This window comes from Dromiciops gliroides, chromosome 6, assembly GCF_019393635.1.
Source record: "Dromiciops gliroides isolate mDroGli1 chromosome 6, mDroGli1.pri, whole genome shotgun sequence".
Taxonomy (NCBI): Eukaryota; Metazoa; Chordata; class Mammalia; order Microbiotheria; family Microbiotheriidae; genus Dromiciops; species Dromiciops gliroides.
Window position 1 is genome coordinate 134550727 of NC_057866.1, and position 72089 is coordinate 134622815.

A 72089-nucleotide genomic window follows, 5' to 3' on the forward strand; every position below is an offset into this window, starting at 1 on the left:
TGAACTTGAAATGTACTCTCAATCATAGGCATTTTTAGAAGATGCATTTCAATAGTATTTTATTTCCAATTACATGAAAAGATAGCTTCCAGTATTCATTTTTGTAAGATATTGAGTTCCAAATTTTTTTTCTCTCACTCTCCCTTCCCTCCCCCTCCCAAAGACATCAAGCAATCTTATATAGGTTATTCCACATTAGTCATGTTGTGAGAGAAGAATCAAAAGAAAAGGGAAAAAACACAAGAAAGAAGAAATAAAACAGCAACAATAACATAAGTGAAAATAGCATTCTTCAATTTGCATTTAGACTCCATAGTTCTTTTTCTGTATGGAGAGAGCAATTTTCATCATTAGTCTTTGGCATTGTCATTGATCATTGTATTGCTGAGAAGAGCTGCCTATCACAGTTGATCATTAGACAATGTTGTTATTATTGTCTAAAATGTCCTCTTGGTTCTGCTAATTTCACTCAGTATCAGTGCACTTAAGTCTTTCCAGGTTTTTCTGAAATCTGCCTGCTCATCTATTCTTAAAGCACAAAACTATTCCATTATATTCATATACCACTACTTATTTAGCCATTCCCAATTAACGGGCATCCCCTCAATTTTCAATTTTTTTTTTGCTACCACAAAAAGAACAGCTATAAATATTTTTTTACATGTGGGTCTTTTTCAATTTTTATGATTTATTTGGGATATAGACCTAGTATTGTAACTGCTGGGACAAAGGGTACACATAGAGTTTTATATACTGTTGTGCATTGTTCTAATTTGCTTTCCAGAATCTTTGGATCAGTTCACAACTCCAGCAACAATGCATTACTGTTCAAATTTTCCCACATCTTCTCCAACATTTATAATTTTCCTTTTTTGTTATAAAAGTAAAACTGATAGATGTGAAGTGGTAGCTCAGATAAGTTTTAATTTGCATTCCTTTAATCAGTAGTGATGTAGAACATGTTTTCCTATGGATATAGATAGCTTTAATTTCTTCATCTCAAAATAATCTATCCATTTCCTTTGAGCATTTCTCAATGGGGGAATGAGTTATGTTCTCATAAATTTGATTCAGTTCCATATAAATTGTAGAAATGAGGCCTTTATCAGAAACACTGGCTATAAAAATATTTCCCAACTTTCTGCTTTCCTTCTAATCTAGGTAACATTGGTTTTTGTTTGTACAAAGCCTTTTTTTAATTTGATATAAGCAAAATTAATCATTTTGTATTTCATAATATTTTCTATATCATCTTTAGTCATGAATTCTTCCCTTCTTCATAGATATGAAAAGTACACTATTCCTTCCTTTTCTATTTTGCCTATGGTATCACCATTTATGTTTAGATCATGCACCCATTTTGACTTGACTTTTGTATAAAATGTAAGATGTTAATTTATGCCTAATTTCTTATAATGCAGATGCATTTTCCTTTTATTTAGAATTTTATTTTTTCCAAATGGCATGTAAAAACAAATTTTAATATCAATTTTTAACATTTTTTGTTCCAAATTCTCTTCCTCCCTTGCTCCCTCCCTCCCCCTTCTTAAGAACTCCAGCAATTCAATATAAGTTATACATGTGTAGTCGTGCAAATCATTTCCACTTTAAACAGGTTGGGAAAGATAGCAGACAAAACAAACTTTAGGAAAAGGAAGGAACAAAAAAAAATATGCTTCAATCTGTATTCTGATAACATCAATTCTTTCTCCATGGATGGATTTCATTTTTCATAAATCCTTCAGAGTTGTCTTGGATCATTGTATTGCTGAAAATTCATAAGTCATTCATAGCAGATCATCTTACAATATTGCTGTTATTTTGTATATGGTACATTTCACTTTGTATCAGCTCATATAAGTCTTTCCAGGTTTTTCTGATAGAATCCCGCTCATCTTTTATTGTGGTAGAATAGTGTTCAATCATAATCTCTTTCCACAATTTTTTCAGCCATTCCCCAATTGATGGGCATCTCCCCAATTTGAAAATTAACCTTTTTTAAAAAATCTTTTGTTGGATACCAACCTAGTAGTGGTATTACTAGGTCAAAGAGGTCATGGTTTTATGCCTTTTGGCCGTAGTTCCAGATTACTCTACAGAATGTTTGAATCAATTTACAACTTTATGAAGAGTGTATTAATGTCTCATTTTCCACATATCCCCTACAACATTTGCCATTTCTCTCTGCTGTACTATTGTCCAATCCAATAGGCATGAGGCAGTACCCAGAATTGTTTTCACCTGAATCTTTCCAATCAATAGTGAGTTAGAGCATTTTTTTTCAAATGACTATAAATAGCATCGATTATTTCATCTGAAAACTTCATGACTTTTGGTCATCCATTAATTGGGGAATGGCTTTTATTTTAAACAAATTTGACTCAGTTTTCTATGTGTTTGTGAAATGAGGCCTATCAAACTGAGGCCTTCTTCACTGTTTTTTTCCACAGTTACTATTGCTAACTCTAATTCCCATGAAATTTACTGTATTTTTTATCTTCTTTCAGTCTATCCCTCCTCAAAAGTGTTTTGCTCCTGACTACATCCTCCCCCAATCTGCCCTACTTTCTTTCACCACCCCTATCCCCTTTCCCTCCTACTTTCCTGAAGGATGAGACAGATTACTATCCCCAATTAAATGTATATGTTATTCTCTCTTTGAGTCAATTCTTGTGAGAGTAAGGCTCAATCACTCCCCTGTATCTACACTTTCTTCCCCTCCACTCCACAAGCCTTTTCTTGCTTCTTTTAAATGAGATACATTACTCCACTCCACCTGTCCCTTTACCTTTCTCCCAGTGCATTCCTCTCACCTCTTAAATTATTTTGTTTTAAAGATATCATTCCTTCCTATTCAACTCACACCTGTGCCCTCTGTCTATATTTACCCCATTCAGCTTCCCTAAAAATGAGAAAGTTCTTATGAGTATCACCTTCCCATGTAGGAATGTAAACAGTTTAACCATTTAATATCCCTTATGATTTCTTTTTCCTGTTTACCTTTTGATGTTTCTCTAGGATCTTGTATATGAAAGTCAAATTTTCTTTGTAGCTCTTTTCATCACAAATGCCTAAAAGTCCTTTCTTTTATTTAATTCCCACTTTTCCCCCTGAGGGATTATACTTAATTTTGCTGGGTAGGTGATTCTTGGTTGTATTCCTAGTTCCTTTGCCCTCTGGAATATCATATTCCATGCCGTCCAATCCTTGAATGTAGATGCTGCTAGATCTTTTATTTTCTTGACTGTGGCTCAACCATCCTTGAATTCTTTCTTTCTGGCTTCTTGCAATATTTTTTTTTTCCTTTACCTGGGAACTCGGGAATTTGGCTTTAATATTGCTGGAAGTTTTAATTTTGCTATCTCTTTCAGGAGGAAATTTAAAATGATCCTAATATAACTTTCAGATAACTCTAATAGGATGAAATTTTATTGGGACATATGTAAACAGTTGCACTTGAATGAAAACATCAACTTCATGACACTGTGAAAGGAAAGGAATGATTGAACAATTGTTCACCAAAAGAAAGATCTGATGTTTTAGGAAACTTGAAACTGAATGATTAAATATTCCACAATTGATAGACCACTAGGCCTGGAGTTATGAATATCTGAGTTCAATTCATGCCTTAGACATTTGCTATGTAACCTTGTGCAAGTCATTTAACCCCTGTTCCAGTTACTTCTACTGTACAATGGGGAAAATAATAGCACTTATATCCTATTGTTTCATTGAATATCAAATAAAATTTTATTTGAAAGGACTTAGGACATCTGGCACATAGTAGGTGTTGCGTAAATGCTCTTTTTGTTGTTTTGTTTTTGTTACAGCCAATAAAGAAGGCATACTATTGAGAATTAGAAAGATGCAATTACTTTTTGTATTATTCTCTAGGTAGACAAACACCTGGAAAATTTTGGTTTTACTTTGGACTATGATAAGTTCCAGAATGTTGAGAGAAGGGAAATAGGAATATTGGAGCTCCTAAAATTAGTATGATATTAACTTGGTTAAAGGAACTGTAAAATTCAGTATTCAATAGGAAAATTATCAGTTCTTTTATAGCCCTTTACAATTCATTTATCCATATAGGTACCTGCCCCGTCTATATTTAAGAGTTTTCCAGATGTCTTTTGACCTTGGGATATTTGGAGCCTGTCATACTAACTAGTGTAGACCCAATCAGGTGAGAGCACATAAGATAACATTTTCTCATTATTTAATATTCATTCTATCCATTTGTTACAGATCTCAGCAACTGCTTATACCATAGGGTATGATGGAAAGTATGCTAGACTGATTTTCCCCTTTTTTCCCTTTCCATTTCCAAAATTAGGAAAAAAAATAACACATTGTAGTATCTTAGATATCTACACTGAAGACAAATGACAATTATAATTTCTTTGCCTATACCTAAGGGAGAAATTACCAGCATCTGCAGATTTCTGTAGAGGTGGACTATTATAAGGTATGGCCAGTTTTCTTGATTTCCATTTCTCAACTACCTTCATAGTAAATTTAAAAATAAATTAATCTGCATTTCCTCTTAGAAAAAGAACTCATTTTTTAAAGATTAATGACGAATTTCAGGGCCAAAGAAAAGCTGGCATTATATTTTGCCTCTTGAAATTTGTTAACTATTTAACTTTCAGCAAATTACGACCTCTGTTTGCTTCACTTTCTTCATACATAAAGTGAGACAGTTGAACCAGCAAATGTCTATGATCTCTTCTATCCTTAGATTCTATGATACTTATGTACACTAGAAAGTTGAAGATGAGAAAGCATAATGAAAACTGGAAATCTAATTTGAACTCACTAAACTATCACCTAGAAGTCTTGATCACTATAGTGAGTTGGACTAGATGGCTTTGATCAAATATTGAATAGAATTAAACATTGCTCTGGCTGACATATACATTTATTTCCAGATTTATTCAAGCTGAGTATAAAGGGGACTCCCAGATCATATCATTTTTCCCCCCCGCAGGGCAATGAGGGTTAAGTGACTTGCCCAGGGTCACAAAGCTAATAAGTGTCAAGTGTCTGATGCCGGATTTGAACTCAGGTACTCCTGAATCTACAGCCAGTGCTTTATCTACTGTGCCACCTAGCTGCCTCCCATATCCATGTTCTTGAACAAATGAGCATTAAACATATCTGTTAGCTCTGCCTTAGCTAGTAACTGCCTTATGACCCCTTAGAAGTAGAGGAACTGGCAAGACCACTTAGAAATGTCTTCTCTTTTTAAGGGGAAAATTCAATATTCAATGATGTAGCCTTCTCACTTTGTGAAAAATCACTTTTTTTAGTCAGAAACTCAATCTTTATTATTGAAAATAGTCTTAGCCATGGGTCTATTATTTAATAATTTTTTCAATATAGTTGTTTTTATGTAATTTTGCATATTTTATGCAATTAAAACATCATTTTGAGAAGAGTTCTATAGACTTGACAAAACTATCAAAAGTATCCAGAGACTAACCTAGTCTACAGGCTTGGAAAAATATTTGGGTATGGTAGACCAGTGACAAAAGCAGTCTTTTTTTTTTTTAGTTTGTTTTGTTTTGTTTTTTCTTTTATCATAAAAGTATTTTATTATTTTCTGGTTATGTGTAAAGATAGATTTCAACATATGTTTTGATAAGATTTTTAGTTCAAATTTTTCTCCCTCCCAACCTTCTCTTCCCCCTCCCCAAGACAGAAAGAAATCTAAGTTATATATGTACAATCACATTAAACATATTTCTGCATTAGTCTTATTGTCAAGGAAGAATCAGAACACAAGGGAAAAACCTTGAAAAAGAAAAAAATCAGCCCAAAATTAGAAACAGTATGGGTTCAATCAGCATTCAGAGTCCACAGTTCTTTTTTCTGGATGTGGAGAACATTTTCTATCATGAATTCTCAGGAACTATCTTAGTTCACTGCTAAGAATAGACAAGTCTATCACAGTTGATCATTACACAATGTTGCTGTGACTATGTACAATATTCTCCTGGTTCTGCTCACTTCACTAAGTATCAGTTTACTTAAGGCTTTCCAGTTTTTTTTCTGAAATCTGCCTGCTCATCATTTATTACAGTGCAATAGTTTTCCATAAAAGCAGTCTTTTAATTCAAGAATGACACGCAAAAATCATAGTCAATAGTCAATAACATTTATTAAGGCTTACTATGAATACAATTTAAAAAGAAAGGCTCTGCCCTAAAAACATTATAATCTAATTACAATAATATTCAGATGGACTTGGATATTTGACTATGATCCAGTGCTCATCTATAAGCATCAGATAAATTTATTAGGGAATCATTACATAAATTACAACAAGCATACCAATCTAGTTTAATTACCTAAGAAAGATAGGAAGGAAGGAGAGACCTCAAGAAATACCTTGAGCTTCCACTTTTCACCTCAAACACTACCTTTGATCTAGGGAAAACTTTCTGAACTTTTTTCCTTCTTTCTGGGGGGTTCCCAACTTTATTGGAAAGAAGTAAAACTTAACATTAAACAACTCCTCTTATTGTTTTGAAGTTCATCTCAGCTGTGTGCTGGATAACTTGCAGGTTGGACAAACATTATCAGGGTCTACTTCAATGATCTCCTGATCCAAAGTAGAGACCTCAGGGACATAGTTATCCCTCCTTTCTCTTTGTTCTTCCTGCAATTAGATGGAGATGACTCTCATAGGGCCTCTCTGGATGTGCTTCATCAGAAAATTAACATGCTGCAATCTTGTTGCGCAACTTCTTGCTGGAAATGACAGCAATCTCCTTGCACACATGCTTGTTGGTGTGTAAGTTGTTGCCCAGGTGGGTGTAGTACTTTTCAATGTTGACCCAGGCTACCTTCTTCATGGTCTTGGTCTGAATGTGACCCGTGTTGATTCCTGGGGGTACTGGAGAGTTTCTGAACTTTGAAGGGTACAGAACATTTTAGATTTCCTATGTTCTCATCAGTATCATAGGAATACCACCAAATCATCTGAAGACAGTGTCTGTATCATGAGCCAAGATTAGAACAGATATGGATTCACAACTCTACAAGAATACAGCAAAGAAACTTTATCATGATTAAGGTTCATAAATACTAAGACCTGAGTTACTCCTTTACCAAATGTGAACTCTAAGTTTGATTGCACTTTCTCCTAGACTCTTTATGTACTTATTGAAAAGTGTAGTATAGATTTTTGTGAGGAATATTTCACACCAATTTCATAAATATTTTTCCCTCTAAAACCTATTTAGGCAATTGTGAATAAAATGATTTAAAATTTATAATCTTGACAAAAAGCACAGCAGTTGAAGCTTCAGCCAACAACATTAAAGGATCATCCCCAGTTTCTCAGTCATACTAAAAGCTGAAAGGAAGATGTTGTCTTTCTCTGAGACCTCAGGTCATATGATAGAGTGGGAGTTAGCATATTGAACTTTAGAGTTTATATTGACTACAAAAATATGTTTGTTGCCTAGGAAACATCTCAGAAAAACACAGGAACAACATTTTTATCTTTCAGTCCTAACTTTAAATACACTGACATTACCTATATTATTCAATAAATTTTAATGGGATAAACAATATATTTTGTGTGATGAATGCTTTTTACTTATTCTTATGTAGACAGGATTTACAGTGAAATAATGGGGGAAAACATATTGGGGAAATAAATCACTTCTCTTGCCTCCAATTAGCACCTCACCACCCAGAATGTCTAACAGAACTTTTGTGGATCAGTGTGATTTTAATAAATATCTTTGGTATAGAAAATGTTGAAATGACCTATGAAAGCTTTAGGAAATAAAGTAGGAGGCAGCATAAGATAGTGGATTTGGAGTCAGAGGGCCTAGGTTTGAATCCTGGCATGTTACGTGCCTTTTTCTATCACCCAGACAAAATCACCTCATTTTCCCTTATCCATCAAATGAGTGATCTTGAATGGATAATTTCTGAAATTCTTACCAAGTTGAAAATCAAAGAACCCTAATCTTTACCTTTTTAGTTTTTTTTTTAAGAAATCAAAGTTGATGAAGTTATCCCATTATAAAAATTGAGGCATCTCAACCTTCTATCTTTTGAATTTTATTAAATATGTCAGTATACTTAGACAAGGAGATGGATCCCCTCCCTACCCATTCAATTAATCTTTTTTATTAATGAAAAAATATTTAAAATTTCCAAATAATTATAAAAATTAAAAAAATAGACCCAATATTCTCATGTTAAGATCATTCGGCTTAGTGCTTTGCTTTTTTTTTTTTTCCATAAGATTCCCCACTCAAAAGTATAGTTCCCAGAAGTCATTAACATCCCCAAATGTTGGATTTCAAATTTCAGATGTCTCAATAATGATTTTAACTTACAATATCTCTTATGAAATTTAATGTTGTCATGTCTGACTCTTTATGACCCCATTTGGGGTTTTATTGGCAAAAATACTGGAGTAATCTGTCATTTCCTTCTGCAACTCGATTTATAAACGAGGAAACTGAGACAAACAAGATAAAATTGCTTGCCCACGGTCACACAGCTATTAAATGTATAAGACCAGATTTGAACTCATGAAAATGAGTCTTCCTGACTTCCAGCCTGGCAGTTTCTCCACTGTGTCACCTAGCTACCCCCTTATGACATAATAACCTTAAATCTGATGTTCCTTCTTTCTTAAGAACAAGACATAAGTAGTTTCAAATTAGGATAAAGGGACCCCTTGGCCTCTCTCTATTATTAGATAAGTGGGAAAATTAAATAATTATCAATGTATTAAAAGTTCCTGGGGGCAGCTAGGTGGCGCAGTGGATAGAGCACTAGCCCTGGATTCAGGAGTACTTGAGTTCAAATCCAGCCTCAGACCCTTGACACTTACTAGCTGTGTGACCCTGGGCAAGTCACTTAACCCCAATTGCCTCACACAAAAAAAGTTCCTTATCCCCCCCCCAAAAAAAAGAAAACCCACATTCCCCCCCACCCTGGCCTGACCTGGTGGGTGTTGGGTGCTGTATTTTAAAAATAATGACTATGTAACATGACCATGTTTAAACTGTCTTATCTTACATCATCTACTCAAGACAATTATGTTATGTATATGTATTTCTGTATATACATATACACACATATAGTGTTTGTGTGTATATATGTATGTGTTTGTGTGCATTGCTGCTTTAATGGTATTATTAAAGAAATTTTAAAAGCCTCTATAAGCTTTTTCCTTTGTTATCTTTTAACCGCCCTACTCTTGGAGTACTCAGCTATTATCCAGTCTAAAGAGATGGGGGAGGTGGGGATGGACAGAGAATGTTCATTCTATGTTAAAAGATTTTAAAATGCCATTAAGGCTAGAAAATGCAACCAGTGGATTCTATTCCCTCAAGAATGATTTAAGTGATGGCTTTAATCCATTTTTATCTTGCCTATATTTTTTCATGACTTATTCTCAGACAGTGGAAATGAGGTATAAGTCAAAAATAAAGGATGAGAGGGGAAGGGAAGTTGGTATACATAGATTTTTCCACATCTGGATGTTGTAGAATGTGTTGCTTCCTATATGAGTCATCCACCCTGCTGAGGAAAAAGGAAGTGACACAAGACCACTGGTGTTAGAATTAAAGAGAGAAAATTGCATGTACTTCTTTATTTGTCAACTTACAGCACCTGGAGGGGAGAAAAAAGGACATTCTATTTAAATAAAATAATGTGCTTTTATTTTCAGTCATATGAAATTCCAGAATTCAGCTTATCCATCTATAGGTGACAATATAAAATTCCCAACTTTGAACTTGGTGGCTGAAAAATAAATAGTTGAATCTCCAATGCAAAAGGCATTCTTTGTAAGTCTGATGTATGTGCATGTTTTGAACAGGATATTTTTTTGAAATTAATTGGATAACCTTGATTTTTTAAAAAAAGAAAATGCTAGATATGTGCAAAGTATTACAGTGCTATTATTAATGTTCTCTTTGTAAATGGATAATGTACTTTACAATGCAAATGATTGGTACTTTTTTACCAATTATTTCTAAAGAAGCATCACTTGTAAAAATACTGGAGAAAACAATGAGTTTGTGTTCCTATTTTGACTTATATTCATAAGTCAGTTCATTTCAAGATTAACCAAATCCAATTTTCCTTTCTTTTTCATTATTTTGAGGTGTCTGAAACAAATTTAAGCTAAAAGGGTAAGGGTTTAAAATATTCTGCTTTGATTCCTCAAGGTTTGGACTGAAAAAATTTTGAAAGGTTTAGTTAACTGTACTTGTCAAAGTGTCTCTTACTTGCAGTGTTGAAATTAAATATGAACTAAGAAGCTGTAATTTGTTTTGAGAATATGAGATTTATAAAAGAAAAAGACTGATATGTGTATTAGTCCCTACTAAGCAATTATAATCAAAGTACTTTGATGATGCATTTATGGGATCTATTATCAGAACTTTTTTTAAACTTTTTTTTGGGGAGGGCAGGGCAATGAGGGTTAAGTGACTTGCCCAAGGTCACATAGCCAGTAAATGTCAAGTGTCTGAGGGTGGATTTGAACTCAGGTCCTCCTGAGTCCAGGGCCGGTGCTCTATCCCCGTGCCACCTAGCTTCCCCAGAAATCTTTTTTAAAATTCTGAATAGCTCTCCAAAATTTATTCCCAAATACATGAACTCTTTTGCAGCTAATGTTTCTGTAATGGCTCAAAGAAAGTTTTTTTGTTTGTGTTTTGCCTTTTTGTTTGTGTGTGTGTGTGTGTGTGTGTGTGTGTGTGTGTGTGTATGTGTGCGTGTGTGTGTGTGTGTGCGTGTGTGTGTGTGTGTGTGTGTTTGAAAATGTGGGGGTTTTGGTTACATTAGAATTCTAAAAAGGTTTTCTTATGTGTAAAGCAATTTCCCTAAACTTTTAGGATTTTAGAACCCAGGCACAACTTTAACTTGATGGTCATTGGAAACACTCATAAACTATCATTTATATAAACTTGGCTTATTGGGAAACAAGGTTCCCTTTCTGCTAAAGTCAAAGTGCTCCAGTAGAATATCCTTGGATTATGTGGTTGCCCTTTTCCTGCTTAATATTTGTGTCATTGACTTGAATAAAGGGCAGGAGGCATTTTTTTTTTAAGATTGGTAGATGACATTTGTGGGGGAGGGTCATTAGCATCATGAAACCAGAAAGGGCAGTAGATGTAAAGTGGAGATCTAAGAAAGGAATCAGAAAAGCTGGAATGAAACAGCTACCCTCTTCATATATTATTTGCCTCCTCCAGCAGTGCCTAGCAACTGTGTTTCATAGAATCACAAAGTACAAAATGGCAAGAGTTGAGTGTAGTGATAGAAATCTTGGGATTACCTTTTGAAAAGATTATTCATGGCCTTAAGGTCATCCTACTTGGTGATATCCTTTGTTGTATCCCTTCCCTGCCCTTCTTCATTATTCTATGAAGAGACACTGCCTCAGTGTGTATGTGTATGTGTGTGTGTGTGTGTGTGTGTGTGTTTAGGAGGCTGCCCAAGTTACCTTCTTTTATTGACTCTACTTCTCTCACTCTGTGGTTGTTTCCAGTTGTCTTATAATCTTGTCTTAAGTAGAACAAATGAAGGTCTAATTCCCTTGCAAAACCACTTTAAACTTTCAGTACCATTACAATAGACTAAAATGAGTCCACAGTGTGATATGGCAAACAAAAAAGTCCAAGCAAATTTTGGATATATTTTGAAACAAAGTGGTTAGGACTAAGAAGGTAACAGTTTTTCTTACTGTGTCCTTGTCAGACAGTATCTGGATTATTTTGTTCAGCTCAAGATACCATATTTTAAGAAAGGCAGTGTTAAGCTACACACAGTTGAGAGGACAATCTGGATGATAAGTGTCATGTGTATGATATAGAAGGATTACTTGAAGGAACTTGGAATAGAATTGAATGATAGCTATCACCAAATATTTGAAGAACTATTGGATGTATAGAAGATTAGACTTGTTCTATTTGCCCCAAGAGTGGAGTAGTAGAAGTCTTGGGTAAAATTTGAAAAGAGAATAGTCCTTAAAGTCTATTGGTTGACTTCTCAGATAATTGATTTTCCTTACTAGGAGTTTTCAAGCAAAGGCTCAGTGACCACTTTCTAGGCATTTTAGAAGAGGAAATTCTTATGTAGACATGAGTTGGATCAAATGACTCCTAAAGGCCCTTTAGACTTTCAGATTTCATGGTTTTGTTTGATTTAACTGGAGTCTATGTGGCATAGATATGAAAAAAATATGCACATATATGTATATGTATATATTTGTGTTTACAGAACAGAGAGAGAGAGAGAGAGAGAGAGAGAGAGAGAGAGAGAGAGAGAGATGACAGCTAGGAAGAAAGATGAGCTGGGTGGATAGTGACAGTTTTTGTTGAAGATATCTAGAAAATGTATATTTAAATTTTAACCCCTTTTATTCATAATAACGTTTATTAAATTATTTCCCCAATACTTCACCCTAGTATGGATGTTACTCTGTATTCCAAATGTCTATTCCATTACAAGGCAACTTCTAATAGGTCCTAATAAGCTGTGAAGGTTTCAAATATCCCATTTAAAACCTGTGTTACCCAAAGTTTAAGAAACTTTTATCTGACCTTAGACAAGTTCCTTAATTTCTTTATGAACCAGTTTCCTCATCTGTGAAATGGAGTGGGCTCGGATAAATAACACTATAAGACAAGAGGTAGAAACAAAATGTCCCTAGTCCCTGGAAGAGCTCATCTTTTGAACTCTATCCCTTTATCAAGGTCTATTGATTGGTGTGTGAGTGTGACCCAACTACCTCAGTGTATTTAACCTACTTCATCCCTCGAGATGAAACCACATGTCAAATCACATCCAGCTGTCTATCCAGTCATCTTCTATCTGTTTTACTGTGACAGCTTCTCCTCCCATTCAATCTTTTTTTTTTTACATTATGAGATATTTTATTTTTTCCGTTACATGTAAAGATAGTTCTCAACTTTTGTTTATACATGCTTTACAATTTCAGATTTTTCTCCCTCCCTCCCTCCCCTCCCTCCCCCCTCCCCTAGACAGCAGGTAATCTGATATAGGTTATATCTATATATATCTATACATATACATATAGATATATATATACACACACATATATATACACATAATAACATTAATCCTATTTCTGCATTAATCCTGTTACAAGAGAAAGAATCAGAGCAGTGATGCAAAACCTCAAAATAGAAAAAAAAAAACAACAGCACCCAAAACAAAAGAAATAATATGGTTCAATCAGCATCTATACTCCACAGTTCTTTCTTTCTTTTTTTTTCTTGGATTTGGAGATCCTCTTCTATCATGAGTTCCCTGGAACTCTTCTGTACCATTGCATTGGTGAGAAGAATATAGTCCATCACAGTAGGTCAACACTCAATGTTGATGATACTGTGTACAATGTTCTTCTGGTTCTGCTCATCTCACTCATCATCAGCTCACGTAAGACTCTCCAGGTTTCTCTGAACTCTTCCTGCTCATCATTTCGTACAGCACAATAGTACTCCATTGTATTCATATACCACAACTTGTCCAGCCATTCCCCAATTGATGGGCACCCCCTCAACTTCCAATTCCTTGCTACCACGTAAAGAGCAGCTATAAATATTTTTGTACATGTGGGTCCCTTTCCCCCTTCCATGATTTCTTTGGGCAAAAGACCTAAAAGTGGGATTGCTGGGTCAAAGGGTATGCACAGCTTTATCGCCCTTTGGGCATAATTCCAAATTGCTCTCCAGAATGGTTGGATCAGCTCACAGCTCCACCAACAATGCATTAGTGTTCCAATTTTCCCACAGCCTCTCCAACATTTATTATCTTCCTTTTTTGTCATTTTAGCCAATCTGATAGGTGTCAGGTGGTACCTCAGAGTTGTTTTAATTTGCATCTCTCTAATCATTAGAGATTTAGAGCATTTTTTCATATGGGAATAGATAGCTTTGGTTTCTTCATCAGAAAACTGCCTGTTCATATCCTTTGACCATTTCTCAATTGGGGAATGACTTGGATTCTTATAAATTTGATTTAATTCCCTATATATTTTAGAGATGAGGCCTTTATCAGAAGCACTGGCCTCAAAAATTGTTTCCCAGCTTTCTGCCTCCCTTCTAATTTTGGATGCATTGCTTCTGTTTGTACAAAAATTTTTTAATTTAATATAATCAAAATCATCCACTTTGCATTTTATAATATACTCTATCTCATGTTTGGTCAAAAACTGTTCTCCTTTCCAAAGATCTGATAGGTACACTATTCCTTTCTCTCCTAATTTACCTATGGTATCACCTCTTATGTCTAAATCATGTATCCATTTTGACCTTATTTTAGTATAAGGTGTAAGATGTTGGTCTAAGCCTAATTTCTGCCATACTATCTTCCAGTTTTCCCAGCAGTTTTTGTCGAATACTTAGTTCCTATCCCAGAAGCTGGAGTCTTTGGGTTTATCAAACACTACATTACTAGTGTCATTTACTAATGCATTTCCTGAGCCTAGCCTATTCCATTGATCTACCACTCTATTTTTTAGCCAGTACCAGATAGTTTTGATGACTGCCGCTTTATAGTAAAGCTCCAGGTTTGGTACCGCTAACCCACCTTCCTGTGAATTTTTTTTCATTATTTCCCTGGATATTCTTGATTTTTTGTTTTTCCAGATGAATTTTGTTATTATTTTTTCTAGCTGTATAAAATAATTTTTAGGTAGCCTGATTGGTATGGCACTGAATAAGTAAATTAATTTAGGCAGTATTGTCATTTTTACTATATTAGCTCTGCCTATCCATGAGCAATTGATATCTTTCCAATTATTTAGATCTGATTTGATTTGTGTGAAGAGTGTTTGGTAGTTGTGTTCATAGAGTTCCTGGGTTTGTCTTGGCAAGTAGACTCCCAAGTATTTTATATTACCTACCGTTACTTTAAATGGAATTTCTCTTTCTATCTCTTGCTGCTGGACTTTGTTGTTCATGTATAGAAATGCTGATGATTTATGTGGATTTATTTTATATCCTGCTACTTTGCTAAAGTTGTTAATTGTTTCAAGTAATTTTTGACTTGATTCTCGAGGATTCCTTAAGTATACCATCATATCATCTGCAAAGAGTGATAGTTTTGTTTCCTCCTTGCCTATTCTAATTCCTTTAATTCCTTTCTCTTCTCTGATTGCTAAAGCTAACATTTCTAGGACAATATTAAATAATAGGGGTGATAATGGACATCCCTGTTTCACCCCTGATCTTATTGGGAAGGCCTCTAATTTATCTCCATTGCATATAATACTTGCTGATGGCTTTAGGTAGATACTGTTTATTATTCTAAGGAAAGCTCCCCCTATTCCTAAACTCTCTAGTGTTTTTATTAGGAATGGGTGCTGTACTTTGTCAAAAGCTTTTTCTGCATCTATTGAGATAATCATATGATTTTGGTTGGTTTTCTTATTGATGTGGTTGATTATGTTAATAGTTTTCCTAATGTTGAACCAGCCCTGCATTCCTGGTATAAATCCCACCTGGTCATAGTGTATTATCCTGGTGATCACTTGCTGTAATCTCCTTGCTAATATCTTATTTAAGATTTTAGCATCAATATTCATTAGGGAGATTGGTCTATAATTTTCTTTCTCTGTTTTTGCTTTGCCTGGTTTTGGTATCACCACCATATTTGTGTCATAAAACGAATTTGGTAGAACTCCTTCTTCACCTATTTTTCCAAATAATTTGTATAATATTGGAATTAATTGTTCTTTAAATGTTTGGTAAAATTCACCCGTAAACCCAACTGGCCCTGGGGATTTTTTCTTAGGGAGTTCATTAATAGCTTGTTCAATTTCTTTTTCTAATATGGGTTTATTTAAGGATTTTATTTCCTCTTCAGTTAACCTGGGCAGTTTGTATTTTTGTAAATATTCATCCATTTCATTTAGATTGTCAAATTTATTGGCATACAGTTGGGCAAAATATTTCCTAATTATTGCTTTAATTTCTACTTCATTGGTGGTAACATCACCCTTTTCATTTTTGATACTGGTAATTTGGTTTTCTTCTTTCTTTTTTTTAATCAAATTAACCAGTATTTTATCTATTTTATTGGTTTTTTCATAAAACCAGCTCTTAGTTTTATTGATTAATTCTATAGTTTTTTTGCTTTCAATCTTATTGATTTCTCTTTTAATTTTCAGGATCTCTAATTTAGTGTCTAATTGGGGATTTCTAATTTGTTCTTTTTCTAGCTTTTTAAGTTGCATGCCCAATTCATTAATCTCCTCTTTCTCTTTTTTATTCATGTAAGCATTTAGAGCTATAAATTTTCCCCTAAGCACTGCTTTGGCTGCATCCCATAGATTTTGGTATGTTGTCTCATTATTGTCATTCTCTTGGATAAAGTTATTGATTGTTTCTATGATTTCTTGTTTGGCCCATTCATTCTTTAGAATGAAATTATTTAGTTTCCAATTGATTTTCATTCTACTTTTCCCTGGCTCTTTCTTACATGTAATTTTTATTGCATCATGATCTGAGAAGGATGCATTTACTATTTCTGCCTTTCTACATTTGACTATGATGTTTTTGTGCCCTAATACATGGTCAATTTTTGAAAATGTGCCATGTACTGCTGAGAAAAAGGTATATTCCTTTCTATCCCCATTCAATTTTCTCCAGACATCTATCATGTCTAACTTTTCTAGTAATCTATTCACCTCTTTCACTTCTTTCTTATTTATTTTTTGGCTAGATTTATCTAATTCTGAGAGGGGGAGATTCAGATCCCCCACTAGTATAGTATTACTATCTAATTCCTCTTGTAACTCATTTAACTTCTCCTCTAAGAACTTGGATGCTATACCACTAGGCGCATACATATTCAATATTGATATTACTTCATTATCTATAGTACCTTTAAGTAAGATGTAATTTCCTTCCTTATCTCTTTTAATGAGATCTATTTTTGCCTGCACTTTGTCTGAGATAAGGATTGCTACCCCTGCCTTTTTTACTTTAGCTGAGGCATAATATATTCTGCTCCAGCCTTTTACCTTTACTCTGTGTGTATCTCTCTGCTTCAAATGTGTTTCTTGTAAACAGCATATTGTAGGGTTCTGGTTTTTAATCCACTCTGCAATTCGCTTCCATTTTATAGCAGAGTTCATCCCATTCACATTCACAGTTATTATTACTAACTGTCTATTCCCCTCCATTCTATTTACCCCCTTTGTACTTTTCCCCCCTTCTTTCACCCTATTCCTCCTCACCGACGTTTTACTTCTTACCCCTGCCTCCCCCAATCTGCCCTCCCTTTTTATCACCCCCCTCTCTTTTCTTTACCCTTTTCTCCCTTGCTTTTGTCCTCCCTTCTCAGTCCCCCCCTTTCCCTTCCCCTTTTGTTTCCCTAAAGAGTGAGTTAAGTTTCTTTATCCCAATGAACGTATATGTTATTCCCTCTTTGAGTCAAATCTAATGAGAATAGGGTTGAAACCATGTTCCCCCCTCCTTTCTTTCCCTCTATTATAATAGGTTTTTTTCCACCTCTTCATATGATATAATTCATCCCATTCCACCTCCCCTTTCCTCTCCTCCCCATAGACTCCCTTTTTATCTCCTTAATTCTTTTGTATCATCACATCAAAGACAATTTATATTTATACCCTCTATATAAAGTCCTTCTCTCTGCCCAAATACATTTACAGTTCTTAAGAGTTATGAGTATTATCTTCCTGTGTAGGGATATAAACAGTTTAACCTAATAGGGTAACTTTTTTTTCCCCCTCTGTTTACCTTTTTAAACTTCTCTTGAGTCTTGTATGTTGAGATCAAATTTTCTATTCAGTTCTGGTCTTTTCACCAGGAAAGATTGAAAGTCCCCAATGTCATTAAATGTCCATCTTTTCCCCTGAAAGAAAATGCACATTTTTGCTGGGTAATAGATTCTCGGCTGCAATCCAATCTCCTTTGCCTTCCGGAATATCATATTCCAAGCCTTGCGGTCCTTTAATGTTGAAGCTGCCAGGTCCTGAGCAATCCTGACTGTGGCTCCATGATATTTAAATTGCTTCTTTCTGGCTGCTTGGAGTATTTTCTCCTTCACCTGCTAATTCTGGAATTTGGCTACAATATTCCTTGGAGTTTTCCTTTTGGGGTCTCTTTCAGGAGGTGATCGGTGGATTCTTTCAATGATGATTTTATCCTCTGATTCTATGATATCAGGGCAGTTCTCCTTAATAATTTCCTGGAATATGGTATCTAGATTCTTTTTCTGGTCATGGCTTTCAGGCAGTCCAATGATTCTCAAATTGTCTCTCCTCAATCTGTTTTCCAGATCAGTTGTCTTTCCAATGAGGTATTTCACATTTTCTTCTATTTTTTCATTTTTTTTATTCTGCTTGACCGATTCTTGGTGTCTCATGGATTCCTTTTCTTCCAACTGTCCCACTTTAATTTTTAAGGCATTGTTTTCTTCAGTGAGATTATGCACCTTTTTTTCCATTTGGCTAAGTGAATTTTTTAAGGTATTGTTTTCTTCAGTGAGATTATGTACCTTTTTTTCCGTTTGGCTAAGTGAATTTTTTAAGGTATTGTTTTCTTCAGTGAGATTATGCAGCTTTTTTTCCATTTGGCCAAATGAATTTTTTAAGGCTTTGTTTTCTTCAGCTTCCTTTTCTAAGCTGCTGATTCTTTTTTCATAGTTTTTTTGTGTTGCTTTCATTTCTCTCCCCATTTTTTCTTCTACCTCTTGCAATTGATTTTTAAAATCCTTTTTGAGCTCTTCCAGGAAGGCTTTTTGTTCTTGCGACCAATTCACCTTCCCTTGTGAGGCTTCAGATGTAGACAATTTGAGGCTATTGTCCTCATCTGAGTTTGTGTTGGCTTCTTCCCTATTGATACAGAAGCTCTCAATGGAGAGGGCTCTTTTTTGCTTCTTACTCATTATTGCAGCTTATTTATTTATTCTTTAAGTTGAGGTCTGCTCTGGGGGCACCAGGGTCCCTGTTTTGGGCTTCTTGTGCAGGTGTATAGGTGCTGTGTGACCGGGCTTTTACTCTGAGGCCTTTATGGTGTGTGGAGATCCCCTGTCCTGCACTTCCTGTCTGATTGTGCTCGGCCAGCCAGGCGTCAGACCCCGGCGTCTGATCCCGCCGTTCGTGGCCCTCTCGGCCTGTGCAGGTAAGTTTTTCCACTGTCCTTCTTGGCCACCAGATTTTTGAACCAGGTTCCGGGAGCCTCAGTTGTTCGGCTGTGACCCGCAGCTCCTGCTGATTTGCCCTGACCCCCTCGGCGCTGGGTTGCTGCCCTGCGCTGGGCCTCCCTTTTGCCCGAGTCAGACCGACCTTTTCCTGAAGTCTTCTAAATTATCTCTGGTTGGAGGACTGTGTCTCTCTGTCTCTTTGCAGGTTCTGTAGTTTCAGAATCCGTCCAGAGGCTTGATTTAATGTTCGTTTTGAGGGAACAGAAGGAGAGCTCAGGCAGCTTGCTGCTTCCTCTCCGCCATCTTGGCTCCGCCCCCCATTCAATCTTTTTTAAATTTAATTTTATTATTTTCCAGTTACATATTACATATAAGGATAGTTTTCAACATTGGTTTACACTGGATTTTTAGTTCCAAATTTTTCTTTTCTGCCCCACCTCTCTTCCCTCTCTCCTCCCCAAGATGGAAAGCAGTCTGATATAGGTTGGATATGTACAGTCATATCAAACATATTTCTACATTAGTCATCTTGTGAAAGAACAATCAGAGCACAAAGGAAAAACCTCAAATAAAAAAAATCCAGTCCAAAAATAGAAACAGTATGATTCAATCTGCATTCATAATTCAAAGTCCTTTTTTCTGAAGGTTGAGAATATTTTCTATCACAAGTTCTTTGAAACTGTTTTGGATTGTTGCACTGCTGAGAAGAGCCAAGTCTATCCCCATTATTCATCACACAATGTTGTTGTTACTGTGTACAATGTTCTCCTGGTTTTGCTCCTCTCAGTCAGCATCAGTTCATATAAGTCCTTCCAGGTTTCTCTGAACTCCTCCTGATCATAATTTCTTACAGCACAATATTATTCCATTATATTCATATACCAAAATTTGTTTAGTCATTCCCCTATTGATGGGCATTCCCTCAATTTCCAATTCTTTGCCACCAGAAAGAGAGCTGCTATAAATATTTTTGTATATGTGGGCTCTTTGGAATACAGACCTAGTAGTGGTACCACTGGGTATGAACAGTCCCATAGCCTTTTGGGCATAGTTCCAAATTGCTCTCCAGAATGGTTGGATCATTTCCCAGCTCCACCAACAATGCTTTAGTGTTCCAATTTTTCCACAGCTTCTCCAACATTTATTATTTTCCCTTTGTTCATATTAGCCAATCTGATAGGTTTCAGGTGGTACCTCAGAGTTGTTTTAATTTACATCTCTCTAATCAATGGTGACTTAGAGCATTTTTTCATATGGCAATAGATAGCTTTGACTTCTTCATCAGAAAACTTCCTGTTTATATCCTTTGATCATTTCTCAATTGGAGAATGACTTGGATTCTTATAAATTTGATTTAGTTCCCTATATATTTAAGAAACGAGGCCTTTATCAGAAATGCTGGCTGTGAAAATTGTTTCCCAGTTTTCTGCCTCCCTTCTAATTTTGGCTGCATTGCTTCTGTTTGTACGAAAGCTTTTTATTTTAATGTAATCAAAAACTTCCATCTTGCATTTTATAATATTCTCTATCTCTTGTTTGGACATAAATTATTTTCCTCTTCATAGATCTGAGAGTTAAACTATTCTTTCCTGTCCTACTTTATCTATGGTATCACCCTTTATGTCTAAATCTTGAACACATTTTGAACTTATTTTTGTATAAGGTGTAAGATGTTGGTCTAAGCCTAGTTTCTGTCATACTATCTTCCAGTTTTCCTATCAGTTTTTGTCAAATACTGAATTACTATTCTAGAAGCTGTAATCTTTGGGTTTATCAAACAGTATATTACTAAAGTCATTCACTCCTGTGTCTCCTGTGCCTGACCTATTCCATTGATCCACCACTCTATTTCTTAGCCAGTACCAAATAATTTGGCTGCCACTTTGTAGTATAACTTTAAATTTGGTATGGCTAGCCCACCTTCCTATATATTTATTTTTCATTACTTTCCTTGATACTCTTGACTTTTTATTCTTCCAGATGAATTTTGTTGTTATATTTTTCTAACTCTATAAAATAATTTTTAGGTAGTCTGATTGATATGTCACTGAATAAGTAAATAAATTTAAATAGAATTGTCATTTTTATTATAGTAGCTTGGTCTATTAGTAATTGATATTTTTCCAATTACATAAATCTGATTTGATTTGTGTGAAAAGTGTTTTGTAATTGTGTTCATAGAGTTCCTAGGTTTGTCTTGGCAGGTAGACTCCCTAGTGTTTTATATTTTCTAATGTTACTTTAAATGGAATTTCTCTTTCTCTTGCTGCTGAGCTTTGTTGGTCATGTATAGAAATGATGATGATTTATGTGGGTTTATTTTATATCCTGCAACTTTGCTGAAGTTGTTAAGTGTTTCAAGCAGTTTTTTAACTGATTCTTCAGGATTCTCTAAGTATACCATCATATCATCTGCAAAGAGTAAAAGTTTTGTTTCCTCCTTGCCTATTCTAATTCCTTTAATTCCTTTTCCTTCTCTTATTGCTGTAGCTAATATTTCTAGTAAGATATTAAATAATAGAGGTGAAAATGGACATTGCTGTTTCACCCCTGATCTTATTGGGAATGCCTCTAACTTGCCCCCATTACATATAATGTTTGCTAATGGTTTTAGGTAGATACTGATTATTATTTTAATGAAAGCTCCACCTCTTCCTATGTTCTCTGGTGTTTTTTTAATAGGAATGAGTATTGTATTTTGTCAAAAGCTTTCTCTGCATCTATTGAGATAATCATATGATTTTGTTTAGATTTGTTATTGATGTGATTGATTATGTTGATAGTTTTTCTAATGTTGAACCAGTCTTGCATTCCAGTATAAATCCCACCTGGTTGTAGTATATTGTCCTGGTGATGAATTGCTGTAATCTCCTTGTTAATATTTTATTTAAGATTTTTGCATTGATACACATTAGGGAAATTGGTCTGTAATTTTCTTTCTCTGTTTTGGCTCTGCGTGGTTTAGGCTTCAATACCATATTTTTGTCATAAAAGGAATTTGGTAGAACTCCTTCTTCACCTATTTTTCCAAATAGTTTGTATACTATTGGAATTATTTATTCTTTAAATGTTTGATAGAATTTACTTGTAAACCCATCTGGCTTTGGAGATTTTTTCTTAGGGAATTCATCGATGTGTTATTCAGTTTTGTTTTGTTTTTTTTTTCTAAAATGGGCCTATGCAGGGATTTCATTTCCTCTTCAGTTAACTTGTTCAATTTGTATTGTTGTAAATATTCATCCATTTCATTTAGATTGTCAAATTTTTTAGCATTCAGTTGGGCAAAATAGCACCTAATTATTGCTTTAATTTCTACTTCATTGGTGGTAAATTTACACTTTTCATTTTTGATACTGGAAATTTAGTTTTTTTCTTTCTTTTTTTAAATCAAATTAGTCAAATTTTTATCAATTTTATTGTTTTTGTCATAGAACCAGCTCTTAATTTTATTGATTAATTCTATGATTTTCTTGCTTTCAATTTTATTAATTTCTCCTGTGATTTTCAGGATTTCTAATTTACTATTTATTTGGGGATTTTTAATTTGTTCTTTTTCTAGTTGTTTTTTTTTTTTAATTTTATGCCCAATTCACTGATCTCCTCTTTCTCTTTTTTATTCATGTAAACATTTAGATATATAAAATTTTCCCTAAGCACTGCTTTGGCTGCATCCCATAGATTTTGATATGTTGTCTCATCATTGTCATTCTCTTGGATTAAGTTACTGATTGTTTCTATGAATTGTTGTTTGACCCTCTTATTCTTTAGGATGAGATTATTTAGTTTCCAATTAATTTTCAGTCTACCTTTGCATTACTCTTTTTAACATATAATTTTTATTGCATCATGATCTGAGGATACATATACTATTTATGCCTTTCTACATTTGACTATGAGGTTTTTGTGCCCTAATACATGGTCAATTTTTGAGTATGTCCCATGTATCTCTGAGAAACAAAGTATATTCCTTTCTATCCACATTCAATTTTCTCCAGACATCTATCATATCTAACTTTTCTAACATTCTATTCCCTCTTTAACTTCTTTCTTATTCATTTTGTGGCTAGTTTTATCTAATACTGGGAGGGGAAGATTCAGATCCCCCACTGGTATAGTTTTGCTATCTATTTCCTCTTTTAACTCATTCAATTTCTCTAAGAATTTGGATGCTATACCACTTGGCGCATACATGTTTAGTATTGAGATTACTTCATTATCTATTGTACCTTTGGCAAGATGTATTTTCCTTTCTTATCTCTTTTAATTAGATCTATTTTTGCCTTTGATTTTTCTGAGATATGGTTTGCTGCACCTGCTTTTTTTTTTTTTTTACTTCAGCTGAAGCATAATATATTCTGCTCCAACCTTTTACCTTTACTCTATGTGTATCTCTTTGTATCAAATGTGTTTCTTCTAACCAGAATATTGTAGGATTTTGGTTTTTAATCAATTCTTCTATTTGCTTCAGTTTTATGGGAGAGTTCATCCCATTCACATTCACAGTTAATATTATTAAATGTTTATTTCTTCCATTCTCTTATCCCCTTTGTAATCTTTTTTTCCCTTCTTTCATCTTGTTCCTCCTGACCAGTATTTTGCTCCTGACCCTTGCCTCCTTCAATCTTCCATCCCCTTTATTAGCTTCCCTTCTTTTTCTTGCCCCCTCTTCCCCTGCTTCTGCCACCCTTCTATCAATACCACCCTCTTCCCCTTTACTATAATTAAATAGAACTATTTTTAAAAATCCTTAATTTTCAAGAAATCTAGAATAAGTTAGAGATCATAGTATAAGGAGGGAAATTTTTTGTCATATGTATCATTGAGGCTTGATAGAGTTAGGCTAATGTTTGGAATATGGCTAACAATTTGTTGATATATAAGGTTAGTAAAAGAGAATTAAGATGGCATAAATAACTTAAGTTATCAGATGAACTCCATTCTAAAGTATGGAAATGGATTTAACTGCTGAAACACTGTGCCCATTTAAAAATTGTTGAGGAAACAAGAAATATTTCTGTATTGTGTAATGGTAATTGTTTTAATTTTTAAAGAAGGGAAGAGTCCATAACCTATATACCAATGAATTTTATTTTGATTTTTGGAATTTTTCAAAAACTAATAATTAAAAGACAGTACATATCTAGAAAAGAAAAAAATGTTATCACAAAGAGCCCTCATACTTTAATCAAGAATAGAAAATTATAAACTAACTCAAATTCAGTTTTGATGGGGATTCTAAATAAAAGACTATGATTCATATAATTCCTATTGATGACATAGCCTTTAACTACTCACTGGAAAAAATTGCATGCTATTTTTGCACACATGGAAATATTTTAGATGAACTTTCAACTAGAGGGATGGAGAGATCCAAAAATGTGTAATAGACCTCACAGAACACCTATTCTAATACATTCCTGAACAAAAATACTCTTCGTTATTTTTTCTTTGTTTTTATTTTGTTTTGTTTTGTTTTTCTCAGCAACAAACATTTGTTTTATTTTCCATCTACATGTAAGGGTACTTTTCAACATTCATTTTCATAAGATTTAGAGTTCCAAATTTTTCTCCTTCCCTCGCTTCCTTTTTCTCCCCCCCTCCACAAGATTGCAATCATGTTATATATGTACAATCCACAAGTGTTCTTTTTATCAGTTCTTTCTATAGGGGTGCATAGTAAGCTTCCTCATTAGTTCCTTGTGATTGTCTTGGATCATTGAACTGCTGAGTGTAGTTAAGTCATTCACAATTGCTCATTGAACAATACTGCTGTCACGATGCACAATGTCCTCCCAGCTCTGCTCACTTCATTATACATCAATGTTCATTAATCGTTCCAAGTTTTTTCAGGGATCATCCTGTTAGTCATTTCCTATAGCACAAGACCATTCCACTACAATCATATAACACAGCTTTTTCCATCATTCTTCAGTTGATGGACATTCCCTTGCTTCTCGATTCTTAGCCTCCACCAAGAGTTGCTATAAATATTTTTTGCACAATTTTTCCCCCTTTTCTCTTTTTCATTACTATTGTTAACTGTTTCCCTTCCATCCTATTCCCTTCCCCATTATATTTATTGTATTATCCATCTTCTTTCATCCTAGCACTCTTCAAAAGGGATTTGCTTCTGTCTGTCTCCTCCCCCACTCTGCCCTTCCTTCTTTTGCCCCTTTCTCTTTATCCCCTTCCCCTCCTATTTTCCTGCAGGGTTAGAGAGATTATTCACCCAATTGAGTCTGTACATTATTCCCTCCTTGAGCCAATTCTAATGAGATGGAAGTCTTTGTGCCAGTTCTGATGAGTGTTAGGCTCATTTACTGCCCAGATTAAATAGATTACTCCACCTAGTTGGGTGTGTCTGTTAGTCCCTCCTTGAGGAAGCTCTGATGAGTTTAAGGTCTTTGACCCTTTTCTGATGAGTGTAAAATTCATTTACTGCCCTGCTCCTCTCCCATCTCTTCCCCCACTCCATAAGCCTTTTCCTGTTACTTTCATGTAGGATTTCACTTCTGCCCTTCCCCGTCCCCATTGAATTTCCTTCACCCCTCAATTTAACCCTAAAGATGTTATCACCTAGCTAAGTGACACAGTGGATAAAGCATCACCCCTGGACTCAGGGGGTTCCCAGCCAAAACCTGGCCTCAGACACAAGACAGTCGCCCACTGTATGACCCCAGGTATGTCCCCCAGCTCCAATTTTTTATGGTTCTCTAGGGTCTTGTATTTGAAAGTCAAATTTGCTATTCAGTTCAGGTCTTTTCATCACAAATATCTGACAGTCTTCTTTTTCATTAAAGTCCCATTTTTTCCCAATGAAAGATAATGCTGAGTTTTACTGGGTAGGTGATTCTTGGTTGTAATCCCATTTCCTTTGCCCTTTGGAATATCATATTCCATGCCCTTTGGTCCTTTAATGTAGAAGCTGCTAGATCTTGTGTTATCCTGACTGGGGCTCCACAGTACTTGAATTCTTTCTTTTTTTGGCAGCTTGCAATATTTTCTCCTTGAACTGAGAGCTCTGGAATTTGGCCATAATATTCTTAGAAGTTTTCCTTTTGGGATCTCTTTCTGGAGGTGATCAGTGGATTCTTTCAATTCCTATTTTAGCTTCTTCTTCTAGGATTTCAGGGCAATTTTCCCTGAGAATATCTTGGAAGATGGGGTCTAATCTCCTTCCTTGATCATGGTTTTCAGGTAGACCAATAATTTTCAAATTATCTCTCCTGGAGCTATTTTCCAGGTCAGCAGTTTTTGCCATAAGTTATTTCACATTGTCCCCTATTTTTTTATTCATTTGGATTTGCTTTATTGTGTCTTGGTTTCTCATAAAGTCACTGGCTTCCATTTGTTCAATCCTAATTCTTAGGCAATTATTTTCATCAGAGAGCTTTTGTACCTCCTTTTCCATTTGGCCAATCTGACTTTTCAAGCTGTTGCTTTTTTTCTCATGTCTTTCCTGCATTACCCTATTTTCTCTTTCCATTTTTTCCTCTACCTCTCTAATTTTATTTTCAAAGTACTTTTTGAGCACCTCTGTGGCCTGAGACCAATTCGTATTTTTTCTTGGAAGATTTAGATATAGGGGCCATGATGTTGACATCTTCCTCTGAGGGTGCCCCTTGGTCTGCCTTGTTACTGAAGAAACTTTCTATGGTCATGTTGCCTTTCTTTTACTAGACTTTTAGCTTCTTAAAGCAGGGCACTGTTTCCAGGCTATAGTATCCCAAGCTTAAGAAGTCCCAGGTGGTATGATTTAAGGAGAATCAGGTTCTTCACTTGCCTGGCCTGTTCCCTGGTCCTTAGATTACCCCAGACCAACATGCTAATCAACCAGCTTTGTGTGTTGTGGTTCTTAGCTCCAACAAGCCTGTGCCCCTCCCCAACCTGGGGCACTGCTACTCAAGCCTACTACCTTGTTCTCAACAGGGGTGTAAAATCCAAGGTCTGCCTTAGCACCAGCATTGACCCCTTTAGTCTCCCCCTTGCCCAGGGCTCAGCACACTCACCAGACTGTGAGCTTAGTTCCAGACAACACTGTCACTTCAGCTGATTCAGAGGCTCTGGGGGTGCTTTTCTGTTTGTTTGTTTCCCCAAATAATTTGTATAATATTAGAATTAATTGTTCTTTAAATGTTTGGTAAAATTCACCTGTAAACCCATCTGGCCCTGGGGATTTTTTCTTAGGGAGTTCATTAATGGCTTGTTCAATTTCTTTTTCTAATATGGGTTTATTTAATGATTTTATTTCCTCTTCAGTTAACCTGAGCAGTTTGTATTATTTGTAAATATTCATCCATTTAATTTAGATTGTCAAATTTATTGGCTTACAGGTGGGCAAAATAATTCCTAATTATTGTTTAATTTCCACTTCACTGGTGGCAACATCACCCTTTTCATTTTTTATACTGGTAATTTGGTTTTCTTCTTTCTTTTTTTAAATCAAATTAACCAATATTTTATCTATTTTATTGTTTTTTTTCATAAAACCAGCTCTTAGTTTGATTGATTAATTCTATAGTTTTTTTGCTTTCAATCTTATTAATTTCTCCGTTGATTTTCAGGATATCTAGTTTAGTATCTAATTGGGGATTTCTAATTTGTTCTTTTTCTAGCTTTTTAAGTTGCATGCCCAATTCATTAATCTCCTCTTTCTCTTTTTTATTCATGTAAGCATTTAGAGCTATAAATTTTCCTTTAAGCACTACTTTGGCTGCATCCCATAGAATTTGGTATGTTGTCTCATTATTGTCATTCTCTTGGATATAGTTATTGATTTTTTCTATGATTTGTTGTTTGGCCCATTCATTCTTTAGCATGAAATTATTTAGTTTCCAATTGATTTTCATTCTACTTTTCCCTGGCTCTTTCTTACATGTAATTTTTATTGCATCATGATCTGAGAAGGATGCATTTACTATTTCTACCTTTCTACATTTGACTATGATGTTTTTGTGCCCTAATACATGGTCAATTTTTGAAAATGTGCCATGTACTTCTGAGAAAAAGGTATATTCCTTTCTATCGCCATTCAATTTTCTCCAGACATCTATCATGTCTAACTTTTCTAGTAATCTATTCACCTCTTTCACTTCTTTCTTGTTTATTTTGTGCCTAGATTTATCTAATTCTGAGAGGGGGAGATTCAGATACCCCACTAGTATAGTATTACTGTCTAATTCCTTTTGTAACTCATTTAACTTTTCCTTTAAGAATTTGGATGCTATACCACTTGGCACATACATATTCAATATTGATATTACTTCATTATCTATAGTACATTTTAGCAAGATGTAGTTTCCTTCCTTATCTCTTTTAAAGAGATTCATTTTTGCCTGCACTTGCTTTGTCTGAGATAATGATTGCTACCCCTGCTTTTTTTTACTTTCGCTGAAGCATAATATATTCTGCTCCAGCCTTTTACCTTTACTCTGTGTATATCTCTCTGCTTCAAATGTGGTTCTTGTAAACAGCATATTGTAGGATTCTGGTTTTTAATCCACTCTGCAATTCACTTCTGTTTTATAGCAGAGTTCATCCCATTTACATTCACAGTTATTATTACTAACTGTCTATTCCCCTCCATTCTATTTACCCCTTTTGTATTTTCCCCCCTTCTTTCACCCTATTCCTCCATACTGATGTTGTACTTCTTACCCCTGCCTCCCCCATTCTGCCTACCTTTTTATCACCCCCCTCTCTTTTCTTTACCCTTTTCTCCCTTGCTTTTGTCCTCCCTTCTATCAGTTCCCCCCTTTCCCTTCTCCTTTTGCTTCCCTAAAGAATGAGCTAAGTTTCTTTATCGCAATGAACGTATATGTTATTCCCTCTTTGAATCAAATCTAATGAGAGTAGGGTTGAAACAATGTTCACCCCTCCTTTCTTTCCCTCTATCATAATAGGTTTTTTTTTCACCTCTTCATATGATTTAATTCACCCCATTCCACCTCCCCTTTGCTTTCCTCCCCATAGACTCCCTTTTTAACCCCTTAATTTTCTTTGTATCATCACATCAAAGACTATTTATATTTAAACTCTCTGTGTAAAGTCCTTCTCTCTTCCCACATACATTTACAATTCTTAAGAGTTATGAGTATTATCTTCCCATGTAAGGATATAAACAGTTTAACTTAATTGAGAAACCTTTTTTTTTTCCATCTGTTTACCTTTTTTAACTTCTCTTGAGTCTTGTATGTTAAGATCGAATTTTCTATTCAGTTCTGGTCTTTTCATCAGGAAAGATTGAAAGTCTGCAATGTCATTGAATGTCCATCTTTTCCCCTGAAAGAAAATGCACATTTTTGCTGGGTAATAAATTCTTGGCTGCAATCCAAGCTCTTTTGCCTTCCAGAATATCATATTCCAAGCCTTGCGGTCCTTTAATGTTGAAGCTACCAGGTCCTGAGCAATCCTGACTGTGGCTCCATGATATTTAAATTGCTTCTTTCTGGCTGCTTGGAGTATTTTCTCCTTCACCTGATAATTCTGGAATTTGGCTACAATATTCCTTGCAGTTTTCCTTTTGGGGTCTCTTTTAGGAGGTGATCTGTGGATTCTTTCAATGATGAATTTATCCTCTGATTCTATGATATCAGGGCAGTTCTCCTTAATAATTTCCTGGAATATGTTGTCTAGATTCTTTTTCTGGTCATGGCTTTCAGGCAGTCCAGTGATTGTCAGATTGTCTCTGGTGGATCTGTTTTCCAGATCAGTTGTCTTTCCAATGAGGCATTTAACATTTTCTTCTATTTTTTCATTCTTTTGATTCTGCTTGACAGATTCCTGGTTTCTCATGGATTTCTTATATTCCAACTGCCCAATTTTAATTTTTTAGGCATTGTTTTCTTCAGTGAGTTTATTCACCTTTTTTTCCATTTCGCCAGGTGAATTTTTTAAGGAATTGTTTTCTGCAGTCAATCTTTGTGCTTCTTTTTCCAAGCTGCTGATTCTTTTTTCATAGTTTTCTTGTTTTGCTTTCATTTCTCTCCCCATTTTTTCTTCTACCTCTCTCGATTGATTTTTAAAATCCCTTTTGAGCTCTTCCAGGAAGGCTTTTTGTTCTTGGGACCAATCCATCTTCCCTCGTGAGGCTTCACATGTAGGCAATTTGAGGGTATTGTCCACATCTGAGTTTGTGTTGGCTTCTTCCCTATTGATACAGAAGCTCTCAATGGAGAGGGCTCTTTTTTGCTTCTTACTCATTATTGCAGCTTATTTATTTCTTTTTTAAGTTGAGGTCTGCTCTGGGGGCACCAGGGTCCCTGTTTTGGGCTTTTTTGTGCAGGGCTATAGGTGCTTTGTGACCGGCTTTTTACTCTGAGGCCTTTATAGTGTATGCAGTTTGCCCCCCTGCACTTCCTGTCTGAGCACTCTATGTCCATGTGCCTGGTCGCGCCTGTCCTGTTTGTGGCGCTACAGCTGGCATCTTGCCCTCTCGGCTGGTGCAGGTAGGTTTTTCTATTGTCCTACTGGGCCACCAGAATTTCAAGCCAGGTTCCAGGGGCCTCAGTTGTTCAGCTGTGGCCCGCAGCTTCCTGCTGACTTGCCCTGACCCCCTCAGCACTGGGCTGCTGACCTGTGCTGCACCTCCCTTTTGCCTGAGTCAGACCGATCTTTTCCTGAAGTCTTCTAAATTATCTCTGGTTGGAAGACTGTATCTCTCTGTCTCTTTGCAGGTTCTGTAGTTTCAGAATCCATCTAGAGGCTTGATTTAATGTTCTTTTTGAGGGAACAGATGGAGAGCTCAGGCAGCTTGCTCATTCTTCTCTGCCATCTTGGCTCCGCTTCCCTTATATCAGGTCTGCTTTTCTGGTGCGGCCTTCCTGGGACTGGATCTGTGTCAGTGTGACTGTAGGGTTGGGCTCCACTCTTGTATCAGCAAAGAAGCTCCCTGCTTCCAACCTTCCAAGCCGTTCTTGGTTAGAAGATGATTCCAGCACATTCTTCTGTGAGTTTTGCTGCTCCGGGCATTTTCCTATGGCATTATTGGATGTTTTAAAAAAATACTCTTTGTAACAATGTAACAACTGTCCATCCAATCTTTGGTTCAAGACCTTCACAAAGGGATAATGCTATTCATTAGGGAGTTATCCCTTTAACAAGACAATATGTACATGATTTCAATGTGTATCCAATACTGCTAGTTTTGCTCTCTGGAAATAAGTAGAAAAATTCTAATCCTTTTTCCACATGATATCATTTATACTTGGAAAAATTAATTTTGTCCACTATAGATTAACCAAGGCCAGTTTCATCAAGCAACATGCACATGTGATCTTGAGGACTGACCATCACGTTTGCCGTCTTCTATAAAGAATAGTTTGCTCTACTTCCCGGGTTGTCACTGTCTTTCATAAAAAATAGCACCCAGAATTAAGATGTGAAAGTGACTAAAAGAGCTTGAATGAGACCTTTCTCATGCTGGACATTACCTTTGTTAAAGTAGACTAAGTTCAGATAAGATTTAAAAAGCCTAAACTCTCAACTCAGGCAGCATACAGTCCACTGAATATTGTGGATAAATGTCATGCTTCCATCCAGCTAGATGAAGTCCATAGACTCAATTATTAATAATCCCAATTATTATTTATTTTTTGACTTCTATCTACCCCAAATATATGGATGTTTGTGTTCAATAGTGCAAGTATAGGGAGCAGGATTACATCATAATTATGCAACATGACATTGAGTCCTACAATGAATAACTAACTCTACAAAAAGTCTGATTCTCCCCCTGCTCCCCATGATCATAATCCCTTATGCTCAGGTAAAGAGTGGTAATATAAAATTTCTCAGGCTTTTAGCGACCAAATAGATTATTATAATCATGCTTCATATCATTGAAGATCTAACAATATTTTTATTCCAATTTAAATTTAAAATTAATTATTTTTGATGTTTTGAAATAGATTGTGAATATATAGTAAAATAAAGCACATTTTCTTGGCTCACTTGGGTCTGTCTGTTATTTGAATTTGCTTTCCTTTTGGGAAAATCAACAGTAACTATTTATTTGAACACCTGATGGATTAGGCATATCTATATTTGTTTTTATCTGTTGCCTTGCCTCTAGTCTTATGAGACATTTTCAGTCTCCTACCTAATTATGATGCAAGATTTAAAACTAACATTGCTTTTTTGTTAGGATTTTTTCATATGGAATCTTGGGTGGATATTGTTTTGTGACAGGTCTCTGTCTCTACAAAAGGGATAAATTTCAAAGAAATAGAAAGATTATTCATTTCCTCTAAGGAAGGTAATCTGAACTTTTGGCAGGTGGACCTATTTGTATCTCTAACCCCTTCACCATTATAGTATGGAACTTTTTTTATTCTGAGGATTATATGGTTTAAAAATGTTTGGAAGAAAAAACTGTAGAGGTTAGTATTGTGGATAAAGCCCATGTACATATTTGAACATTTAAGGGGGGAAAAGACATTTTAATTAGAAATTAAGAAGAAATGAATAAGTGAAACTTAGATAGTTGCCATTGATTTAATCAGTGCTTGGTAACAGAAATGCACCAACGATAGTGAGGCTTCTTTCAGTGAAAGAAAATTTAGAAGAGCAAAGATGTTCCACTCATCATTTGTAGCTGTATTTTGTGAAATGTTTTATAGTTGTGTCTCTATGCAAAACACATGAAACTTTTGTTGTTGTTGTCGTTGTTTTTTTTTTATTTTAACAAAATTAAACAAGTTTGGGAAAGGGGTTAAAAAAGATTAAAACAAACCTTGTAACTATGAGTCACTGTCTGGATACTTATTAATATGCTATAATTTTTGGTTCTCTAAAATGTTTGATTTTTTGAAATTATATTTTCCTTACTATATCTGACTCCATCAATTCTAGTTTTGTATTTAGAATAGAAATATTAGTTATGTCCTAAATTCAGTTTGCTACTTATTCTTACTATGAAAGGATCATGAGCTATTAGTTACTTTGAACTTGTCTTAACACCTTTAAATCTTTCAACACCAGAATCTAAAATCCATTATCTTTCCTTTTCTCATTTTTATTTTTTTTCTCCTCCTCTAGGAGATTTTGTTAGATCAAAAGGAGAAAGAGAAAGGAGGGAAAAAAAAGAGAATAAGAAGTAAAAAGTACATATATACATATATATATATATATATATATGCACATACATATACATATATGTATGTGTATATATTTATACACAGAAAGAGATGTGTGTAGGAGTATATGTATATGTATATGATATATACCACAATATATATCTATACATATAAATATAAAATTGTTTATATATGCATGATATATGTATATAGATCTTTATATAAACACATAGATACATAGATGTCCATATATAGAATATATATAAACATATATAATATGCTTGCATATATAATGTGTGTATGTACATATGTATACATACATATATGTCTATATGCATATAAATACTATCTATGTCTATCTCTCTCTCTATCCATCCTTCTATCTATCTATTAGCCTAAAATTATATAACACCTGTGGACCACTCTGTTGGTTAGCTGTTCATCATTCACAAAGATGACCAAAATGGCATCACTATGTTGAGGTCAATGTACAGTATGTCTGACTCTCACTGCTTAGATCAATACAAGCTCAGGAGGCTCTACCACAGGTCAGAAATGTCACTAAAATTATGCATCTTGTTTTTTTTTTTAGTTACTTCAATTTTTCCTCGTTCACAGAGCATTTCTTCTTTGAGGTGGGCATGCCATGCTGTGCAGTCCTGTACCAGTGTCTCCCATGTCTCACAATCACTTCCAAGGTTTTTCAGAGAGAGTATATTTTTATTGCTTCTTTTGACCTCCATGTGAACCCTTGCTCTATTTGAATTCAACATATGATGGTCTTTTAGAAAAATATATATTTGGCATTCAAACAACATTGTCAGGCTATTGTATTTGCACTCTCTGCAGTAGAATTTGAATGCTTGCCATTCCCGCTTTAGAAAGGACTTGTATCACACATTGCCTTCATCACTCATATCTTGCCTGTCTTTCCTTCTAATAATGTTTGTATATTCTATGACAATATTTACTATGAGAATACATCAGTGAAGTTTTATATCATTTAAGTAAATGGAAGACGCTGTTGGTGATGAAAGGCCATGAAAGGTATGAGCTTTCAGTACTAAGTGACAGTCATTGCTGCTGTTTCCAACTCTATTCCTCCAAAGTTCTCTTTGCATGTCTGATAACCTTTGCCTACTCTGGTATTAAAGTGAGTCAGACTTATGATTTTGCCCTCTCTTGTTACTTTGATATTGAGTGTCTCCAAAAGTTCATATTTTTTCTTTGATTTCACCAGGGTTCATGATAATGGAAGCAGATCCACTGATAATGGTGGAGTGCTTTTTTTCTGCAAGTGGCAATCACGTTGTTATGAACATGTCATTCACTCCTTTTGGGAAGCATACAATGTTGTTGATTAAAATAGATTTTTAAAAAATTAATTGATTTTATTCTGAAGTTAAGAAATAAAACAAGCCTTTCCAAAGCAGTAGAATAGAAAAAAAAATGATTGTACATGAAACTACAAATCTATGCACAACTTGCTATTCCTTTAAAAGATATAATACATTTATCATGTAATTTTTCTCCCCCTCCCATTCTAGAGATGACTACCATTAGGCACAAATATGTGTGTATGTACACACATATGTGTGTTTATCCATATGCACATATGTAAAACTATTCTATAAATACTTCCATTTATCACATCTTTCTCTAGATGCTGATAGCATATCCCTTCATATGTTCTTTGTGGTTAATTTGGGTATGTATAGTAGTCAAAAATGACTTATTCACTCAAAGTTGTTCTTTAAAAAAACATTGCTGTTACTGAATATAATGTTCTCTTGGTTCTGCTCATTTTGCTCTTCATTATTTTGTGTTTGTTAAGTAAAAATATCATAGAGCTCACCATTCACTAAGCATGGATTACTTTTGGTCGCAAAGTCTATGTCAGCTTCAAGGTGCTCCCTCTATCACAGCAACCACTACAAAGGAGGAAATTGTGAATCCATTCCCAAATTTAGTAAGCTGGTCTTCATTTGCTAGCTTTGTTTCATTTATGGTTTCAATTTTTGGATGTGATGCCTGCTGAATTCTCTCATAACAAGAGCTGTTTATATTTCAGGTCTACTGGATTTCATGTTGTCTATAAGCATAGACATATTCCATGTACCAATGGTGAATGAAGTGATCTTCACAAAAGTTTTAGTACGTGTGTATGTGTATATATATATATATATATATATATATATATATATATATATATATATATATATATATATATATATATATATATATATATATATATATATGTATATATATGTATGTATGTATGTATGTATGTATGTATGTATGTATGTATGTATGTATTTTGGCCATAGGTTGAAATTCCTTCGTGCCATCATACGTCGAGTTTAGTGAAGCAGACAAATTTTTGAACATCTTATCTGGTACCTTCCTCATGCCTGGAGATGAACAGTGTGGTACTTTAAAAAGGATACTCAGATACATAGGGGGGGGTCCCAAATCCCACTGCTATTTAAGTCCAGTAAGAAGACAACTCTATTCCCTGGGGCCACCTGTGTGAGGTTCTGACTATGGCTCCCAGCATATCTGTACCTGCTTCTTCATTTGCCTTCCTACAGGACTTTGAGGTGGGTAAATATGGTAAAATGGCAGGTGTAGTATCTTTAGACTTACACTTAATTTGGATTAAAGTGAGGTAGAATTGTATAAAGTCATGGGCTTCACTCTCTCTACTACAGTCATCAAATTCTAATGGTAAGAAAAAAGTCAAGAAAACCAGATATGGTTTGTGATACAGTGAATCGCTTTGACATCTTCATTGTCTAACCAAGCTTCAGCTTCCTTCAAAAAAAAAAAAACAAACAACAAAAAACAAAAACAAACAAAACAAATCTGATCTCATCCACCCATTCTACCAGGGAAAGTCTTCATGTGCTTGGGTAAGACACCTTCCTAACTCACTGAAGGGTTCGAGACCCCTCCATTATCCTCAATTTGGTTTAACTCATCTGCTGAAATATTTCACCAAGGTGTGGTTGTTGAGTTTACATGCCATACCTTCTTGGAGGCACAGGTGAGATTTGGGTTAATCAGGGGGACACCACAGGGGGGAATCAGCCTGGAAAAGGGCTTGACAGATCTCATACCAGAGGTACTGGTCTTTTGTGAACATCCCTGTACCCTGGAACACCATGTTTCATTAATTTAATTGTTTGCGATAATTATCAAGATTTTCACTGTTTCAATTCAATTATCCTCTCATTCAAGAGTGAATATTAGATGTAGGGAAGAAAAATGGGAGATACTGCAAACATATAAAATTATTTTTATGCAGTTTTATACTTCTATTACAGCTAATTACAATAATAGATTCATATACTTTTGGTAATAGAGAGGGCCTTGACAATTATCTGATATAACTTTTTCATTTTACAGATGAAGAAGTTGAGGCCTAGAGTTATTAGTGAATGATCCATTTTTTTTCAGGGCAATGAGGGTTAAGTGACTTGCCCAGGGTCACACAGCTAGTTAAGTGTCAAGTGTCTGAAGCTGGATTTGAACTCAGGTCTTCCTGAATCCAAGGCCAGTGCTTTATACACTGTGCCACCTAGCTGCCTGAATAATCCAGTTTTATAAGACAATTCATGTCAGAGCATTAATTGTAACTCTAATCTCCTGATTCCCAGGTTAGACTTATTTCCATTCATTATTTGTTTGCAAAAGTTGTAAGTTGGAATTATTAAAATCTATTTTCCTTATTCCACCTATCTCCCCATAAGTAACACTAAATGTCACATTTAATTAAAAAAATCTTGAAGTTAATATTTGATTTTTCATGCCCTAGGAAATATTTTCATCTCTACAAAAAACAAAACAAAACAACAAAAACAAAAACAAAAACAGACAGACCCACATAGTTGAAGCAGCAAAGCTCTCTAAGGGGGAGAAAGAAAACAGTAAGCAAAGTAAAATCACCACTTCCACCTTGACCAACTATCTCCTTTTAGACCCTGAAGGTAACTCAGAACTATAAACTGAGCCTTGGTCTCTATTGAACTATATAGAAACCACTTTCCCATACCAAAACAGGCCCTCTAGCACCCAGTGCCAAAAGAAAAACTTGAGATAACAATGTCAATGTGCCCCAGAGATTAGATTTGGGGATGCTTATAGCTCAGAACCAGTTGCTGAACCTTAAGATAATTGGCAAGATTCAGAGATATTATCAATGAACAATCAAAGAGATAAGCATGGGCCCCATTACAAACACTGGCTTTCCACCTAGCAGTAAGTCTGTGCAATTTCTAACAAACTCTTCTGGTTTTGAAATGGTGAGACAAATCCAATATTTAAGAAGAATATTAAAGTCTACAAGCTCATTTATTTAGTAGGAAGCCATGAACGGACAACGACAATTTAAATAGCTCCTACTCCTTTGCTGATATGAAATTCATTTTTAAATAACTGTTTATTTTCTGATTTTCACTTCTATTTTACATATGATTAAAATAATGAATAGTTATTAATTTTATCATTACTACTATCATTACTCCTACTCATATCATTTGGTATTACTGCTAAAATTATCTCTAATAGTTTTAATAGGTGCTATTTTCCCTTGCTAATGAGACCATAAATCAAAGTATTAAAGCTAAGTGAAAGAACAGTCTTGGATGAGATTCTGAAGTTGTGAATTTCTCTCTTAAAACCAAGTTGAATGTTAATTAGAAATAATGTCTAGAAGTACATTTTTTTTAAAGTGATGTGTTTAAATACTAACCAGATCTGCCAGAAGAACAATGAGGTGCATTTATTCATTCCATCATTATGGGGATCTGAGCCCTGAATAACCACCACCACCACCATCAAAAATAACAACAACAACAAAAACAAAAACAAGAACAACATGTTTTGCCTGCATCCAAAATATTTTATCTTTAATATTAATGTAACAAGTATATTTACTGGGGGAGCAGATCTTAACAGGAATGTTTAATGCAGCAATCTAGAAAATACCATTTTGCCAAGTCCTAATATTGATTTCTGATTCTCAAGATTAAGAAATACTATATTTGAGAAGGCTGCCTATTCAAAATTGGTATAACTGAATACGTTTGAAATTACAACATCATGAAGTGTCAAAAACTATGATTTGATTTTACATTTTTAATAATGATTTTCAAAAAAGAAGCATTTTCTTTATCAAAAACAGAGAAAAGAAACAGAATATGATGCGGTAAAAAGAATAAGACATATTATATTTTGATGAGATTGAGAATACCTTAGCTGCACAGTACTGCAACTTGGAACCACAATACCTGAATATAAGTGCAGGCTTTTACACTGACCAGTTGTGCAATTATGGGCAAGGCTTTTAACATTTCTGAGTCTATTTCTGCTTCTGTGAAAAAGAGGGCAATAATATTTGCATGGATTCCCAGCAGATTTGCTGCACAGAAATAACTTGGCAAACCATCAAGCTGTCTAAATATATTTGAACCAGGACATTTGTATAATGTGTGACCATTATGCTACATGATCTATACAGATAACATTGTTTCACTTTCCCTATTATCAATTTTACATATATATATATATATATGTGTGCTATGTGATTATTGTTTTTACTTATTTCAACATATATTATCTTCATATGTCATTCCTTACCTATTCTCCAACCCCATCTCTAATATAAAATAAAATCCTTTTGGAGAGGGGTAAATAATTATGTCTAAGATCTCACTGACTGAGATAAGATTTTCTGAATTTTTACCAAGTAGGTCTTCGTGGCTAAGTTTCCAACTTGGCATGAAAGATTTATTAGATGAGATTCTAGAAATAGTTTTTTTTTCTTTTATATTAATTTAGATACCCTATAAAAATAACAGTCAGGGAAGAGTTCTTTGCTAACACTGCTTAGAGCCATCTAGCAAGTGGATTAAAAAAATGTGTTTTTTTTTTCTCATCGACCCTAGTAAATGAGGTACTGTATTCCTCAATGCCAGTTACATTAAGATATTTTAAAGTGTTTGAATATGAGATTTAATCTATATTCAATAGCATTTTCTTCCAGTCCAAATACCAACAGCTCCCTCTGTCTGTTTTGACTTGTTTTAGCATCAGACAAGTAAAAGGGAACATGGAGTTATATTCTACCTTCCTTAGATGAGGGCCCTCTATACTGCTTATGTCTTTGCTGGCATGGGTTAAATATTTGATGCAGTCCTAGTATATCTCCTGATGCAAGATGTACATATGTGTGTTTATGCATATATAGATATACATACATATAAAATGTAAGTTATTTATATAGGTTTGTGAATTTTACTTATATACACACACACACACACAGACATACACACACTTATGTATGCTTTTGTGTTTGCAAAATATGCATTATGAATAGAGCCACTGTAATGGAGAAAAGGATCTCTCCCTTAGCAAAAGAGACTATTTTTGCTGAGAAAAAAACACAAAAATCCCTTGCATAGCCTCTTTTACATTGAATGACAAATATATATATATCTAGGATTTGAAAGTTTACATCCCATTTCTAAAAGCTTTATTGTCTGGACAATACATTTAAATGAAAGATTTTTTTAGAAGGAAGCAATGTACATTTCAAAACTTGAGAGCAGTTTAGTAAAAACACTTTTTGAAGTAGCAAACTGATATTGTTGTCAGTGGATAGTTTTTTTTAATATTCATGAATTTGTATGGGTATTTAAAGAGGAAGGAAGAAAAAGGAAAATTCTGAGTCCTTTGACCACTAACATTTGGCATTGTGTAGCCACCAGCTGCATTGCCTTCTTTCTAGTCTTTCATGGATTGCTGGTCATCATTGCCTTTATTGATTTTTTTAAAAAATAGAACTTGTTTCTGGAATATAAAAGTTTATTATTTTGTGTTGAGGGCTAAGAATAAGAATGAATACCTTCAATGTGAATTATGTATAAAGCAAAATTCCATTTTAATCAGGTATGTGAATGAACTCAAATCTTCCTGGTAGAGAAATGAAAATATTACAGTTTTTCTATTTATTATTGAGTTCATAACACAGGTAAATATTTTACGTTCTTTTAAGTACTTCCTGAATTTGTGTGCTAGTTAAATATAGTTTTCTAATAATGAATTATGATACATATATAGGAAAAATTGAAAAGCAATTTGTGAGTATTGCTGATTTCTTTGTGCATGCTAGTATCCTCCCTTCGAAGGGCTCATTGCTTCAGTACTTCAAGAATCTGGAATTTCATTGATGTGGGTCATCCCCTCCACAGAAAGCTGATCACAATCTCTATGCTTCAGTAGACTGTTTGTTAATATCTACTAGGGGCAGCTAGGTGGCACAGTGGATAGAGCACCAGCCCTGGATTCAGGAGTACCTGAGTTCAAATCCGGCCTCAGACACTTAACACTTACTATCTGTGTGACCCTGGGCAAGTCACTTAACCCCAATTGCCTCACTAAAAAAAAAAAAATCTACTAAATCCACTGCGTCTAATCAAGTCACCATTTTGCTTTCTACTTAGTGATAGTGTTGGACTCTTGGTCAACAGACATCTATCTAAGACTGGGCACATGCACAAAATGTTGCTAATTTGTTAAGTTGCAGAGCTTGCACTTTACTCATATAGCGTTATAGATCCCAGGCAAAAGTCATGCCATAATAATGCACTGAAGGTATATGTTAAGGGAGAATGGGATTCTATATTCTGACAGAATCCTGAAAGCAATGGAAGGTAATCCTAGATTATGCTATCTGATTATCTCCACATGCTCTGTAACAAATAGTAATAATTAGTATTGATACACTGTTTTATTGTTAACAAATAACTTTAGAAATATTAATTCATTTTATCATCACAAAATTTAGTCGCAACCAGTTCCCAATGTAGTCAGTCATCAGTGACTCAAGCTATCTTGATGTCCAAGTATCTCTGTCATTAAACATTTGAGTCCTATTTCATCTTCTTCTGGATTAATTTCATTAATAGGTAATTAAAAATATTTTATCGCTTACTGATAGACATTTTTTTGTTAAGCCTAATATACCTATTATACCTAATATACCTAATATACCAATTTGTTCATCTTAACATATTATATATCCATGTCAGATAAAGGACCTACTTACAGTACTGACTGACAGTGTGATTGGACTAGCTACTTCACAGAAAGCAGTACTATGTGATTTAACTTCCTCTATAGATCAAGAGACCCTTATTTATATGACATTCAAGGCACTCTATATTCATGGAGGGCTATATTTTATGATTTATATTTTTCTCCAGGTAAAGGGGTATTAACTCTTTGGTAATTCTAGCTACTGTTTTTCTGGTGAGCTATTCTCTATGATTTATTATTTTTTTTCTTTAGAGTACAGGTTTTTAATATAAGTTGCAAAGATTAATGAATAGAAATCAAGAGTTGTTGTACACAGATAAATATATATATATATATATATATATAACTTATTTTGAATAATATCTGTTCTTCTTTGTAATCCTATTTATTCTATTTTATATATTTAAAACAATTATTCTGAGGGTCTTTAGGCCTCATCAGAATACAAAAGTGGTGAAATATCCAAAAAAAGTTAAGAAATGCTACTCTAAAGGGCAAAATTTTAAATAGGAATTTTGGCTCCCTTGTGCAAATTCATTTATTGGGTGGAACATAAAGACAACATGTCGTTGAAGTGTGCAGTTGAGTCATAAAAAGGAATGACACTTTCCCTAGAGTTTTTGACCCCCAGCAGATAGCAAGGTGGTATAGTAATTAGAATGCAGGACTTGAAATCAAGAAGACCTGAGTTTGAATTCAATTAGATCTTATTCTTTCTTTCCTTTTTGAATTTCCATCACTTTTCTTTTCTCTTTTTTCAGCAATGCCAAAATACTTTGATGAATATTGTTTCATTGTATTTTTTGAAGACTTGAAATGATGTTCCCCTTACATTTCAACCTTCTCTCACTTTTTCTTTTGTTATTTTAAATACACTGTTCTTCCAAATAAATAATGTTATTCTTTTGTTCACACTTTCTTTTAGGGGATAATTAAAATCGTCCCCTGGGGGCGGCTAGGTGGCACACTGGCCCTGGATTCAGGAGTACCTGAGTTCAAATCCGGCCTCAGACACTTGACACTTACTAGCTGTGTGACCCTGGGCAAGTCACTTAACCCCCATTGCCCGGCAAAAAAAACAAAAACAAAAATCATCCCCCATACATGTGGGATTGTACACAATCATACAACATTGACAGTTTATGGACTTTACTGCATGCAATGGGAAAGCAAGTGAATAAAACATGTTATGCCTCCTTAGAGAACATAGAGAATTATTCTAAATTGGATCCAAGTACAGTGTGAGACAATGTACTCCTGCCTATTTACCAGGAACACAAGTTTCAAACAGCATGAAATATATAACTCAGGCCTGTCTGCCCATGCTCATATATAACATGGAGGCACCTAGACCCTGCTGACGTCTTGTGTTCTGCTTCTGGCAAGTAAGATGAAAGAAAGCAAATTTTTAAAAAAAGATCCAAAGTCCTAGGCCCATTCATAAAAGCCATATGGTCTGGAGGAGAGAGGGGAAAGAAGTGGATTTCAGGCCCTCCCCATTTACTATGTGTTTCATAAAGAAGTCCTACACCCTCAAATTGGAATTCCACTAAAAGCCTTAATGGTGCTCAGCCATGCAGTTTTAAAGATAAAGACATTTCTGTCTATGAAGCCAATGGAAACAGGTTGCTTTCAAACACATTGAAAGAGAACTCTCAGGAGTAAATCTATCATCTCCCAAATGGTTGAAATCATCTTAAGTACTCTTGCCATACACCAATTCTCTATCAGAAAATAGCAGGGTATCAGTTGTTAAGTGTGATAAGAAAAATCATACTTAACAACAGATACCAAGTTATTTTCTCACTGTTTGAATAGAGATTATGCTTTCCCTCCCCAATATGACTACAACAATAATGCAAGATCCCTCAAGGAGGTGATTGCTTTCTGCTCTTAATAGAACTGTCTCAAGATTGAATTGTTCCTTGGGGGCAGCTAGGTGGCATGGTGGATGAAGCCCTGGCCCTGGATTCAGGAAGATCAGATTTCAAATCCTGCCTCAGACACTTGACACATACTAGCTGTGTGACCCTGACCCTGAGCAAGTCACTTAACCCTCATTGCCCCACCAAAAAAAAAAAAAAAAGATTTTATTGTTCCTTGAGAATGAGGGAAAATAATACCACTAAATCTAAGATTTGGCTGAGGTCTTGAAATAACAAACAAACAAACAAGTTTGATATGTTTTACCTGTAGGACAGCTAAGGAATTTTCAAAGATAATAGACACAGACTACTTCTAGAGCCAAGAGGGAAAGACTAGAACATCAATGATAGACAACAAGCCTACTGTTATAGGAAAAGCTCCTTCTCAGTTCAGGTTAAATGTTGGAATGAAATGAGGCATTCATGAAACATTGAATAAAGGAGGTATACTTTCCAGAAATAAAAGCATATCAGGAAAGATATAGTGGCACTTAAAATCTTTGGATGAAGTCTCCCCTTATCTCCTTGTAAAAATGTGTCTAGTAAGTAGGGCGTTAGGGTATAGTAATTCAGATGGTGGCGAGTACTTATCAAGGCATAGAGGCACTTACTACATGTACCTTTATGCCTCCAGGTCGTGAAGCTGGATCTGGGAAGTTAGGGCTAATCAGGCTTTTAAGGAGGTAGGGGTGAGTAAGTCAAGGAAATCAGAGAAGTCAGGGAAACTGTATCCTGAAAATCCTGGTCCCAATGTATCTCCTAAATGATCCTTCTCTTTTTTTCTTCTTAAAGATAGAGTAGCAGAGAACAACATCGACCATGGGAAATCCTTCTGTTAGATAAAGAGAGCTAAACAAAATTATTGCACTTAGTTTTTCCTTTAAATATTTCCTCTTACACAGAGGAATAAACACTGGTCTCAATATATCTTTCCAACCCTCATCCCTTCTTTCTTTGATGGGAGAGTACATGGTGAGAACTTTTCTGTTCTCTCTCTCTCTCTCTCTCTCTCTCTCTCTCTCTCTCTCTCTCTCTCTCTCTCTCTCTCTCTCTCTCTCTCTTTGTTTTTCCAAAGACAATCCCATGGATTCATCAAGAGAGTTCCTAGGGCCCAGAACATTTAATCAAATTCCATTCTATTTACAAACTTGTAAAATGTGGGGTTTTTTTGTTTACAGAGGTATAATGACATGTCATAGAAGTTACTAGAAGAATGTGTTTGGTTATATGAGAGGTAACAAACAATTATAGAGGAGAACTAAGCTTTTAATTTGGAAAACCAGGAATAAACCCCCTGCCTCTTACTTTTTACTCCATATCTATCTTTGGGCAAAACACTTAATTTCTTAGTACCTCAGGCTACTGTCAAAATCCAGAAGGCACAACAAATAGAGCACTCAGAGCACTGTATCTGAAGTCAGGAAGAAAATATCTCAGTTCAAAGGAGGCCACACATACTTCCTACTCATATGACTCTGGATGAGAGAGGGAGAGAGACAGAGAGACAGAGAGACAGAGAGAGACAGAGAGACAGAGAGACAGAGAGACAGAGAGACAGAAAGACAGAGAGAGAGACAGAGAGACAGAGAGACAGAGACAGCGAGAAAGATAAGAGATAGAGGATAGGAGACAGAGAGAGACAAAAAAAGAGACAGAACACAAACAATTTGAATGACTAGGAGGTAGTTATTTCCCATTAATATGTTTCTTGCCTCTTACAACACCAGATGAAATTTTCCAAATCAATTGAGCAGCTATGTGGTAGCACAGAGCACAGAATGCTGGGCCTGGAATCTAGAAGACCTGAGTTCAAATGTGACCTGAAAAACTTACTGGCTTGGTGACCCTGAATAAGTCACTTATTGGCTGTTTGCCTCAGTTTCCTCATCTGCAATATGGGGATAATATTTGTACCTACTCCCCCAGTGTTGTTTTGAAGATAAGATGAGATAATACATATAAAGTACTTTGAATAACTTAAAGTGATATATTATGTGTTAGTTGTTGTTGCTGCTGTCTTTGTTGTTACAAGTTAAAGGTGATTTGTCTCACTGTATTAATGAAGGAATCATCCATTATTAGGATTTCACTGTCACTGATAAAATCAAATACCAAGGCAAAATATATTTGTACTCAGTGAAAAATATTCTACACAATCCATGTGGTTGATGGTACTTATTAAATATTTATTCCTGTCAATCATATTCTGTAATGCTATAGAAATTCAACTCAATTCAATAAACATTAAGCAATTCAATAAACATTAAGGCACTGTGCTATATTCTGGGCATACAACTGCCCCACTCCAAAATGATACAGTAGCTGATCTCGGGGAACTTATATTCTACTGAAGAAAATACAAAGTGTATACAAGCAAATAAAAGCTAAGTATAGACAAAATTACCAAAAGTCAATTCAATAAGGAGAGATAACTAATATCTAGGGGATCAGGAAAATTGAAATCCATGCTGTCATTTAAAAAATAGTAGATTGCAGTCATGATATACCACTTTTACAAAGGCACCAAAGCAAGAGATGGAAGGTCATTTACAGGTAACTGGTAAACTAGTTTGATAAGAGGATTAGAACGTCCATGCAAAAGAAATAAGGCAGGAAAGTTAAATGGGAGTCAGAGTGGGAAGAGACTTAAATGTATGTTTTGATGTATTATTATATATACAATCAAGAAATATTTTACAATTTTGAGAAAGCAAATGACATGATCACTCTTGTGATTTAGGAATATAAATTCTATACCCATAGAGAGTATTGATTGGAGAGGGGGCAAGAGTCATTGATATAAGAAGCTGAGCTTATCATCATCATTATCATTGTCAATAATCGTGCTATTTATATCAGGAAATCACCAATAAAATACATCTTGTTTATTTTAAACTCTTTTCAATGATTTAAGTATAAAATATTTCCCTTTCTTAAGTGTTCACTGATTAATGAAAATGTTTGTAAGATTTTTTTTTCCAGTTTTAAGTCTTGTATTTCACTGAGAGATCAACTATCAGATTATTATTTGTTTCGATTTATGAAGTGATAGCAAATTGAATAAACCTCCACCGGCAAATTTTGGAGAGCAGAGGCAAAAAGCACAGAGGTTGAAATAGTTTAAAAGGGTGGTAAATCATATTACAGGTCCATTTAAATAATAAAAGAAGTAAATATAGAGGTACAAAGTCTTCCTTTAATCATGATTTTTTTTTAATGTAAGCGTAGTGTGTCAATTACTTATCCATTCTCCTTGTTGCAGCAATTAGTGATTACAAACACATAAGTGAAGGTCTCTATTAGAGAACTTTAAACAATATCAGTAGGTAGAATAATACATTCTTGAGGGAAATTATAAATTGATTGAATTGTAAAAGGCCTCACTATTAGTCATATGTGTGTGTCTCTGTGTTTGTGCTGCTCTTCTTGTTGTATTGACTCCTTACTGGTAGTGCTAGATGCTGAGATTAAACAACAACAACAACAACACACATAAGTACAACAAACAGCACAGATTAAGGGTGATAAACAGATAAGGAATAATGTATACATTAAGTTTATTTTCCTGGTTTTAGTTAACATGATGTATTTTTTTTTCATTTCAATTTGCTAATGTAGAATGCTATGTGAGAGCACAATGTGGCAAATGAAGAAAATTGTCATAATACATCCCATTAAGAGCCTTAATTAACATCATGTCATTAATGGTGAAGGGAATTAAATAATACTGCATATTTTTAAAATAAGATCCTGTTTGAATTTAGCATTTTTTTTTGCATAATGATTTCAAATTCTTAAAACTTGGCTAGATTGAAAGGTAATACTTTTCTCATCAGCTGCATAAGACAGAAATCATAACATAAATAGTGGAAGAAATAGCTTTTTGGCCACTACTTATTTTCCATAAACCTATTGTTGCTTTCTTTTAATGTCTGACACCAAGATTCAATTTGCTACTCCAATAGCTGGAGGAAAGTAACTTTTTAAGCATTTCTAAGGTCTACATAATTTCATCACCCCTCATAGCCTTATGAGGAGACTCAGAAAGTATGAGGATACTGTTTGGCCATATTCTTCATTTATTTGGAAGGCTCCTCCTGTGCAATCAAGATTCATGAGGAGTGTTCAGCAAAAAACAGACAGCATTAGAGTATTCTCTGTTTTTTCCCCCCTCAAAGTCTGTTGCAACAGTGGCCTTTGAGTAGGTGTCATTTATAGGCAATAAATGTTTCTTTATATTTGAAATCAATACTGTTAAGCTTCAGTGTGCTGGTGAGAGCTACCTCCTGCACTCCCATTTCCCAAATCACCTCCCTATTCATTAGCAATGCTTAGCAAATGCAGGAGCCCATGAAGTGCACTCATATAATTTGTTCTCAAATGGTAAAAATGACCTCAAAGGTGCACAGTTATTTTGTGGTTCTTCCACCTTTGAAGTCGTTATAGCTTAATTTTTCATTGCTGTCTGGGCTCTCCAGCAACATTAGTAGTGGCATCATGAATTACTAATGCAGTGCTTAGAGGTGAAATGTAAAGACCTCATCAAATCCTGGATATTTGCATATACATTGCACATAATTAAGTGTCTGATAGGCAAAGCTTTTTTTCTCCTGCTGTTGGGGCATCCTATCTGAGGAGATATTTAATATCTTTTGCCTCTCAGGCATAACCTCAGTTTAAAGCTTCCTAGTCCCATATATTGAAGGGTGCATTAACCCTCATTTAAAAAGCCACTGCTCAAGTTCCTTTTCTGTTTACATTGCCAGGCATAGTGAAAGTAATTATCAGCATCTTGTATGGAACCTAAAAGCTGTAGGCATAGGCACAGTCTATTTGAATAAATTAAACTCTCTCCTTTATGAATCAGGCTTTGTTAATAGCCTTTTTAAAACTGGGGACATATCCCACTGTGCTTTGCTCTTTCTTTTCTGTCAATTCATCAGTTTGAGAGTATAAAACAAAACTAGCCAACTAGATAGGGGTGGGGAAGATTTGTACTAAACATGAAAGATGCCTTTCCTTAAAGATAGAAACAAATTTTCAAATTTACTATTTTCATCTTTTGAACCACAGTATATATTTTTTGTAGATTCAAAATACACAACCAATGTGACATTTCTAATCCCTCATATAAATATTTGAATTAAGATGGGTATATAAACTCAATCCTAATTCAAGGATGGGCAGCTAGATGGCACAAATGAGGAAGCCCCTTTTTTCTAATTCCAAGTTTGGTCTCAGATACTTTCTGTGTGACCCTGGGCAAGTCACTTAATCCTGTTTGCCTCATCTGTAAAATGAGATAGAGAAGGAAATGTCAAACCATTCCAGTATATTTGTCAAGAAAACCCCAAATAGTCATGACAAATGAGGCATGACTGAAAAGACTGAAGAACACCAATTCAAGTATATATTAAAGATTGGAGTTTTGGGTAAAAAGTAGGTATCAGAGCCACAATAAGTAGAGTTCAGTACCTGCCCAGGTACATATTGTCTACATGACCCTTTAACTTTTTAACTTTTCTATTTTAGATAACTCTTTGATAGTAAATATCAGAGGAAGCATCAACTCTCATTTGTAGAATGAGTTTCTACAGCTCTCAGCCCTGTTCTTACCCCAATTAAAGGATGAATTAAATTTGCTAGGATCTTTTAAATAATTTGTAAGTAGATCCACTCAGGCCCCGATCTCTTATTTCTAATTGTAGAACCTCATAAAGTGAAAGTATTTCTATCAAAGGCAAATCATGAAAAGGAAATAGGATCATGCACTCTACAATTTTAGACATTTGCTAGCTATTGAAAATCTACTATATCAACAAGGTATAGTGACTTCTTATGTTTATGAGATGGCTGAAAACTTTCCTGAGTACACTGCTTCTGCCTACAAAGGAGACCTGAGGAGCAATACCAAGTTAGACATAGATTACCCACTTGAGGTCCTCTAATGGGAGTCTGTTCATTACCAAGAGATTATTTTAAATATATGCCTAATATTGTTAAATGTAGACAGTAGTTAGAGAAGAATTTTCAAAATGAGTTTTCAAACTGAGTTTAGAAAATTCACCTAAACAAGAACCTGGAATTAGAGAAAGCCAATGAACAGAAGAGAAATAGAAGAAAAAAGAAAAGAGAGGTGGAAGTGGTCAAATAAAACAAACAAAAAGAGGACCATGAGTCTATTGCAATAGTCTAGGAATATTTAGTTTGGTTTGTTTAATTATAATATCTGTAATGTACCAAGAATTATGTACCATTTTAGGTTTTCATCTATAGAAGTATGGTGTGGTGAATTGGACACTCAAACTTCAGGTAAAACTGGGTTCCCATTGTAACTCACAAATTTCTAATTGACCTCACACAGGTTGCTTATTCTCTCTGACTTTGTTTCCTCACACGCATTTGCATGTATACATTTACACACACAGACATACAAGATATAGATAGATATACATATATACATACACACACAAATACATGCATATATAAATACCTATACACAAGTGATTATGGGTGCTTCTGTAAGCATATATGCAAATATAAGAATATGCATATATGTGTATATATGTAAGCATGTATATATGTGTGTATATATGCATGTCTATATCTATGTCTGTCTCTCTATTTATCTATCTATCCATCTATCTTTACACAGAGATAAGAGAAAGTATAGAGAGTTAGAAGTGGAGACCAGGCAGGAATAGAAACATGACTGGCCTGGTTCTTTCCTTCAAATAGAGAGGAAGTACTTGATCAGTGGGAAAGGCCTAAAGGATTGTTAAATTCTTGGCAAGTACTCATTGATAGGAGGGGAAATTCGGGTAGCTGCCCCAGAATATGGGTAATGAAATACATACATACATGATACATACACAGATACACATACATACATACATATGTGTATATCTGTATGTATAGACACAAGCACAGTCAACATACAAACACATACAGATCTGTAGAAGAAGACATCAGCATTTGCAGTGACCAAAAGGGTGATGGAGAAATGAATAGTGACTATAAATAGGTTTTAGGATACTAGCACATTATTTAATATATAAGATTTTTAAAAATTGTGTTTCAGTCTGTATTCAGACACTATCAGTTCTTTCTCTGGGCGTGGATAGCATTTTTCATCATAAGTCCTTCAGAGGTGTCTTGAATCTTTTATTGCTGAGAAAAGCCAAGTCATTCACAGCTGATCATCTTACAATATTGCTATTACTTTGTATACAGTATATTTCAATTCGCATCAGCTCTTGTAAGCTTTTCCAGGTTTTTCTGAGAACATTCTGTTCATCATTTCACTTAGCACAATACTGTCATAGCATAATCAAATCCCACAATTTGATCAGCCATTCCTGAAATGATGCACAACCCCCCAATTTTGAATTCTTTGCACCAGGAAAGAAATGCCATAAATATTTTTTGTACTTATAGGTCCTTTAACTTTTTTTTAATCTCCTTTTGCATACAGACTTAGTAGTGGTATTGCTAGATCAAAGAGTATGTATGGTTTTATAGCCTTTTGGCCATAGATCCAAATTGCTCTACAAAATGTTTACAACTCCACCAATAGTGCATTAATGTCTCATTTTACCCATATCTCTTACTATGTTTGTCAGTTCCCTTTCCTGTCCTATTATCCAATCCAACAGGTATGATGTAGTACCCCAAAATTGTTTTGACTTGCATCTTTCTAATCTATAGTGAGTTATAGCATTTTCCCCCCATATGGCTATAGATAGCTTTGATTATTTCATCTGAAAACTGTTCCTATCTTTTGATTATTAATCAGTTGGGGAATAGCTCTTATTGTAATAAATTTGACTCAAATATCTATATAACATATATGATTCATAAATATATATATATATATATTTATAATATATATTTTCAAAGAAATATGTGGTCAGCAATGATGTAGCTGGACACATGTCAATATTGAGAGGAAATGAATATTGTAAGGTAACCACCAAATGTTAAAAGACATTGAGTAAGTTTTTGGAAGATTTATGGGAGATATGGAAAATGTATCAAACAGGATGAGAAATTATCAATGTTTTGTTATCATCTGTACACTGATTCTCAAATGTACTTTTCTATCCCTATCTAAATACTGTTTTAGCCCTCTGTTAAACTCCACTCTCAGATCTTCTGTTGCCTATTGAATAACTCAAACTAGATGTCCCATAGAAGTTTTAAACTTAACATGTCTAAAATTGAACTCACTTATTCTCTCCTAACCTGTAACCCTCTTATGTTGCTTAAGTTCCCTGTTAGTCTCAAGGTTACCACAATCTTTCCAGTAATCTAAATTTGCAACCTAGATGTCATCCTCAATTCCTCAGTCTTCCTCAGTTCCAATATCTAATCATATGTCAAGCCCTTTCAAATTTATTTTTGTAACATATCTTGTATATACTTTCTTCTCTCCTCTGATAATTCTACCCCACTAGTTTAATCCCTTATCATATTAAACATGAACTATTACATTAATCTGTTGATTGGATTCCTTGCTACAAGTCCCCACTGTGCCCTCTATTCAGCTATCAAAGTGATGTTCTAAAAGTGTATGTCTTGGCTATTTGCCCCCTAATCAATAACTTCCAGCAGCTTCCTATTACCTCTAATATTAGATACAAAATCTTATGTGGTATTGAAAGATCTCCCAAATTTGAGACTTTTTACCTTTCTGTTATTATATTTCACTCAGAACTTCTGTAATCTATAATCCAGGGGAGGAAGGGAACAAGCATTTATTAAGTGCCTACAATGTGCCACAGACATTGTGCTAAGTGCTTCACAAATATTATTTTTTTTAATCCTCACAACAATTCTAGGAGTTATTTACTCTTATTAACCCATTTTTTCAGTCAAAGTAGCTAAAACAGATTTTAAGTGACTTCCTTAAGGTCATACAGCTAGTCTGAGACAAGATGTGGACTCAGGTCTTCCTCACTAGAAGCCTAGCTTTCTATCCACTATTCTACCTAGCTTCCTTACACTGCCAGTGAAACTGATTTTGATGTTCCCAGCATATCACACTCATTCCAACTTCTGATATTTTTACTGGCTCTCCCTCATGCCTAGAATTCTTTTACTCCTCATTTCGATATCTTTCCATTTCTGGTTTCCTGCAAGCCTCAGTTAAGTTTCACCTTCCGTAAGAAGTTTTTCTTGATTCCCCTCTGTTGATTATCTCCAATTTATTCTATAAATAATTTACTTGTACAATTTTTGCATGCTGTTCTACCATTAAAGTGTGAGATCCTTCTTGTATACCCAGCATTTATAACACATAAAATTAGCTATATGTTTATCGAGATAACAGCATAGGGAACAATCTGACATTGCCTATACAACTCTTGTTTCTTTTTTAATTGACATTTGTTCAGTCAATCCCCAGTATGTTGAAATTTAGGGTTTGTAATATTGTGATGTTCCACTAATTTTTCCCAACAGTCTTCTTCCTGTCAACTAAGGGTTGTTTCCTTGATTTCAGGTTATTTATTTCTTTATCTCCACCCCCCCCACACACACACACACAGCTTCAAGCCACTTCAACCACCTATGTGGAAATATGAGCACTAGTCAAGGACTATTTTCCACTCATTATTTTGGTCCCCATTTGGTAAAGGTAGAAACATAGACACAGATTGCCAATGACTAACATATATGGCTGATATATTCTGTACTTGAGTTAAAATACATGTAGCTATAGGGAATTTACTTTTGGGCTTCAAATAAAAAGGCTGATTTTTTTTTAAGAAAAACTTTTTCAAGCTTTAGTCTTGCATGTGGGTCAGTAAACTGATAAAACGTTATATAAGAAAAACCTTGAAATCATTTGTTTACATTGTTTATCAAATTAAATAAACTGCTAGTTTTCTTAGAGGATAAGCTACTTTTTTGTTCAATACCACGATTTGCCTTTTATTCAGCAATGAATTCTTCCCTTGCTATTATTTTAAGCTATAGAATCTATTGCCTTTGAAGGGATTTCTGTATTTCTATTAGACTTATGTCTATACCAAGGTAAATATCTAGCCAGTTGGAATGGGGAGGGGGGACTAATTGTATTTATCTTTTTATAAAATGAGTTTGGCCAGTTGGTGAGAATGAGTCCTATTATTAATTCTGTAGAAGCTCATTTATTTTTTAAGGCTGTTAGGTCCCTTAGTCAAATGCTGTTCAAGCTCTAGGTACCAGAAAGTGGTTATATTGCTAAGCATACTCTTTTCTCCTTTAAGTGATCAAGATCATTGGCTAAAATAACTGAATGGCCTAATTAGGGCAACTTGTCTCCATCTTTTTTTCTATCTCGCATTTATTTCATATGAAGCAAGATGCTATTTGAGCTTGTTACTTCCAGGACTTACATTTTTTTATGACTTTCCTAATAACTCTAATCATATAGAACAAAGAGGTAGGCATTAGAGGAGCTGAATTAAATACTTGGTTAAATAATTATTGGTTTCTGTAATCAAGAAAGTTCTGTCCACTTTCTTTTGCTATGAGTATTATAACTTCTCTAAAAGCAAATTTAAGAACACTTCCCTTAGTCTATCCACAATCATTACAGAATTCTCTAATATTTCAAAATGGTACTCTCCAAGCTTCTCTGTCACTTAAAAAGACAGGAACAATAATTATTGCCTCATTAAAATAGGCTTTTGAAGCAGGTGTTACATGTTTTAATTTTGCTACTAAAAATACTGAACTTTAAACTACTGATGTATTTGATTACTGCATAGCTAGACCCCTTTGAATATTATTTAGATGATGGACCAAACTTATAAATCTTTAAATATATTTAATCAGAATATCAAAACTTTTTAATCTTTTCCTTTAATTTTTCCTGTTTTCCTTAATATTGTTAACATGATATAATGTACATGAAGTACATCATCATTATTATTTTGATTATAATGTACATTTTAGTCTTTCCAAATTTTAACATCATATTTTATATTTTGCTGCTTTGATATTTACCACAAAATTTAAACTATCATAAAGAAGTTATTCCTGTATCCTTTTGGAAATCACATAAGTATATTTCTTCCCTATTCTATTTTATACAAAATATTCTCTATAACAACCTTAAAATATGATTCAGAATTTCAGAATGGAATTTGTTTTGGACAATAAGCTCTTTAGATAAGATATTAGATCATCAAAATAGGCAATATAAGGGGCAGCTAGGTGGCACAGTAGATAGAGTACCGGCCCTGGAGTCAGGAGGACCTGAGTTCAAATCCGGCCTCAGACACTTAACACTTACTAGCTGTGTGACCCTGGGCAAGTCACTTAACTCCAATTGCCTCACTAAAAAAATTTAAATTTAAATTTAAAAAAAAAGAGGCAATATTTTCAGTTAATTCTGCACTCCCCTTTCTATTAAGGCTTATTCTAAGCCCTTAGCAGGCCCAGAAAATGAATCTCTAGTTCCCCTGACAATTTGGAAGAGGAATGGAATGCCTTTCTTCCTGTTGCTTGTAAGGGATATTATTAGCACTAAAGGAATGAAAAAGTAAAACATACTCCATTGTTTTATAAAACTAATTTAATGCTGGTAGAATATGTTTTATTCACACATGCAAATTAAAATGGTATTTGGGAAATGTGATCATTGATGCTATAATCTCTTCTTTGGAATGTGGTTACTGAACTCACAAAAACGTTTTTTGAGGGGAGGGGGGTAAAATTGGGATTAAGTGACTTGCCCAGGGTCACACAGCTAGTAAGTGTCAACTGTCTGAAGTCATATTTGAACTCAGGTCCTCCTGAATCCAGGGCTGGTGCTTTATCCACTATGCCACCAAGCTGTCCCTACAAAAACCATTGTTATCAAGTTTATTAACCTGAAGTCCATGATCCAACAAGGGATTTACATATAATGTTCAGAGAGTCTCTGGTGGTGAAAAAATCTTTAAAAATGAATATTTTATCATATTAAATTTCTAACTGAAATTTCCTTCAATTATTATTATTTTAAAGTATCCATGTTTCACTAGACTATCAAAAAGGTCCAATACACACACACACACACACACACACACATAAGGAATGTCAATTGTATGCCACTAATATAACTTCACCATAAATGTAAATGGGGGATTTTCATTGAAGCAATCAATACATATTCAGTGTTTGCTATGTGAAAAATACTCCTCTTAGAACCAGATGACATCCAAAAAAAATACTAAACTTTGGTTTCATGGATCTTAAAAATCTAATCTAAAGGTCTTTACACATTTAAGTTTGTTTTTATATGCTTTTTAGTGGTAGTATATAGCCATCAATGGAAGGATATATATTTTGAACTTCAATAACTGATGAGGATTTAAGAATTTTGATACATCTGCATAACAGGCATGGTCAAACATATGAGTGGACAAATACTCCAAAGGCAACAGACACAAAGTCTTTAATGGAAAAGAGAGGTTAAGGTGGAAATGAGATAAAGGAACTATTAGGCACAGTGACTTACATGTACTAAATACTACCTGCTTATTGAAATGAATTAACAAGTCAGCAATCACTTGTAATATTGAAATTTAAGAAAGAAAATGAATTATATTTCATTGTTTGCTATACAGAACACCCTACTTAGTAGAAATTTAATTTTAATTTTCTTTTTCATCTTTGTTTCTATTTTTCTTTCTTTATTTCTCTCTCTCTCCATCTTTCCTTTCTTTCTTTCTTCCTTCCTTCCCTCCCTCCCTCCCTGCCTCCTTCCTTACTTCTTTTCTTTGTCATTGGTTTGTTTTTTAAAGTTCAGGGGAACGGGAAGATCCAAGATGGTGGAGGAAAGGCAGCGGCTTGCCTGAACTCTCCACAATACCCCTCCAAGTACCTTCAAATAATGCTATAAGACAATTCCTAGAGAAGCAGAACCCACAAAAGGATGGGGTGAGATAATTTTCAAGCCAAAGACAACTTAGAAGGTTGGTAAGAAAGGTCTGTCTTACCAGGTTGAGAGTAGAGCATAGTCCAGTAAAGACTGCTCCAGAACAGATCGAACCCCAGTACAGAATCAGCACCAGAAAACCAGGAGCAGACCTTGGGAGACCCTGAATCAGCTGTGGCAGCTGAATCGGCTTCTGGATTCAGCTCACAGACAGAAAAGGAGTCAAACAATTGTCCAGAAGCAAATTACAGGGTTTTCTTTGCTAGCACTGAGGCAGGACTCTCTTGTTTTGCCCATACTTGGATCCAGGTCACAGTCTTGGGTGGCAGTCCCAAGCAGGGGATAAGCACAAACACACAAGAACATGCAGCCAGAGTGGAGCAGGACTCTCTTCATAGTTCCAGGGCAGAATAGCAGGCCTATGGTTGCTTGCAGACCACAGCACAGATAGGGAGAGTTGTCAACATACCTCTCCTTAAAACATAACACTTTGGAAGAACTAAGGACTTACAAATTCATAGAAATATCTCTTGAAAACAGCTACACAAACCCTGTGAATATTGGGACAGTGTGCCCTCCACCTTAGAAGCAGTGCCCCACTTTAACAAAGAGTTAAAATTCAAAAAATTAGGCTGGGAAAATGAGTAAACAGTATAAAAATGCTGAACCTAGAAAGTTTCTATGGTGACAAGGAAGATCAAAATACACCCTCAGAAGAAGAGAAAAAAAGTCCAAGTTTCTACATCCAAAGCTTCCAAGAAAAATATGAATTGGTCTCGGGTCATAGAAGTGCTCAAAAAGGACTTTGAAAATAAATAAGAGAGGTAGAGGAAAAAGCAGAAAGAGAAATGAGAGTGATGCAAGACAATCATGAAAAAAGAGTCTAACTTGGTAAAGGATACACAAAAAATACTGAAGAAAACACCTTAAAAATCAGACAAGGCCAAATGGTAAAAAAGGTACAAAAGGCTAATGAGGAAAATAATGCCTTGAAAAGTCAAATTGGGGGGGGGGCAGCTAGGTAGTGCAGTGGATAAAGTACTGGCCTTGGGTTCAAGAGGACCTGAGTTCAAATCTGGCCTGAGACACTTGATACTTACTAGCTGTGTGAACCTGGGCAAGTCACTTAACCTTCATTGCCCTGCCCTCCAAGCCCCCCCCCCAAAAAAAAGAAAAGAAAAGCCAACTTGGCCAAATGGAAAAAGCGGGAAATTTTTGCTGAAGAAAATAATTCCTTAAAAATTAGGATTGAGCAAATGGAAGCTGACTTGATGAGAAATCAAGAAACAATGAAGTAAAATGAAAAGAATGAATAAAAAATAGAAGGCAATGTGAAATATCTCATTGGAAAACAACTGAGGTGAAAAATAGATGCAGGAGAGATAATTTGAAAATTATTGGACTACATGAAAGTCATGATCAAAAGAAAATCATAAGGGATATTAAAAGGTTAAACTGTTTATATTTCTACATGGGAAGTTGATACTTGTAACTCATAAAAAATTCTCATTATTAGGTCAGGTAGATGGAGTATATTTAGACAGAGGGTACAGGTTTGAGCTGAATATGAAGGAATTATATCTTTTAAAAAATAAAAATGGGTGAGAGCAAAGCACTGGGAGAAAGGGAAAGTGAGAGGTAGAATGGGGTAAAATATCTCACATAAAAGAAGCAAGAAAAAGCAAATAAAGTGGTGGGGAAGAAGGTGTAGATACAGGGGAGTGAGTGAGCCTTACACTCATCAGAACTGGCTCAAAGATGGAATAAAATACACACTCAAGTGGGTATAGTGATCTTTCTTACTCTTCGGGAAAGTATGAAGGGAAGGGTATAAGGGGGGTGGTGATAAAAGGGAGGGTTTATTGGGGGCAGGGCAGTCAGAAGCAAAACACTTTTGAGGAGGGACAAGATGAAAGAAGATAAAAAGTGGAGTAAATGTTATGGTGAGGGAATGGGATGGAAAGAAATACAATTAGCAATAGTAACTGTGAAAAATATTGGAAGCAAGTTTGTCTGAGAAGTCTCATTTCTCAATCATATAGAGAATTGAGTTAAATTTGTTAAAATAAGAGACATTCTCTAATTTATAGATGATAAAAATATGTGAAATTTTCAAATAAAATAATCAAAGCTACCTATAGCTATATTGGGGAAAAAACATGCTCTAACTAAATATTGTTTGGAGAGATGTAGGTCAAAACATTTCTGGGGTACTACCTCATACCTATTGGATTGGATATCCAGACAGCAGAGGAAAATGATAAAAGTTGGAGGGGATATGGGAACATTAGACATTAATGCCCTCTTGGTGAAGTTTTAAACTGATCCAATCATTCTGTAGAGCAATTTGGAACTAGGCCAAAGGGCTATAAAACCATGTGTACTCTTTGACTTAGTAACAACACTACTAGGTCAAAAAGAGAAAAAGAAAATGAAATATAAATTAAGGAGATACCCATCTATTGGGGAATGGCTGAATGAATTGTGGGATGAGATTTTGATGGAACCCTCTTGTACTAAAAGAAATGATGAGCAGGTTGATATAAAAAAAAAAACTGGAAAGACTTACATGAGCTGATGCAAGGTGAAATGTACTGTATACAAAGTAACAGCAATACTGTAGTATGATCAGCTATGGATGACTTAGTTATTCTCAGCAATACAATGATCTAAGATGAGTCTTAAGGACTTATGAAAAATGCAGGCCTTTTCCAGAGAAAGAACTGGTGGTGTCTGAATACATATTGTAGCATAATTTCTTTAAGTTCCTTTTTCTTTAATTTTTTTGTCTGTTTTCTTTCACACCCTAACTAATGTGGAAATGTTTTACATGACTACACATGTATAACATATTGAATTGCTTGAGTTCTTAAAATAGGGTGGGGAGGGAGGGAGGAAGAGAATTTGAAACACAAAGTTTTAAAAATCAAAGTTAAAAATTGTTTTTACATGTGATTTTGGAAAAAATAAAATTCAAAATAAAACAAAACAAAATAAAGTACAGGGGAAAGGTATAAATATTTTTGTTGTTATTCAATATTTTCAGTCATATCTCACTCTTAATGACCTCATTTACTGTTTTCTTGGCAAAGATCCTAGAATGATCTTCCATTTCCTTTTCCTGATCATTTTGTAGATGGGGAAACCAAGGCATCATTAAGCAACTTTCTCAGGCTCATAGAACAAATAAATGCCTGAGACTGGATTTGAATTCAGGTTTTTTTGTTTCCAGGCCTAGCACTTCATTCACTGTACTTCTTAATTTTGAATAGTGGCAAAGAAGTCAATTAAGAGCATTTTCCAAAAATCTTTCTATTATATTCTAATCAACCTGATGAGATGAGTGAAAGTGAACTGAATACTAAGATAAAACTAAATTGTTCTTATAATGTATTGCTATTTTCACCAACTGTTGACTTATCTTAACAAGGATTTAGACATTAGTGTTAATATCTCATATCCCTTCAAATCTATTGTGTTAGACATGTTGGTCCATCTATTTTCTTTCTACATATACATTTTTTTTCATCTGTATGGTTGTTGTATGAGTGTGTTTATAGAGACAGACCCATTTGTTAAATATAATGATATTCTACAGATTGGCCAATTGTTTGATGTTGAAGGCACAGTTAAGTCTATTATCAATTTCCATCATAATCTCTTTGGGGGAGGGAGAAACAATTAGATTATTCGACTATGTGTCCCATAATATTTCAATAGGTATCATTCACGTACAAAGGAAATCTCTCAATTGATATTAGTTATACATGAAGAATCTATGCTAATAAATATAGAAGAGTATCTCATTTCCCACATCATAAATATTGTGTTAGAAAGGCAGAGTGCTGTTAACATGGAGGCAGCAGGAACTGAAGTAGTAAAAAATGTATATGAGCTAGACAATGTACAAGTACTACATTTTTCTTATAAAATCACATTTTCAAACAAGAGAATTTTCATATAAAGGGACTAATACACTATGGAAGCATGTACAAAACAAAGATCCTTATATATTGTACTATCCTTTTTTATCTGTTTTTCCTTTGAATTAACCCAATTGAAATAATTTGTTAGTCATTGAAAAAAAGAATTATTAATTTACTTCAAACAAAAAGTATAGTATGAGTATAGTACCCTCTTAGATTTCTTCTACTCGCTGAAGTTTTTTAATGATCTTTTAAATAATACATGTTACATGTCACCCAGTATATTTCAGCCATTTCCTCTTCTACACCAGTGGTTCTTTTATTCTATTAATATTTATTAGGTAGAAGAAACTTCATTTGAAATCAGTGGACTTCATTTCAAGAAAATCAATAATAAATATTTAATTTATTCTACATGAAAACACAGTATCAGATACTAAAAATTGCAAATACGTGAATTATTTTGTGATGAAAAAAGGTTTCATGTATCTGAAAGTAGTGAGTAGTGAAATAAATTTAAGTATTAATATTACATGTGGTACATTGTATGTTGTTTAGTAAAATTAGAAAAGGGCAGGACAAATCTCATTTGAACTTTCATGGAAGAGAAGGAATTTCTATTGGACACTAGAATATTAGGCTTATATTTTCTTATCTCTTTCTTCTAAAAGAGTCTTTCCTCACAACACCTTAGTTGATTATACAAAATAAAGAAGAAACCGTGATTCATATTTAAAGGCAGTTAAAATTAAATAAATCGGGGCAGCCAGGTGGCGCAGTGGATAGAGTACTGGCCCTGGAGTCAGGAGTACCTGAGTTCAAATCTGGCCTCAGACACTTAACACTTACTAGCTGTGTGACCCTGGGCAAGTCACTTAACCCCAATTGCCTCAATAAAAGAAATAAAAAAAATAAATGTTCCTATCTTCTTTTTTTTCCAATCTTGATTTTAAGTGAATGAGTTTGGAGATAGCTACAAGCTAGATTTTTAGTACCATGGAGGCAAAAACTATATTTTGCTTCTTTTTTTAATTATTCTTAGAGCTTAAAGCAGTCTCTGGCACATTAAAAGTGCTTAATAAATTTTTATAAACTATCTCAATTATCAATAAAACTGAAGAAGCTGAAGTACTGAGACTTTTGAATTAGATACATATGCACACACACACAGGCACACACACGCACACACACACATATATAAACATATGCAGAAACCTATATACATATATATTTCTTCCTTAGGGTCATACAGGAGTATTTTAAGCATTAAAATTCTGTAATCTTAAATCATGTGAGAGATTCTGTCTTCAGCTTTAAACTTACCTGTAATTTTCTACAACTGCTGATCTTTATTTATTTATTTATTTATTTGGAGAGGTTGATAATTTGAAGAAGTTTGCAGAAAAAGACATCCATTTTGCCGGTCATCTTTCTGAATAACTTACATTTAAATTACTCTGATTTATAGGAAATGTACATAAATTGTTTAATTTAAACCTCAGAATTGTCTTTTGACATCAGTAGCACAAATAGTTTGTTCCATTTTGCAGATAAGTAAACTGACTTACTCAAGGTCTGATACCTCTTACATCCCAAGGTCAGGACTTGACAAGTTCAGGGAACACAATCTTACAATACACAGTGTTACATAACATTTACCGATATAATGCAGTCAAGAACAATGAACTAGGAAAGGTTATAATGAGGTAATAGTAAATCTAATTAGAAAATTATATAATATCAAACCATCAAAAAACTTGGTAGACATTTTTTTAAAAAATTGAATCAGAAACATAAAGTTGGATGTTTTCTTTAAGCTGCTTCTCCCCCTATTTCTAGGTAACCAAAGGAAGTTGGCCTCTTAAAAATAATGCATTCATTCAGCCAACTGTTCTCACCTATGTCCTCATGCATTTTACTTGGTTGGTTCAAAGTCCTTGCTTATTCAAAGAAAGATCATTGTCAAATAGTCTCCATTTTGAGCTTGCCATCATTTCTTCTTTTTCTTTTCTTTTCCTTTTTCTTTTTTGTTTGGGCTTCACTATGAGAAATGTTACCAAGGTATTATTTTATTCCCTTTATGATTTCACTTGCTGAAAAGGAAAGCTGTCTGGAACCTCTTGTCTAGTTCCTTGCTTTTTAAGGACAGATAAAAGCAAATTATATTTTATCCCATTAGTGATTTTGGAAGACTACATCAGAGCAGAATAGATCTCTCATCTCACTCATTGCAAGCAGATGATTATTGAAAAGGCCAACATCTCCAGTAACCCAAAATAGACACTTAAGTCATCTTCAAGGGACCACTTTGGCAAATGAATACAACCTAAATAGATTTTTAGTACCATGTTTTGACCTATAATTTTTTTTCACATGAAAGCACTCAGTATACTGTGGTAGTCTGTATTGTTTGAATGGAGGAGCAAAGGTTCTGTGAGACTGGTGAAGATATTATCTCAGTCTAGAGATGTAGTACCATATGTCTTAGAGCCTGAAGTGGATGCAAAACACAGATATCTCACCATCTTCATTCTTTTCTAATGAGTTTAAAATAATCTTTATTTTGTTAGATGAAGAACTGATTGTGAGAGGAACTTTTGATCCAGTCATACTTAGTTGCATCTTAAAGATAAAGCCATAGAATATCTTTAATTAATTTTCCATTTTTTAATCAAAGCTCTGTTCTTTCTACCCAGAGGGTAGTAAATTTGTGTTTGTTCATTTGTTTACTTTTTAAACATGAGGCTTTTTAAATTTTTCTTGATGTAGATGAATGCTAGATCAGGCCCATATGAGGATTCATTGCATGAGCTAGTGCTCTGTGCTACATGTTTAACTTCAAAAATAGAAGACCTAGGATGGATGTGATAGTTTTCTGGGTTGCTATATCTCAGTGATTTATGGAATACAACTGCATAAATTGAAGAAATAAAAATGAATATTAAACAAGAAGAGTATATGTGTGTGCATGTGTGTACCTGCATGTGTGTGCAAAAGTGTGAGCAAGCAATTTGAAATAAAAAACATACTCTAAATAAAAAGAGCCAAAGGAATTTCATGATGGGAAGAAAAATTGAACTGGTTGCTCAAATGACAACAATGAGGACTGACAGGTGGACAGTAAGAGTGTTCCACTGGTATACAAGGAGGCCCAAGAAAAATCTAAGAAACTTTATAGAAGGTTGGGTAAACCTCTCAAGGTGAATTTTTGAAAGGATATGTATGAGAGTCACAAAGGATGGGTGAGCTTTAATAGCTTATGATTTTCATTGTTGAAGAGAAGTTCTGAATCAATGAGATTACACATCCATCAGAGGAAATGAATATGGTAGTTTCAAGTATTTGCATTCTGTCATCTGCAATAATGATCAGATTTGCTATGCTTGGACCTAGTGAGTAGAAGTATGAGTCATTGTAGAAACTGCCAAGAGTCAAATTTTTACTTGACATAAGACAACAAATTTTAATAAGTGGAGCTGTCCAAAAATGAACTGAGGAACCTCAGGAGAAAATGGATTCTCATCTAATTGGAGATCTATTTATAATATAGGAAATTAAAGAAATACTTGCAAACATAGTAATTAAGAATTTATGAAATACATTTCTACACTTGGAGAAAATACTGAAAGAAAAGCACTACAAATCAAGTTTAACGCACTATACACATAAGGTAATAAAAGGGAAAAAGCATCTTCAAATTTTCCCATTGTCATTAAAAATAATCAGATCCTTAATATGGAAGGAAAATATTAAATAAATAAAGCTCTAAGGTTCAGTATACTGAAGAAATGTTATGCTTCTATGATCTGTTTTTATTAAAAATAACTTTATATTTATGCATTTTAAAAAATAATCACTATTCCCCCTACTGTTTCTCCTTAATTCCTTCCCAAAGATCCATTCCACATAACATGAAAAAAAAGGGGGAAAATAACTTATGTATTCACAAAAAAATTTCTAAAAGTGAACATGTGCAACATTCCATACTTACTGATCTCTAACCTCTGCAAAGGGTTTGGTGTGAGTGAATCTTCTCATATATCCTTTGAAGCCATAATTGTTTTTTGATGTCCCTGAAATATTCTTTGCTCAGAGTACTATACTCTGAATCAGTTTGTGTAGATCTTTTCATGCTTCTCTGTATTTGTCATATTCATCACTCCTTATAGAGTAGTAATATTTTATTTCCCAGAGGGCTATGCTAGTTAATGTTGAATAACTAGCCTTCTGAGAAAATAAAATGTATTCCTCACCCAATTTTAAGTTTATTTTACATTACTATAGCTGAATGATAGACCTTTTATGTTCTTAATGGTGTTATAGTTCCTAAACACTTAAAATTAAACCAAGCTCATGCCTACAAAATCCAAGCAATTAAATAAATATAACTCTAATAGAATTATAAGGATGAAATTAAAACAAAAGAATACTTCAGTGTTGTTGAACTAAAATTGAACCATCTCCATAGGCTGAATATTGACTTAAGCCACAGATTAGCATTCCCTACTCTATATTGTATCCTTATTTATTTTGTTAAATATTTACCAATTACATTATAATTTGGTACATGACAGTACTTGGGAGTGGCTCTGTGATTCTGAAAGCTCTGCTCTACTTGATTTTTAAGTTTTTTCACAATCTCATGTCCACTTACTACTAACATTTCTAGCTATTGCCCAATATGAAAAATCGATTCTGATCAGTTTTATATATTTACTGTTTGACATTTACATTATTCTTATTCTTGCCTCCTTATGTTTGATCATATTGATTCTCCTGAGTGAACGTCCTTCTTTCAATAGTAATAATAATAATAATAGCTTAATAATAGCTAGTAGTTATACAGTCCCTACTTTTTTCTTTTTTCCTTTCTTTTTTTGGGGGTCAGGGGGTCAATGAGTATTAAGTGACTTGCCCAGGGTCACACACCTAGTAAGTGTCAAGTGTCTGAGTCTAGATTTGATCTCAGGTCCTCCTGAATCCAGGGCCAATGCTTTATCCACTGTCCTACCTAGCTGCCCCTGTATAGTGCTCTAAAGTTTACAAAGTATTTTATACACATTATCTTTTTTGATACTTACAACAAGTCTGTGAGGTAGGTGCTATTATTCTCTTCATTTTACAGAAGAGGAAACTGAAATTTATAGAAGTGATTGGTTTCAAAAAAAAAAAAAAAGAAGTGATTGGTGTCACACAACTAAATAAGATCTGAGGCAATATTTTAACTCAGGTCTTCTTGACTCCAGGGCTAGCATTTTGTCCACTGTACCATCTCACTGCCTATATTCTATTTATTGTTTAAAGTTCAACTGAAATCCCATTTCAAGTATGGAATCTTCCAAGTTACTAATAATATAGTAGTAGTAGTAGTAGTAGTAGTCAGCTTCCACCAATCTCAGATGACCATGGATCAGTGCCTTGAAGAGCCACAGGCCACAATGTGGCTGTGCAGTCCGATATGGGAGCTGCAGCTCCTGTCTTAATGAGGACATCGGAAAACTGCACTCTCTGTTGCCCGTTGGTTCTTGCATCTCATTCATTTTTCTTCCTCCTTCCCATCTCAGCTGCACAAGCTGCTCCTGAGTACTGAAATCCATCAGGCACGGTCTTTGGCCATCTCCTCCCAGCTGCTGATGTCTATTCCCAGAGCCCTCAAGTCTCGCTTGCATACATCTCTGTAGCAAAGCTGGGGATGTCCAGCAGGTCGTTGGCCTGAGGCTAACTCGCCATAGAGTAGGTCTTTAGGAATGCGCCTGTCTTGTATGCGGTGCACATGACCAAGCCAGCGCAGCCGTCTTTGTTTCAGTAGTGTGTAGATGCTCAGAAGTTGCCCGCATTGGAGCACTTCTGTGTTGGTGATCCTTTCTGACCAAGATATGCCAAGGATGTGCCAAAGGCAGTGCATGTGGAAGCTGTTAAGCTTCTTCTCTTGTCTAGTATATGTAGTCCATGTTTTGCTGCCATACAGTAAGGTACTCAGGACACATGCTTTATAGACAGCAAATTCGGTTTGTCTTGTCAGTTTACTAATAACATATGTACAAACTTATGCACACATATATAGATATTCACATATATTTTGCTTTCTAAATACTCCCTTTTATTTTATACCCTCTAATGTGAACCTAAGTATGCAATTTTCTTTTTAACACTTTCATGCATGATATTTTAAAATCTCCGAATAGTTTATCAAATCCACAAGGAGAGAAAACACATACCTTTATTTCACTGCACAGCAATGGGTACTTAATAGGTAGTAAAAAATGTTTGTTTTCATTCAGTGAATATTCACTCATCAGTAAAAACTGATTTAGTAATGATTGGATAAGACACTATCCTTGACCTCAGGGTGATGATAATTTTGCAGGGATATATGGAAATCAATATACACAAAACAGTACATTTTATTAGATGTCTGACTACTTTGATTTTATTTTTACTTTTATTTATTTGTTTTTTTTTTTATGGGGCAATGAAGGTTAAGTGATTTGCCCAGGGTTGCACAGTAAGTGTCAAGTGTCTGAGGCCAGATTTGGACCCAGGTCCTCCTGAATCCAGGAACAGTGCTTTATCCACTGTGCCACCTAGCTGCCCCCTCATTTTATTTTTGTTTTGTTTTCTTTTGTTTTGTTTGTTTGTTTTGGTGAGGCAATTGGGGTTAAGTGACTTGCCCGGGGTCACACAGCTAGTAAGTGTTAAGTATCCAAGGTCATATTTGAACTCAGGTCCTCCTGACTCCAGGACCAGTACTCTATCCACTGACCACCTAGCTGCCCCCACCCACTCATTTTATTTTTAATAATATTTTTATTTTCCCTAATTATTTTTTACATTCATCTTTTTAAAGTTTTGAGTTCCAAATACCATCTCACCCCCTCTTTCCCCACATGCCTACTTGAGACAGTAAGTATTTGATGCAGGTTATACATTTGAAATCATGTAAAATGTTTCCATATTATTCATTTAAGAAATAAAATGAATGAAAAAAGAAAGATGGAAAGAAAAAGGAAAGAAAAGAAGGAAAAAAGAGGGAGGGAGGGAGGAAGGAAGGAAGGAAGAAAGGAGAAAAGAGTGTTTCAATCAGCATGTAGATTATAACAGTTCTTCGTTTGGAAGTGGATAGCATGTTTCATGAGTCCTTGGGGATAGTCTAAGATCATTATATTGCTGAGAATAGCAAAGTCATTCACAGTTTTTCATCTTAAAATAATGCTGTTACACTGTACAATGTTTTAATGCTTCTTCTCACTTCACTCTGTATCAGTTCATATAAGTATTTCCAGGTTTTTCTGAAATCCTATTCATCATTACTTATAGCACATCAATATTCCATTACAATCATATACCACAAATTGTTCAGCTATTACTTAATCAATGGGTAGGTATGCTAAATTTCCAATTCTTTGCTATCACAAAAAGAGTTGTTATAAATAGGGTGGTTTTTTGTGTGGTTGGTTTTTTGTACAAATAGTTTGTTTCTCTGGCCCCTTTTCATTTCTTTGGGATACATACTTAGTAGTAGTAGTAGTAGTAGTATTGCTGGATCACAGGGTATGCACAGTTTGAAAGTCTCTTGGGCATAGTTCCAAATTGATGTCTACAATGGTTAGATCACTTCACAACTCAACCAAGTGTAATATCATCCCAAATTTTCTATATCCCCTCTGACATTTATCATTTCCCTTTTTGTCATATTAATCAATGTGTAGGCATGAGATGATACCTCAGTTATTTTACTTTGCATTTCTCTAATCACAATAATCAGAAATATTTTGATTTTTTGGCTGAAATCATATTATTCATACCCTTTGACAATTTATCAATTGGAGAATGACTTGTATTCTTTTAAATTTTCTTTAGTTCTCTATATATTTGAGAAATGAGACCTTTATCAAAGATAATTTGTAGGGGGCAGCTAGTTGGCACAGTGGATAGATTAATATGTTTAATCATTATTGTATTGTGTGCCTAATTTATTCCACTGATTTACCACTCTATTTCGCAGTGAGTCCCAGGTTGTTTTGATGATTACCACTTTATAATACAGTTTTGAAATCTGGCATGGCTAGACTACCTTTCTTCACATCAATTTTCCATTGATTCTCTTAATATTCTTGACCTTTTATACTTCCAGATTAATTTTGTCATAATTTTTCTAGTGCTATAAAATTATTTCTGGTTGTTTGGCATTGTACTGAATAGGTAGATTAATTTAGGTAATACTGTCATTTCTATTATATTGACTTAACTTATCCATATGTGATTAACACTTTTCCAATTTTTTAGATCTGAATTTGTGTGACAAATGTTTTTTAATTGTGTCTATGTAATTACTAGGTTTGTCTTGGCAGGCTAATTCACAAGTATTTTACATTATCTACAATTATTTTAAAAATAATTTCTTTTTATTGCTTGGTACTGGATTTTGTTGGATACAGACATACATATTGGATATATATATATATATATATATATATGAATACACATAGACACATAAATAAATATATTCATGCATACATATGTGTGAGTACAATGATAATTTATATGGATTTATTTTATACATTGCAACTTTGCTAAAGTTCTTAATTGTTTCAAGTACATTTTTAGTTAATTCTCTCGGATTCTCTTGACTGATTCATTTAACCATACCAATTCCCAATGCTATTATATGTCTAAGGGAGAACCTAATTACTTACAAGAAGAACTGTAATAAAATGTTTACTTTATAGTGGGATTAGCATTTGAATTTAAAAATATAAAAGATGTATGAGTAAGAGATAAGAAATATTTAGTGTAATAAAATAATTCATAGAGAGGAGTAAGATGATGTGAAGCTAGTTATTTAGCAAGCTTCCATAATTTGAAGAACAATGTATGTTAAGAAGGAAATTGGCCTTGGTAGAAGAGGGGAAAAAATACAAGAGATGGATGGTTAAGAAATGATTGCAGAAGAGGAGGTCCTTCGTGGTTATCTCTCCCTCATACTATACTGTTTCTTTTTTCTTCTTCTGAGATCATTTCAGAGCTACTCTGTATTTATTTTGTCTGTGGCTAGCTATTTATATGTTGACTGCCCTATTAGAATGTGAAATCCATCCATCCATCCATCCACCCATCCATCATATATCCATCCGTCCTATTAGATCATAAATCTCCCTACTTAACCTTTCCCTTAATTTATCTCCCAGACTAGTAAATGGAAGAAGTTTCTGGTTTTCTAGTTAGAGCTTTTATTGTATGGTAGTCACAAGGTGATGTTGATTAGAAGGATAGGAAAGTAGAAATACAATACAAATTGTCTTAAGTCTAGGCTTAGTCTATATTCCGTATAAAACTCACCAAAACCCAAGGCCACCTTTGGGGAGAGAGACCGAGTCAAGCGCGTGCTGTTAACTGAGAGCCGGGCCGAGTCAAACTCCAGTCAGTGTCTGTGCAGCGCAACCAGGAGACCAGCGGAGCAGGAAAAAAGGCCCCACTTCCGTTCTCTCCTTGCCTTTTAAGCTTGCACCCCGGAAGTCGAGTGCTCAGCAGGCAATCTGGCGTGTGTCGCAGGCGGACTGGTGTGCATAGCTCATACTGTTGTTCTCCTCCCCAAAAGGGTGGTCCTAAGAAAAAAAAACTGGCCTCTCTCCATTATCTAACCGACTGTTAAAACTTTTTACCACATTCCCCCCTTTTGTTCCTCAAGAAACAAAATATTTCCTTGACGGAACAGTAAAAATAATATAATAACTATTGCTAACTAATAATATGTGAACAACAATATAGAAAAGGAAGAGAGGAAAGTTTTGTCCAGAGGGGCGATTTTTTTTTTTTGTCCTTATGAACCGACACTTTGACATTAGTCTTGGAAAGGGATAGCCTCTGCAGAGAGTACATGTTACAGATAGTGTATATTATAACAGAAAGGAAATAGTAAAAATTAACAAAACATATAAAGTCTCTGAGTTCTCTTGTCTTCTTGAAGTGGTAAGATGTCATCAGGAGGAAACTGGATTCTGGTCTGGAAAACTGGATTCTGGACTCTGGTCTGGAAAGCTGGATTCTCTTCTTTAAGTGTTTGAATTGCTGTATTTTTACTAAACCTTAGCATAGCATTTATATCCTTAGACTTCTAATAGAGGGTTGAGGTAGTTATGCAATCTGTAACACTTTTTACCACCATGTGTCTGGATCAAAGCCAAATTTAGTATGTGTTCATGACACCTGAAAATGTTATGGAAAGGTTATCATACTGTATCTCATGGTTCCGAGACAGCCAGTGATTGTGCTAGGCCACAGGTGAGTTCAACTGAGTGAGATAAAAAGATAAATAAGTTCAGTTAAATTAGGTTAAATTAGGAGGGAGAGAGGATGAATACTGGACTGTGCCTAGTAATTGTGCTCTACATAGTCACCATCATAAGCAAACCATGGACTTATGTATACCAGTCTCTCTTTTTGTTGCACATAAATTCTCTCCAGGGCCTGCATCAGAGTTCACAGCAAGTTAGTCTCTGAAATGATAAGTTTCCATACTTCCAAAATCTCATATTAATTTCACCAAAGACAGTATGATGATAAACCCCGTGATGATCTTTTTGATACACCTTTAGAAAATCCTGATCTTGTCCTCTATAAAGATGGTTCCTCATTTATGAGAGAGGGAACCCGTTTTACTGGAGCTGCTGTAGTTTCTGATTATGACACCCTCTGGGCAGCTTCTCTGGCTTCCCATTTTAGTGCCCAGGCTGCTGAATTTGTGGCTCTTACATAGGCCTGTAATATAGCCAAAGGTTAGAGTGCCACTATTTTTACTGACTCGAAATATGGCTTTGGCATATGCCACTTTATTGGTGTGATTTGGCATCTCTCCATTATCTAACCAACTGTTAAAACTTTTTATCACATATCCAACCATCCAACCATCTATCTATCTATCTATCTATCTATCTATCTATCTATCTATCTATCTATCTATCTATCTATCTATTCATTCCTTAGTTAGTTTGTGTGTTTATTTGCTTACCTTTTTATTACCATGATTTAGCAAAGTGTGTGGAACATAGTAAATGTTGGTTAAATGCTTGCCAGATAACTGATTGATCTAAGGATCAATTGAAGGACTGAGTGAACTCTTAAAACAGAAGAAAATGAATGAGAAGAGCATAGAGGAGAAAAGAAGAGAAGGGAGATAAGAAGATGCTAGCAGAGTAGAGAGGAAATAGAAAGACACAGTGTAGAATGTAATTTTTAAAAAGAAATAAAGATCTGGAGTTGAATGATAGTAGAATCAACAAATACCATTTCTTTTTGTAATGTTTTCCCAAACTAAAATACATGAACAAAATATTTTTTCTACTACAGGCAAAATAAATAATGAACCTGTCTATTTTCTACAGACCAATATATATTTATTTCAGAAGACAAAAAAATAAATATTTTGTTGGTGTTTTTTTTAGTAGATGGCACTGTATGTTGGACATTTTGTAGAAGTGATTCTTATTTTTGTCTGGTTTGAATTAGGTGGTCTCTAAAATCTTTTTCAGTTCTGGAATTGTGTGATTCATTGAAACACAGACACCTTGAAAGTCACTTTTTACCTGCTTAGTTTAGCTCCTTAGAGCAGAACTCTTAACAAACTAAAGATCATGAATTAATTTATGAGGGAACACACTTAATCTTGTTTTATCCCACACCTATAGACAGCATTCCATCCCCAGCTAACATTTATGTAAACCCACAATGCACTTTATCACTAAAGGACTCATCTAACAGTATTGTTCTTCAGTTATGCCTGACCCTTCAAAACCTGTTTGAGGTTTTTTTTGTTTTTGTTTTTTCTTTTGTTTTTGGCAAAGATACATTTCTTTCTCCAGCTCATTTTGCAGATGAAGGAACTGAAGCAAACAAGGTTAAGTGACTTGCCCAGAGTCAAACAGCTAGTGAGTGCCTGAGGCAAAATTTGAACTGTGGAAGATAAGTCTTC

The 72089-nt window shown here is 34.7% G+C and overlaps 1 pseudogene; it reads right to left on the minus strand.

Moving 5' to 3' along the window:
• Positions 1–6509: 6509 nt before the first annotated feature.
• On the minus strand, positions 6510–34003 carry LOC122732087 (annotated as a pseudogene).
• Between the last annotated feature and the right edge of the window lie 38086 nt (positions 34004–72089).